The sequence below is a fragment of the Salmo trutta genome, unplaced genomic scaffold (assembly GCF_901001165.1).
Source record: "Salmo trutta unplaced genomic scaffold, fSalTru1.1, whole genome shotgun sequence".
NCBI lineage: Eukaryota > Metazoa > Chordata > Actinopteri > Salmoniformes > Salmonidae > Salmo > Salmo trutta.
The window spans coordinates 260,761-324,903 of record NW_021822712.1 but is presented as its reverse complement, the minus strand read 5'-3'; the positions used below and the strand labels follow the sequence as shown (position 1 = coordinate 324,903).

Sequence of the window (64,143 nt, the reverse complement as noted above, 5' to 3'; positions counted from 1 at the left end):
CATGCCTCTGGCTCCCCAGTCTCCTGTCCCATGCCTCTGGCCTCCCCCAGTCTCCTGTCCCATGCCTCTGGCCTCCCCCAGTCTCCTGTCCCATGCCTCTGGCCTCCCCCAGTCTCCTGTCCCATACCTCTGGCCTCCCCCAGTCCCTGTCCCATGCCTCTGGCCTCCCCAGTCTCCCCCCCCTCTGGCCTCCCCCAGTCTCCTGTCCCATGCCTCTGGCCTCCCCCAGTCTCCCCCCCCCCCTCTGGCCTCCCCAGTCCCTGCCACTTGTGCAGTTGTCAGTACTGCGTGTTCAGATCTAGATACCAGTGTGCACTTTTTGTTGAAGCCACAGACAGACAGACAGACAGACAGACAGACAGACAGACAGACAGACAGACAGACAGACAGACAGACAGACAGACAGACAGACAGACAGACAGACAGACAGACAGACAGACAGACAGACAGACAGACAGACAGACAGACAGACAGACAGAGGCATAGCAGCGTAGCTCAGCACATCACCGGAGAACAGAGCTGATGATAGTATCATGCAATAGTCAGTAGTAAGGCCTTATACAGTAAGCTCTCATTAGCACTCTGTAATATGTTAGCGACAGTCCCAGTGTGGCCACCACAATTAACTCTCTCATCATGTCTCCTTAATTAAAGAGAGATATTAAGAGATATCTGACAGGAACTATCTCACTGCTCTGTTTCAGGCAACCTGATTGGTTAAGTCACAGGGGGGAGGGAAGACACTAAGCCCCAACTGATGCTGTTGATAAAGAGACAGAGAGAAGAGAGGGAGGAGAGCAGAGAGAGGAATACCTAGGGAGGATCAGAGAGAAGAGAGGGAGGAGTAAAGAGAGAGGAATACCTAGGGAGGAACAGAGAGAAGAGAGGGAGGAGAGCAGAGAGAGGAATACCTAGGGAGGAACAGAGAGAAGAGAGGGAGGAGAGCAGAGAGAGGAATACCTAGGGAGGAACAGAGAGAAGAGAGGGAGGAGAGCAGAGAGAGGAATACCTAGGGAGGAACAGAGAGAAGAGAGGGAGGAGAGCAGAGAGAGGAATACCTAGGGAGGAACAGAGAGAAGAGAGGGAGGAGTAAAGAGAGAGGAATACCTAGGGAGGAACAGAGAGAAGAGAGGGGAGGAGAACAGAGGACAGGAATACCTAGGGAGGAACAGAGAGAAGAGAGGGAGGAGAGCAGAGACAGGAATACCTAGGGAGGAACAGAGAGAAGAGAGGGAGGAGAGCAGAGAGAGGAATACCTAGGGAGGAACAGAGAGAAGAGAGGGAGGAGTAAAGAGAGAGGAATACCTAGGGAGGATCAGAGAGAAGAGAGGGAGGAGTAAAGAGAGAGGAATACCTAGGGAGGAACAGAGAGAAGAGAGGGAGGAGAGCAGAGAGAGGAATACCTAGGGAGGATCAGAGAGAAGAGAGGGAGGAGTAAAGAGAGAGAAGAGAGGAATACCTAGGGAGGAACAGAGAGAAGAGAGGGAGGAGTAAAGAGAGAGGAATACCTAGGGAGGAACAGAGAGAAGAGAGGGAGGAGAACAGAGAGAGGAATACCTAGGGAGGAACAGAGAGAAGAGAGGGAGGAGTAAAGAGAGAGGAATACCTAGGGAGGAACAGAGAGAAGAGAGGGAGGAGTAAAGAGAGAGGAATACCTAGGGAGGAACAGAGAGAAGAGAGGGAGGAGTAAAGAGACAGGAATACCTAGGGAGGATCAGAGAGAAGAGAGGGAGGAGAGCAGAGAGAGGAATACCTAGGGAGGAACAGAGAGAAGAGAGGGAGGAGAGCAGAGAGAGGAATACCTAGGGAGGAACAGAGAGAAGAGAGGGAGGAGAGCAGAGAGAGGAATACCTAGGGAGGAACAGAGAGAAGAGAGGGAGGAGAGCAGAGAGAGGAATACCTAGGGAGGAACAGAGAGAAGAGAGGGAGGAGTAAAGAGAGAGGAATACCTAGGGAGGAACAGAGAGAAGAGAGGGAGGAGAACAGAGACAGGAATACCTAGGGAGGAACAGAGAGAAGAGAGGGAGGAGAGCAGAGACAGGAATACCTAGGGAGGAACAGAGAGAAGAGAGGGAGGAGAGCAGAGAGAGGAATACCTAGGGAGGAACAGAGAGAAGAGAGGGAGGAGTAAAGAGAGAGGAATACCTAGGGAGGATCAGAGAGAAGAGAGGGAGGAGTAAAGAGAGAGGAATACCTAGGGAGGAACAGAGAGAAGAGAGGGAGGAGAGCAGAGAGAGGAATACCTAGGGAGGATCAGAGAGAAGAGAGGGAGGAGTAAAGAGAGAGGAATACCTAGGGAGGAACAGAGAGAAGAGAGGGAGGAGTAAAGAGAGAGGAATACCTAGGGAGGAACAGAGAGAAGAGAGGGAGGAGAACAGAGAGAGGAATACCTAGGGAGGAACAGAGAGAAGAGAGGGAGGAGTAAAGAGAGAGGAATACCTAGGGAGGAACAGAGAGAAGAGAGGGAGGAGTAAAGAGAGAGGAATACCTAGGGAGGAACAGAGAGAAGAGAGGGAGGAGTAAAGAGACAGGAATACCTAGGGAGGATCAGAGAGAAGAGAGGGAGGAGTAAAGAGACAGGAATACCTAGGGAGGGAAGGTTGAGCTACATACAGTATAAAGTACATCCAAAAACGAGCACCAGACAGGACTCCTGAGTGGCGCAGCGGTCTAAGACACTGCATTGCAGTGCTAGAGGTGTCACTACAGATCCAGATTCGATCCTGGGCTGTGTCGCAGCCGGCCGTGACCGGGAGACCCATGAGACGGCGCACAATTGGCCCAGCGTCATCTGGGTTAGGGGAGGGTTTGGCCGGCTGGGATGTCCTTGTTCTATCGCACACTAGCGACTCCTTGTGGCGGCTGGGTGCAGTGCACGCTGACTTCAGTAGCCAGCTGTACGGTGTTTCCTCCGACACATTTGTGCGGCTGGCTTCAGGTTTAAGCGAGCAGCGCGGCTTGGCAGGATCGTGTTTCGGTGGACGTGCAGCTCTCGACCTTTGCCTCTCCCGAGTCCGTACGGGAGTTGCAACGATTAGACAAGACTGTAACTACCAATTGGATATCAGGAAATGAAATACATAAACGCTACTGGTCAAATGTTTTAGAACACCTTCTCATTCAAGGGTTTTTCTTGTGGAATCATGTAGTAACCAATAAAGTGTTAAACAAATCAAAATATATTTTAGATTTAAGATTCTTCAAAGTAACCACCCTTTGCCTTGGTGATAGCTTTGCACACTTTTGGCATTTTCTCAACCAGCTTCATGAGGTAGTCACCTGGAATGCATTTCAATTAACAGGTGTGCCTTCTTAAATATTTATTTGTGGAATTTCTTTCCTTCTTAATATGTTTGAGCAAATCAGTTTTGTTGTGACAAGGTAGAAGTGGGATACAGAAGATAGCCCTATTTGGTAAAAGACCAAGTCCATATTATGGCAAGAACAGCTCAAATAAGCAAAGCTCATAAAACCATCAGTGAACCATCAGCTCATAAAACCATCAAGCGCTATGATGAAACTGGCTCTCACGAGGACCACCACAGGAATGGAAGACCCAGAGTTACCTCTGCTGAAGAGGATAAGTTCATTAGAGTTACCAGCCTCAGAAATTGCAGCCCAAATAAATGGTTCGCAGAGTTCAAGTAACAGACACATCTCAACATCAGCTGTTCAGAGGAGACTGTGTGAATCAGGCCTTTATGGTCAAATTGCTGCAAAGAAACCACTACTAAAGGACACCAATAATAAGAAGAGACTTGCTTGGGCTAAGAAACATGAACAATGGACATTAGACCGGTGGAAATGTGTCCCTTGGTCTTGAGTCCTAATTTGAGATTTTTGGTTCCAACCGCCGTGTCTTTGTGAGACGTGTTGTGGGCGAACGGATGATCTCCACGTGTATTTCCCACCGTGAAGCATGGAGGAGGAGGTGTTATGGTGTGGGGGTGCTTTGCTGGTGACACTGTCAGTGATTTGTTTAGAATTCAAGGCACACTTAACCAGCATGGCTACCACAGCATTCTGCAGGGATCCGCCGTCCCATCTGGTTTGGGCTTTAGTGGGACTATCATTTGTTTTTCAGCAAGACAATGACCCAACACACCTCCAGGCTGTGTAAGGGCTATTTGACCAAGAAGGAGATTGATGGAGTGCTGCATCAGATGACCTGGCCTCCACAATCACCCAACCTCAACCCAATTGAGATGGTTTGGGATGAGTCAGACAGCAGAGTGAAGAAAAAGCAGCCAACAAGTGCTCAGCATATGTGGGAACTCCTTCAAGACTGTTGAAAAAGCTGGTTGAGAGAATGCCAAGTGTGTGCAACGCTGTCATCAAGGCAAAGGGTGGCTACTTTGAAGAATCTCATGGTTAATACATGATTCCATATGTGTTATTTCATAGTTTTGATGTCTTCACTATTATTCTACAATGCAGAAAATAGTAAAAATAAAGAAAAACCCTTGAATGAGTCTGTGTTCTAGAACTGTTGACCGGTAGTGTATATATACTGCTCAAAAAAATAAAGGGAACACTTAAACAACACAATGTACCTCCAAGTCAATCACACTTCTGTGAAATCAAACTGTCCACTTAGGAAGCAACACTGATTGACAATAAATTTCACATGCTGTTGTGCAAATGGAATAGACAACAGGTGGAAATTATAGGCAATTAGCAAGACACCCCCAATAAAGGAATGGTTCTGCAGGTGGGGACCACAGACCACTTCTCAGTTCCTATGCTTCCTGGCTGATGTTTTGGTCACTTTTGAATGCTGGCGGTGCTTTCACTCTAGTGGTAGCATGAGACGGAGTCTACAACCCACACAAGTGGCTCAGGTAGTGCAGTTTTTGTTTTACATATAGGCAAACTTTAACATGGTTTAATATGGCATTCAATTATTATAAAAAATTTTTCCAAATTGAGAAATATGATTGACATTTTGAAGTGTTGCTATTCTGATGTGAAGCAGCCACTTGAGAAGATGACAGACTGTGATTTGTTCGCTAAGAACAATGTTCTGTGGCTGAGAAAGAGAGAGTTTTCACAGTCAGAGTCTCATTACAACGTGGGTGGCAGGGACAAGGCTCAGACCTCACATATAACTGAGTTTTAATTCAACCAGGCACACACACACACACACACACACACAGGTATCACACACACACGTATCACACACACACACACACACACACACACACACACACACACACACACACACACACACACACACACACACGTATCACACACACACACACACACACACACACACACACACACACAAACACACGTATCACACACACACACACACACACACACACACACACACACACACACACACACACACACACACACACACACACACACAAACACACGTATCACACACACACACACACACACACACACACACAAGCATCAAACACACCGTACAGCAGCTACTGTAGCAAATTCATGTCAAAACTATTCTTGATAAAAGTGTTGTGAATTCTCTCCGTTTTGCAGGCCAACTATAATCCAACTAAGGTACATCACAGCTTTGTTGTAAAACTAAAAAAGGGACGACAGGTATCCTAGTGGGTAGAGAGACCAGCCAGCTACCGGAGTGTTGACAGGTACCTAGCGGGTAGAGAGACCAGCCAGCTACCGGAGTGTTGACAGGTATCCTAGAGGGTAGAGAGACCAGCCAGCTACCGGAGTGTTGACAGGTATCCTAGCGGGTAGAGAGACCAGCCAGCTACCGGAGTGTTGACAGGTACCTAGCGGGTAGAGAGACCAGCCAGCTACCGGAGTGTTGACAGGTATCCCAGCGGGTAGAGAGACCAGCCAGCTACCGGAGTGTTGACAGGTATCCCAGCGGGTAGAGAGACCAGCCAGCTACCGGAGTGTTGACAGGTATCCTAGCGGGTAGAGAGACCAGCCAGCTACCGGAGTGTTGACAGGTATCCTAGTGGGTAGAGAGACCAGCCAGCTACCGGAGTGTTGACAGGTACCTAGTGGGTAGAGAGACCAGCCAGCTACCGGAGTGTTGACAGGTATCCTAGTGGGTAGAGAGACCAGCCAGCTACCGGAGTGTTGACAGGTATCCTAGAGGGTAGAGAGACCAGCCAGCTACCGGAGTGTTGACAGGTACCTAGCGGGTAGAGAGACCAGCCAGCTACCGGAGTGTTGACAGGTATCCTAGAGGGTAGAGAGACCAGCCAGCTACCGGAGTGTTGACAGGTATCCTAGCGGGGAGAGAGACCAGCCAGCTACCGGAGTGTTGACAGGTACCTAGCGGGTAGAGAGACCAGCCAGCTACCGGAGTGTTGACAGGTATCCCAGCGGGTAGAGAGACCAGCCAGCTACCGGAGTGTTGACAGGTATCCCAGCGGGTAGAGAGACCAGCCAGCTACCGGAGTGTTGACAGGTATCCTAGCGGGTAGAGAGACCAGCCAGCTACCGGAGTGTTGACAGGTATCCTAGCGGGGAGAGAGACCAGCCAGCTACCGGAGTGTTGACAGGTATCCCAGCGGGTAGAGAGACCAGCCAGCTACCGGAGTGTTGACAGGTATCCTAGTGGGTAGAGAGACCAGCCAGCTACCGGAGTGTTGACAGGTATCCTAGTGGATAGAGAGACCAGCCAGCTACCGGAGTGTTGACAGGTACCCCTCACCTCTCACCAGGTACCCAGTGTGTCAGCCCCCCCTCACCTCTCACCAGGTACCCAGTGTGTCAGCCCCCCCCCTCACCAGGTACCCAGTGTATCAGCCCCCCCCTCACCTCTCACCAGGTACCCAGTGTGTCAGCCCCCCCTCACCTCTCACCAGGTACCCAGTGTATCAGCCCCCCCTCACCTCTCACCAGGTACCCAGTGTATCAGCCCCCCCCTCACCAGGTACCCAGTGTATCAGCCCCCCCCTCACCTCTCACCAGGTACCCAGTGTGTCAGCCCCCCCCCCCTCACCAGGTACCCAGTGTGTCAGCCCCCCCTCACCTCTCACCAGGTACCCAGTGTGTCAGCCCCCCCCCCCCCCCCTCACCAGGTACCCAGTGTGTCAGCCCCCCCCCCACCTCTCACCAGGTACCCAGTGTATCAGCCCCCCCTCACCTCTCACCAGGTACCCAGTGTATCAGCCCCCCCACACCTCTCACCAGGTACCCAGTGTGTCAGCCCCCCCCCACCTCTCACCAGGTACCCAGTGTATCAGCCCCCCCTCACATCTCACCAGGTACCCAGTGTGTCAGCCCCCCCCCCACATCTCACCAGGTACCCAGTGTGTCAGCCCCCCCCCCCACCTCTCACCAGGTACCCAGTGTGTCAGCCCCCCCCCCCCTCACCAGGTACCCAGTGTATCAGCCCCCCCCCTCACCTCTCACCAGGTACCCAGTGTATCAGCCCCCCCCTCACCTCTCACCAGGTACCCAGTGTGTCAGCCCCCCCTCACCTCTCACCAGGTACCCAGTGTGTCAGCCCCCCCTCACCTCTCACCAGGTACCCAGTGTGTCAGCCCCCCCCCCTCACCAGGTACCCAGTGTATCAGCCCCCCCTCACCTCTCACCAGGTACCCAGTGTGTCAGCCCCCCCACACCTCTCACCAGGTACCCAGTGTGTCAGCCCCCCCCTCACCTCTCACCAGGTACCCAGTGTATCAGCCCCCCCTCACCTCTCACCAGGTACCCAGTGTATCAGCCCCCCCCCTCACCTCTCACCAGGTACCCAGTGTGGCACCTCCCCCCCCCCACCTCTCACCAGGTACCCAGTGTGGCACCCCCCCCCCCCCTCACCTCTCACCAGGTACCCAGGTACTCTCCAGAGAAATATGTATGTATGTATGAATTCAAATCTGATTGGACCTTGTGTTCAACTGACCAATATGGTGAGCTTAATGTTAATCTACATTCTTACAATTAAATTGGTCGAATCTGAATCCTCTTCCTTCTAACAGACTTTGGGAACAAGTCTCTGTCTGTCTCTCTCTCTCCCAGTCTGTCTGTCTCTCTCTCTCCCAGTCTGTCTGTGTCTCTGTCTCTCTCATTCTGTCTGTCTGTCTGTGTCTCTGTCTGTCTGTCTGTCTGTCTGTCTGTCTGTCTGTCTGTCTGTCTGTCTGTCTGTCTGTCTGTCTGTCTGTCTGTCTGTCTGTCTGTCTGTCTGTCTGTCTGTCTGTCTGTCTGTCTTCTCTCTCTCTCTTCACTGTGAACTGCGTCCTAGCAGGACTCAACCCTAAAGCACCCTGACATCTCTGTCTGTCTCTTTGTCGTGTGCCAAGTTTTGCCATCTTCTTACGTCAGCTGCAGTTGAGATGAAATTTTTATATGCCTTTTCCTCCGGTTTCGTTGACTGTTTTAAAGTGGCTGTCGGTCTGTTTGACGCAGTGAGAGAGATAGAGAGAGAGAGGGCTTGGTGAAGTGTCAGAAGGCTCCTTATTCCAGACGGATGACAGAGTTGTGTCCCAAATGGCACCCTATTCCCTATAAAGTGCCCTATTCAATATGGGACCTGATCAAAAGTAGGGCACTAAATAGGGAATAGGGTGCCAACTCTGGTCAAAAGTAGGGCACTAAATAGGGAATAGGATGCCAACTCTGGTCAAAAGTAGGGCACTAAATAGGGAATAGGGTGCCATATGGGATGTAGCCAGCATCGCTGGATGATTTAAACATGAAAAAAAACAGCTGGAGACAAAAATCACTAGGCCCCTTTTTTTAGTATAGAAATATATTAGAATTTATTTCATTTCTTGTCTGGTAATTTTACATACTGTAAAAAAGAAAAGAGCGACAGAGGTGTGTTTTTTTCCTTGCTGCTGCCACATGCTGGTTTGCCTTTGATGCTGACAACAGAGGTCTTCATTTGGTGGAAACTTAAAGAGCATCGCTTTTATAGGAGCTGAATACTGATGTGATGTCCAGGCCTCTGTCTGTCTGTCTGTCTGTCTGTCTGTCTGTCTGTCTGTCTGTCTGTCTGTCTGTCTGTCTGTCTGTCTGTCTGTCTGTCTGTCTGTCTGTCTGTCTGTCTGTCTGTCTGTCTGTCTGTCTGGCTGGCTGGCTGGCTGGCTGGCTGGCTGGCTGTCTGTCTGTCTGTCTGTCTGTCTGTCTGTCTGTCTGGCTGGCTGGCTGTCTGTCTGTCTGTCTGTCTGTCTGTCTTGCTGGGCTGGGCTCCCCAAATGTGGGGAGTACCTAATCAGGGCTGCACAAGGATGTCATAACACTGTCATAAGGCTGTCATAAGGCTGAATAAAGTTGTTATAGCTGGTTATGACAACTCATAGCAGTCAACTTTTAAAGTCATTCAAAGGACATACTGTAGTCCAAAAAGAGGTGATGTGACACAGCCCTACTAAACATACATATATATATATATACACATAGATATATACATATATACATATATATATATATATTCCTAGGATATGTTGACTGAAAAAATAAGCAATATTTATATGGTCCCCTTTCAAATTGCCACATTTGCCAAATTTTTACCACATTCTGGTCTGCATTCGCCTATTATATTGCCATTGAATAACACTTTCAGAAATGGCAAAAAAAGACAGTCAAAAAATAAATCACAAGCAACAAGGTTTTGAAGTGTCTGTCCAATATCTAGGAGATATAAAGTTCAGGATTGTATTTATTTTTTGACACATATTTAACCCCTTGTTTCTGTTGGTGTCACGTCCTGACCATAGTAACATGTTATTTTCTATGGTAGAGTAGGTCAGGGCGTGACAGGGGGTGTTTTTCTATGTTTTGTATTTCTATGTTCATGTTCTAGTTTTGTATTTCTATGTTGGTTTTGTTTGGGATGATCTCCAATTAGAGGCAGCTGGTCCTCGTTGTCTCTAATTGGAGATCATACTTAAGTAGGGTTTTTTTTTTTCACCTGGTGTGGTGGGATCCTGTTTTTGTATTGCTCAGTGAAGCCTGCAGAACGTGATGTTCGTGTTTGTTTGTATAGTGTTCTGAGTATAATAATAAATATTTATCATGAGCACACAACATGCTGCACCTAGGTCTACTCCTTACGACGAACGTCACAGTTGGCACAAAATGACCTCCATACTTCCGTTCATTTGTATGGGTTACCTTTAGACAAGTCCCGTGACACTTGTGGGGGTCATAGAGCAAAACGGAGAGTCCAGTGGCGACCCGTCATTCAGGGCAGGTGGGGCAGAGCTCCACCTGTTTAGCTAATAAAACATATATTTTTGTTTTGTTTTGTTGTTGTTGTCTGTTTTGCATGTTATTTTGGCATTAATACATGTCAAATATCAGTTTGCAAACAATTTAAAAATAATAATAATTGAGTTAGCCTGTCTGGGCTAGGGGGAAGTATTTTCACGGAAAATGAAAAACGTATCCAATTTAAACAGGTTACTACTCTGGCCCAGAAAATAGAATATGCATATTATTAGTAGATTTGGATAGGAAACACTCTGAAGTTTCTAAAACTGTTTGAATGGTGTCTGTGAGTATAACAGAACTCATATGGCAGGCAAAAAAACTGAGGAAAATTGAATGAGGAAGTGGGAGAAATTAGAAATGTAGTTTTTCTTTTGAATCCTTTGAAAAACTACAGTGACATAGGATATACGTTGCACCTCCTAACTCTTCCATTGGCTGTCAACAATCTTTAGGAACTGGTTTTATCCGTCATCTGTTACCGGGAAGAAAATTGTGGCTCAGTCAATCACTGGCCAGTCTGAGGACAGGTGACTTATGACATGCGTCCACGTGATTTCGTGGTTTTTTGGTTTTCTTCTGGGATGAATACCTATTGCCCGGTTATAAAATTAGCGCAATTTTACGCAAAAAAATACCCTAAAGGATTAATTGTAAACATCGTTTGACGTGTTTCTACAAACGGTAATGGAACTTTGAACATTTCGTCTATGGATTTGCGTCCACGCCACATGGCATTGTAAAGTGTTCTGGATGGGTCAGCAAAACGGATGTATTTGGACATAAATGATGGACTTTGCAGAACAAATGAACATTTCTTGTGGAAGTGGGTGCCCATCCGAGTGCATTCCGCCGAAGATCAGCAAAGGTAAGTAAATATTTCGAACATATTTTTAGAGATTTGTCGACGTCGTGGTTGTAGGCTAACTGTATAGCTTAGCATTGAAGGCTAAGTTCTGTACTCAGAATATTGAACAATGTGCTTTTTCTGTAAAGTTATTTTGAAATCTGACAAAGTGGTTGCATAAAGGAGTAGATTATCTCTAATTCTTTAAATAATTGTTATACATTTTTTTCAACGTTTATGAGTTCTTCTGTAAATTAAATATGCCTATTCACCAGGGGTTATGGGGAGAAAACATTTTCTGAACGTAACGCGCCAATGTAAAAATTGGGTTTTTGGATATAAATATAAACTTAATCGAACAAAAAATGCATGTATTGTCTAACATGATGTCCTAGGAGTGTCATCTGATGAAGATTGTCAAAGGTTAGTGCTTAATTTTAGCTGTATATCTGGTTTTGTGATGGCTATCCGTGCTTGGAAAATTGCTTTTTTTTTGCTAAGGTGCTATGCTAAAATAATCTAATGTTTTGCTTTCACCATAAAGCCTTTTTGAAATCGGACAATGTGATTGTATTAACGAGTAGAGTATCTTTAAAATGCCGTATAATACTTGAATTTTAATTTTGAGATTATTTTGTTTTGAATTTCGCGCCGTGCTATCTCACTGGTTGTTGTCCAACCAATCCCGCTAACGGGATTTTATCTCGAAGGGGTCCTCAAGAGGTTATTAATAAAGCCGTATACAAACATGGTCTCATTTTTTGCTTTCTTGTGTAAGGCAGCTCCAAAATGGCAGCCAGCGAAAAATACAGAGCGTAGGGATTGGTAATGTTCTCTAGTTGACGCTGTGATTGGCTCAGTGTTCTGTCACTCACAGGGACACTACATCACCACAAAATCTATGGGGAAAGATAGAAAATGCAAGCCCCTTGGGTGCTAGCATAGATTTACATTAGAAGTGCCCATCCAAGAAGGCTCAAGGTCATTGGGCCACAGATAAAATGACCGTAGCTTTGATTGGACTGATGCGTCAACGTCATACTTTCAAAATCTTAGCTAGCAAGCTAGAAAGCAGTCATCACCATGAATCACGTCGACAATCTAATGTTAATCCTTGTCATATAAAGAGAACTTATAGATAAAACGTGTCGGTGCTCATCAGCCATTGGACATAAACATTACACAACAAGGTGTGTGGTCCAAGTCTGGGTTTTAAGGGTGTCTTTTCCAAGCTTAAAAGGATAAACATTCACTCGCAACACACCATGGGTCAGAAAAGGTTGAATACATTGGCCATGCTGTCAATCCAACATGACTTCTGCTGCTTTCAAAACAACTGGAAACTCAAAACTGGGAAATATGACACTTCAGTGATTTCAAGACAACTGGGAACTCTGGGAAAAGCTCAGACTGGGAAAATTAGCTTGAACAGTCATCCAACTGGGAACTCTGAGAAAAGCTCAGACTGGGAAAATTTGTTTGAGCGGTCATCCAACTGGGAATTCCAAGTCAGGAACTCAGGCCTCGTTCCAGAGCTCCTACTTGAAGGTCGCTGTCGTCATCATGATTCAACTAGTTAAATAAAGGTTCAATAAAAATACAAATAAACCAAAAAATTATTAAACCTTGTTTTTCTCTGAGTTCCCTGTTGTCTTGAAAGCACCATCAACCCAGAGAATGACAGACTTTGATGGCAAAGTTTGATGGCAAAATTTGTCCACAAGAAGAACTTCCTGTTCAAGTGGGCACAGCACAACAAGGTGAGTCCAAAAATGTATTGTATGCTGCTGCATAAATGACGTAATATGCCAGGGAGATATGGATACTGTATCTAAGAAGGTAAGTGTATGTTGTGTAGTAAGCTGTTAGTAGCCCATGTGCCTCACCATAAACATTTGTTCCCTTTCCCCCTCATAAGGGGCAGCAGGTAGCCTAGTGGTTAGAGTGTTGGGCCAGTAACCGCAAGGTTGCTAGATCGAACCCCCGAGTTGTTAAGGTAAAAATCTGTAATTCTGCCCTTGAACAAGGCAGTTAACCCACTGTTTCTAGGCTGTCATTATAAATAAGAATTTGTTCTTAACTGACTTGCCTAGTTAAATAAATAAAACAAATAACTTAGGCCACTGTTCTGACTTGGTGGTGCACATGTAGCCTATAGCCTGTTTTAGAGAAATGTAATCATCGAATATTGTAAGATCTTTCATTGTCTGCTTATATGCCCCCTTTATTTATCCTACGGTTCTGACTTGGTGTACAGGGAGAATATTGTTAGAACATGTTCTGAATTTACATTTAAAAAGTGCTGAACAAATAGTTATATTGACTACGTCCGTCCTAGCTCGCTCATTGTCTTAATCGAAATTACGGATTGCCTCTTATCTGCTTGTCGTCTCCTTATGCCATAGTTTGTACATCTCAAGTGTCAGTAGAAACCACATTTATTTAAGCTAGTCAGCCATATCAGCTATGTTTTTTTTAAAGGCAGTAAATGAGGCTCCGCTGATAGCCAGGTGTAGCCGTGGTAAGGATTCACTCCATGGTGCTGAAAGAAAGCTCTGCTGTTGGGACAGCTTTATCTAGGCCCTAACAGTTTGTGGGCACCGTTTGTCACCGTTATAGTCCAATTAATGTATTGTTTAGTGTTGTGTTGTGGCTTTGCTGGTATGCATCTTTTTGTTTGAATGCCCCACCAAGATGTACATACATCGCCACTGGGAGACTCTCTCCCCTTTCTATAGTGTCCTATACTTTCTCATATTAGTTTTTGCATCGATATACTGTGTATATATATACTCTGTGTGTATGTATATATATATATATAGCCAAGTTATCGTTGCTCGTTGTATATTTATTCCTTGTCTTATTATTTGTCTATTTATTCATCATGTTATAATTTTTCATTTTTATTTTTCCTTATTCTGCTATTTGTCTTTTTTTCTCTCTGCATTCTTGGGAAGTGCCCGTAAGTAAGCATTTCACTGTTAGTCTACACGTGTCGTTTCCTGTTATGGTAGAATACAAATTTGCTACAGTTCAACTCAAAACGTTGCCAGATATGTTCTGGTAATTACAATAACAACAATAATAATAATACTAATAATAATATCATAATAATAATAATATTAATAATTATAATTACGCAGCCAATATTAGCTTCTTGTCACGTCTACTCCTGCTCCTCCCCTCCGGTGTTCAACGTCGCCGGTTTTACTAACCACTGGTCCTGGCAACCATCGTTACACACACCTGGCAACCATCATTACACACACCTGGCAACCATCATTACAGACACCTGGCAACCATCATTACGGACACCTGGCAACCATCATTACGCGCACCTGGCAACCATCATTACACACACCTGGCAACCATCATTACACACACCTGGCAACCATCATTACACACACCTGGCAACCATCATTACATACACCTGGCAACCATCATTACACACACCTGGCAACCATCATTACACACACCTGGCAACCATCATTACACACACCTGGCAACCATCATTACGCGCACCTGGCAACCATCATTACACACACCTGGCAACCATCATTACGCCCACCTGGCAACCATCATTACACACACCTGGCAACCATCATTACACACACCTGGCAACCATCATTACACGCACCTGGCAACCATCATTACACACACCTGGCAACCATCATTACGCGCACCTGGCAACCATCATTACACACACCTGGCAACCATCATTACGCGCACCTGGCAACCATCATTACACACACCTGGCAACCATCATTACACACACCTGGCAACCATCATTACACACACCTGGCAACCATCATTACACACACCTGGCAACCATCATTACACACACCTGCACTTCATCACCTGGACTCCATTACCTCCCCTTTATCTGGCACTCCCTTGGGTTCTTGTTTCTGTGTTTCTTGTCAAGACGCTACTATAATTCTAATACTACTACTAATAATAATACTAATAATAATTATTATATTACAAATAATATGAATAACAATAATAATAAAAATAATAATAACAATAACACTAGAATAATCTACACTATTAAATAATATACCATTTGTTGAGTGTGCATAGTAACTTATTCAGAGTCCATTAAAGGAAGTTTGACTAAATGAAGCATGGACCTTTTCACTTGCTGTAAATTTATTAATTTGATTGATAGTAGCTCAGTGTTTCAGAAAGAGACAAAGACAAGAGGAAGAAACAGACGGAGACAAGGGAACGAAGACAATATCAAGATATGAAAGTTACAGCTGTTGGTGTAACATCAGTATAGTTTTAACCTCTGTCTGTTCTTTGATCAACTCTCCTAGTGGCCAATAATCACTGTTACCTCCCATATCACCCTCTTCCCCAAACAGCTTTGTGAAATGATTCCTACGCTACAAATATGAATGATCTAGTTAGCCAATCAAAGGCTTCCTAGAATGAAGCTGTTGAGGATCTCAGCGGTAGAAGAGCAGCACGGCTGCTTCGGTGATCTCCTTGGATGAGCTAAAGCCTGTGTTGGTCCCGTAGCCGTCCCAGTCAAAGGAGGAGAAGTCACCACACTGTCTAGGATCAGCCTCAGGGAAGTGTCCTCCTCCTCCAATACAGTACTGCAAACACACACACACACACACACACACACACACACACACACACGATTTTATCATCCTAGGCTACGGCCAGACAGACACATGAACCAGAATGAAATCAAATATGCATTCATCATTTCTTCGTTTTTGTCTGTAAAAAGCTCAACTCGAGTCAATTATCTTCAGTCAAGTAGCATAGTAAAGAGATTGACAATTTGTGCGTTTTTTTGTCGGACAATCATTCCTGTTGTCCATCACGTGTCAGTGGATAATCTCTGTAACCTAGAACATAAACATCTTGTGTAATTGTGTCAGGTCGTTGATTAGGTTCTGGGCGGCGATGTATGAGAAAAGACATTAGAACAAGGAGCAGAAGGAAGCAGGGCGGTAGCTCCACCCCTCTTTCTCTGCAACATGCAGGCAAGTCTATAATTTAGAAAAACGCACACACCCGCTCAGTTATGATTTATTTAAATAACCATGACGAAAAACCTGCACACTGGAACAACTGCAGGTTGACATCAAGTGTAGTCAAATTTGTTCACTCATGTTGAATTAAAAATAGAGCTAGCTAGCTAACTAGCAAGGTATCAAATATGAGAAAATGATAACAAGCAAAAATTCTTCATTAAGCTTAAAAAACTAGAAAGTGGAACAGTTTAAATGCTGCTCCATTGACAGTGATGTTAGTTTAGTCAAGTAGCCCTTACACAGCCTGGAGGTGTGTTGGGTCATTGTCCTGATGAAAAACAAATGATAGTCCCACTAAAGCCCAAACCAGATGGGATGGCGTATTGCTGCAGAATGCTGTGGTAGCCATGCTGGTTAAGTGTGCCTTAAATTCATCACCGACAGTGTCACCAGCAAAGCACCTCCACACCATCACACCTCCTCCTCCATGCTTCACGGTGGGAACCACACATGCGGAGGTCATCCGTTCACCTACTCTGCGTCTCACAAAGACACAGCGGTTGGAACCAAAAAATCTCAAATTTGGACTCATCAGACCAAAGGATAGATTTCCACCGGTCTAATGTCCATTGCTCGTGTTTCTTGGCCCAAGCAAGTCTCTTCTTATTATTGGTGTATTTAATTAGTGGTTTCTTTGCAGCAATTTGACCATGAAGGCCTGATTCACACAATCTCCTCTGATCAGTTGATGTTGAGATGTCTGTTACTTGAGGTGGAGTTAACTCTTCCTTTCCTGTGGCGGTCCTCATGAGAGCCAGCGCTTTGGTTTTTTGCGACAGTTCTTGAAGTTTTACTGATTTGACTGACCTTCAAATCAAATCAAGTTAAATTTTATTAGTCACATATACATGGTTAGCAGATGTTAATGCGAGTGTGGCATTGTTTAAAGTGACTAGTGATCCATTTATTAAAGTGTCCAGTGATTGAACACTTTAACAATACATCACACATAGCAGCCACAACTCTCAGTAAGAGTGTCCATGATTGAGTCTTTGAATGAAGAGATGGAGATAAAACTGTCCAGTTTGAGTGTTTGTTGCAGCTCGTTCCAGTCGCTAGCTGCAGCGAACTGAAAAGAGGAGCGACCCAGGGGACCTTGGGGATCTTTAACAGAATGTGACTGGCAGAACGGGTGTTGTATGTGGAGGATGAGGGCTGCAGTAGATATCTCAGATAGGGGGAAGTGAGAGCACCCTTACCTGCTGATCTATAAATTATGTCTCCGTAATCTAGCATGGGTAGGATGGTCATCTGAATCAGGGTTAGTTTGGCAGCTGGGGTGAAAGAGGAGCGATTACGATAGAGGAAACCAAGTCTAGATGTAACTTTAGCCTGCAGCTTTGATATGTGCTGAGAGAAGGACAGTGTACCGTCTAGCTATACTCCCAAGTACTTGTATGAGGTGACTACCTCAAGCTCCAAACCCTCAGAGGTAGTAATCACACCTGTGGGGAGAGGGGCGTTCCTCTTACCAAACCACATGACCTTTGTTTTGGAGGTGTTCAGAACAAGGTTAAGGACAGAGAAGCTTGTTGGACACTAAGAAAGCTTTGTTATATATATATATATATATATATATATCTCATATATAAACAGATGAGAGAGCTTCCTTCTGCCTGAGCTATGTTGTTGATGTAAATTGAGAAGAGCGTGGGGCCTAGGATTGAGCCTTGGGGTACTCCCTTGGTGACAGGCAGTGACTGAGACAGCAGATGTTCTGACTTTATACACTGCACTCTTTGAGAGAGGTAGTTAGCAAACCAGCCCAAAGACCCCTCAGAGACACCAAATACTCTTTAGCCGGCTCACAAGAATGGAATGGTCTACCGTATCAAAAGCTTTGGCCTCGTCAATAAATATATCAGCACAATATTTCTTAGAATTAAGGGCAATGGTGAAATCATTGAGGACCTTTAAGGTTTGTAGTGACACATCCATAACCTGAGCGGAAACCAGATTGCACACTAGAGAGAATACTATAGACATCAAGAAAGCCAGTCAGTTGATTATTAACAAGTTTTTCCAACACTTGTGATTAACAGGGCAAAATAGAAATAGGCCTATAACATTTACGATCAGCTTGATCTCCCCCTTTAAATAAAGGACGAACCGTGGCTGCCTTCCAAGCAATGGGAACCTCATCAGATAGGAGAGACAGGTTAAAAAGGTTGGAGATAGGCTTGGCGATGATAGGGGCAGAAACCTCTTACATCTAGACGTTCCGCTAGCGGAACACCTGCTCCATTATCCAATGGTGGGCGTGGCGCGAAATACAAACTCCTCAAAAATCCAAAAACTTCCATTTTTCAAACATATGACTATTTTACACCATTTTAAAGACAAGACTCTCCTTTATCTAACCACACTGTCCGATTTCAAAAAGGCTTTACAGAGAAAGCAATGCATTAGATTATGTCAGCAGAGTACAGCAAAGGTAATCCAATTTTTCTAATAGTAATTCTGAGTTTAGTGAGCCTCGACTTGACGAGTGTCTGAATAGCTAGCCGTGATGCCCGAGCTATTTACTCAGAATATTGCAAAATGTGCTTTTGCCGAAAAGCTATTTTAAAATCTGACACCGCGATTGCATAAAGGAGTTCTGTATCTATAATTCTTCAAATAATTGTTATGTATTTTGTCAAGGTTTATCATGAGTAATTTAGTAAATTCACCGGAAGTTTTCGGTGTGTATGCTAGTTCTGAACATCACATGCTAATGTAAAAAAATGGTTTTTGATATAAATATGAACTTGATTGAACAAAACATGCATGTATTGTATAACATAATGTCCTAGGAGTGTCATCTGATGAAGATCATCAAAGGTTAGTGCTGTATTTAGCTGTGGTTTTGTTTTTTTGTGACATATATGCTTGCTTGAAAATGGATGTGTGATTATTTCTGGCTGGGTACTCTCCTGACATAATCTAATGTTTTGCTTTCGCTGTAAAGCCTTTTTGAAACCGGACAATGTGATTGGATTAACGAGAGTCTTATCTTTCAAATGGTGTAAAATAGTCATATGTTTGAGAAAATTTAATTGTGGTATTTTAGTGGTATTTTAGTTGGTTTTGTATTTCGCGCGGTGCGATGCAGTTGGCTAGGGGTTCCGCAGGCGGAACGGGGTTCCGCTAGCGGAACGTCTGTCCATAAGAGGTTGAAGTGGTGATTAACCACGTCTCAGTAATGACCAACACATCTGGATTGGAGCTGTGAACCCACACTTTCAATTGATCCATTTTAGGTAATAAACTTCTGGTGTTAATGTGCAGAAAACCCAGGCTTTTACCAGAGCAGAAATCAGTGAAACAGATATCAGAGCACCAGTCAGAATTGGGGCCAGCAACTGTAGATGGGCCAGGGTGTACATGCACATTTCCAGATATCAGAGCACCAGTCAGAATTGGGGCCAGCAACTGTAGATGGGCCAGGGTGTACATGCACATTTCCAGATATCATCAGCAGTAACACAATCAAGGCACGGCAGAGGACAGGGAGAGCTCTGCAGTGCTGAGTTATGACATCTGAATGTGCATCAGATGGCAACAAGATCATATTATACAGCAATTTCATCAGGTAACATGAATACAAAGCCGCGAGAGGTGGTTAGAATAGGATGGGAGGACAAAGGTCAATGTAACCAATAGAGAGTCAGAGTCCCGAGTGTGGGAACAAACATAGTCTTTACCACGGTTGGGTAAAGAAAGTTTGTAGTCAACAAAGTATGCCGGAGTCATGAGGCAAAATAGCAAAATGCACAAGAAAATGTTTTAATATATAATGACTTTGGGCTAGAAATTGTGAGTTCAGAGTCACTTTCCCTAAAAAGGCCTGTGAGCTGGAGGCGAGCGAAAGCTCGGGAGAGAGGTGTGAGTGTGGTGGAGGTACCTGTACCAGACAGGGGGAGACAGGCCAGGGCAGACGGTGAACAGAGAGGGGTGAGTGTGGTGGAGGTACCTGTACCAGAGAGGGGGAGACAGGCCAGGGCAGACGGTGAACGGAGAGGGGTGAGTGTGGTGGAGGTACCTGTACCAGACAGGGGGAGACAGGCCAGGGCAGACGGTGAACAGAGAGGGGTGAGTGTGGTGGAGGTACCTGTACCAGACAGGGGGAGACAGGTCAGGGCAGACGGTGAACGGAGAGGGGTGAGTGTGGTGGAGGTACCTGTACCAGACAAGGGGAGACAGGCCAGGGCAGACGGTGAACAGAGAGGGGTGAGTGTGGTGGAGGTACCTGTACCAGACAGGGGGAGACAGGCCAGGGCAGACAGTGAACAGAGAGGGGGGAGTGTGGTGGAGGTACCTGTACCAGAGAGGGGGAGACAGGCCAGGGCAGGCGGTGAACAGAGAGGGGTGAGTGTGGTGGAGGTACCTGTACCAGACAGGGGGAGACAGGCCAGGGCAGACGGTGAACGGAGAGGGGTGAGTGTGGTGGAGGTACCTGTACCAGACAGGGGGAGACAGGCCAGGGCAGACGGTGAACAGAGAGGGGTGAGTGTGGTGGAGGTACCTGTACCAGAGAGGGGGAGACAGGCCAGGGCAGACGGTGAACAGATCGCCAGGTGGAATCCAAGCAGCAGTGCAGCAGGACACAGGAGTTGGTGTCACACCCACTTGGGAGAATATTTTATTTCTGGAGGCAAATTTCTTGCAGAAAATGCCAGTGAATGGTCTCTGAACAGCAGCAGGGGGCTTCAGAGGACTGAATGGTCTCTGAACAGCAGCAGGGGGCTTCAGAGGACTGAATGGTCTCTGAACAGCAGCAGGGGGCTTCAGAGGACTGAATGGTCTCTGAACAGCAGCAGGGGGCTTCAGAGGACTGAATGGTCTTTGAACAGCAGCAGGGGGCTTCAGAGGACTGAATGGTCTCTGAACAGCAGCAGGGGGCTTCAGAGGACTGAATGGTCTCTGAACAGCAGCAGGGGGCTTCAGAAGACTGAATGGTCTTTGAACAGCAGCAGGGGGCTTCAGAGGACTGAATGGTCTCTGAACAGCAGGAGGGGACTTCAGAGGGCTGAATGGTCTCTGAACAGCAGGAGGGGACTTCAGAGGGCTGAATGGTCTTTGAACAGCAGCAGGGGGCTTCAGAGGACTGAATGGTCTCTGAACAGCAGCAGGGGGCTTCAGAGGACTGAATGGTCTTTGAACAGCAGCAGGGGGCTTCAGAGGACTGAATGGTCTTTGAACAGCAGGAGGGGGCTGTCCATTCCCATTTTTTTAAAGTTTATATAGATTATTCAACTTAACGTTTCAATAAAGCGTGTTAGCTGACATACTTGTATATTTGACACCTCGCTAGCTAGCTAGCTAATTAGCTATATTTATTAATTCAACATGAGTAGCTAAGAGGTTGCTGAATGCTTAGCTAGCTAGCTAGGTAGCTCTATTTATTAATTCAACATGAGTAGCTAAGAGGTTGCTGAATGCTTAGCTAGCTAGCTAATTAGCTCTATTTATTAATTCAACATGAGGAGCTAAGAGGTAGCTGAATGCTTAGCTAGCTAGCTAGTTAGCTCTATTTATTAATTCAACATGAGTAGCTAAGAGGTTGTTGAATGCTTAGCTAGCTAGCTAGTTAGCTCTATTTATTAAGTCAGCATGAGTAGCTAAGAGGTTGCTGAATGCTTAGCTAGCTAGCTAGTTAGCGCTATTTATTAAGTCAACATGAGTAGCTAAGAGATTGCTGAATGCTTAGCTAGCTAGCTAGTTAGCTCTATTTATTAATTGAACACGAGTAGCTAAGAGGTTGCTGAACGCTTAGCTAGCTAGCTAATTATCTATATTTATTAATTCAACATGAGCAGCTAAGAGGTTGCTGAATGCTTAGCTAGCTAGCTAGTTAGCTCTATTTATTAATTCAACATGAGCAGCTAAGAGGTTGTTGAATGCTTAGCTAGCTACCTTGCTCTGATTAGCTTAGCATGTTGCTCGTCATTTTCTACATTTTACGCTTTGCTTCATGTCAGGAAACCAGTTGTATCTTAGATATATTGTCACATTTGTTTGACTACTGTAACACAATAATACATTTCAAAATGTTTCAACATGTAACAAAGTTTTACTTACAAGATTCTCAGTTCAAACCGACGCCGTGTTTTCAAAAGTTGTGCATCTGTTAAAGTCCACCCATTGACCTTTTAGAAACCAATCAGACTTGGTCTGCCCTAAACCAATCAGATTCTTTCTGCCCTTAGAAAAATTTGACTAAACTTTATGTCAATGTGCGGAACAACTGTTGCTCGATAGTCATCGCATTCCACAGTCTTTTGACAGACATTACGATGCCTTTCATGTTACGTGGTCTGTCTCAACTGATGACTGCCATTGAAAAACTAAACGTGTACATTTCTGTGTGGCCGTAGCCTTACTCACGTGTTCATTGTTGCAGCCAGTGGGTTTGACCCCAGAGCAGATGGCCAAGGCTGCACGTTCAGCGTTAATCGCTCGGAAAGTGATGAAGCCAGGCTCAAACTCACCTGCCACAGAAACAGAAGAAAGAAGTTTAGGAACATAAGTATGTAATGTTGTCTATTCGGCTAGAGCAGCCTACACATTAGGAGGTAGGTGTAGTCTATCATCTAACTACTCCTACAGTAGAACACAGTCAACACATTAGGAGGTAGGTGTAACTACTAACTACTCCTACAGTAGAACACAGTCAACACATTAGGCGGTAGGTGTAGTCCAACATCTAACTACTCCTACAGTAGAACACAGTCAACACATTAGGAGGTAGGTGTAGTCTATCATCTAACTACTCCTACAGTAGAACACAGTCAACACATTAGGAGGTAGGTGTAACTACTAACTACTCCTACAGTAGAACACAGTCAACACATTAGGAGGTAGGTGTAACTACTAACTACTCCTACAGTAGAACACAGTCAACACATTAGGAGGTAGGTGTAGTCTATCATCTAACTACTCCTACAGTAGAACATTAGAGTTACCAGCCTCAGAAATTGCAGCCAAATGAATACTTCACAGAGTTCAAGTAACAGACACATCTCAACATCAACTGCTCAGAGGAGACTGTGTGAATCAGGCGTTCATGGTCGAATTGCTGAAAAGAAACCACTACTAAAGGACACCGCCGTGTCTTTGTGAGACGCAGAGTAGGTGAACGGATGATCTCCGCATGTGTGGTTCCCACCGTGAAGCATGGAGGAGGAGGTGTGATGGTGTGAAGGTGCTTTGCTGGTGACACTGTCTGTGATTATTTTTGAATTGATTGCACGCTGAACCATCAGGGCTACCGCAGCATTCCTGAGCAAAATGCCATCCCATCTGGTTTGCGCTTTTGTAGGACTATCATTTGTTTTTCAATAGGACAATGACCCAAATCACACCTCCAGGCTGTGTAAGGGCTATTTGACCAAGAAGGAGAGTGATGGAGTGCTGCATCAGATGACCTGGCTTCCACAATCATCCAACCTTATCCCGATTGAGATGGTTCGGGATGAGTTAGACCGCAGAGTGAAGGAAAAGCAGCCAACAAGTGCTCAGCATATGTGGGAACTCCTCCAAGGCTGATGGAAAAGCATTCCAGGTGAAGCTGGTTGAGAGAATGCCAGAAGTGTGCAAAGCTGTCATCAAGGCAAAGGGTGGCTACTTTGAAGAATCTCAAATATAAAATATATTTTGGGGTACTACATGATTCCATATCTGTTATTTCATAGTTTTGATGTCTTCACTATTATTCTACAATGTAGAAAATAGTAAAAATAAAGAAAAATCCTTGAATGAGTAGGTGTGTCCAATCTTTTGACTAGTACTGCATATACCCCAGCAGACACACCACTATGGGTTTCTTCCCGGTACCCAAACCAAAACACATTTAATGTGTTGCTCAGTTATGTATAGAGCCATGTCGTCCTGGAAGAGTAGCTGCTGCATGTTCAGTAGTTAATGGGGATCCTAATAAACTAAATGTTGTTATTACCTCTGGGCGAAGGACCATAGAACATTTTGGTGGTGTCCTTAGTTCCCAGATCATACTCCACTGGAATAGAAGGTCCCTTGTCGTTGCAATTTCCTACTCCATACCTCACTGGATAACGCTGGGGGGACAAGGACACAAGGACACATGGAGAGAGAGAGAGAGAGAAAGAGAGAGAGAGAGAAAGAGAGAGAGAGAGAGAGAGAGAGAGAGAGAGAGAGAGAGAGAGAGAGAGAGAGAGAAAACCAGTCCCCACAATAATACTAAACTTTCAAAAACAATGCTTTTGTTAATCCTCACAAGGTCAAATACTATTTTTAGGGGGTTTAGTGTTAACGTTAGAATTAGGGTTTGGGTTAGGAGCTAGGGTTAAGTTTTGGTGTTAAGGTTAGGGTTAGATTTAGGGAAAATAGGATTTTGAATGTGACTGAATTGTGTGTCCCTAAAAGTTTAGTTATACTAGACTGTGTGTGTGTGTGTGTGTGTGTGTGTGTGTGTGTGTGTGTGTGTGTGTGTGTGTACCAGAGGAGGCTGGTGAGATGAGGACAGCTCATAATAACGGTCAGAACAGAGCAAATACCAATCCACAGATTCCGCTCCAGTCATTAGCACGAGCCCGTCCTCCCCAATGAAGGTCCTGTGTTGTGTTCTGTACCTTGAACAGTCCGTGGAGGTTTCCTCCGTACTGGGCTAGGAACTTGGCTTCAGTGTGGTAACGGAGGATAGAGGTGATTCTCCAGGTCTGCAGCTGAGCTCTGTTAGGGACATGCCACACAGACATGTCCTCCGCCATGATGTCATAATACCCTGGGTTCTGAGAGAGGGGAATCAGGAAGTGAGGTTTGGTTTGACCCTGGGTCAAAATTATAGACAACGTCGTCACAAATCTGGGACCTGCGCCATTGCTAACTGCCAGTGCAATTGCTAACAAGCAAAGCTGGTCCGATTGTTGCAAAGATTTATGGGATATTAGAAGAGCCGTTGCTAACTAGTAAAGCTGGTCCCATTGTTGCAAAGAGTTATGGGATATTAAAATGTCGTTGTCTTAACCTTTGTCTTCTCCAACCTAGGTTTTACCCTGGGTTACATCTCACTGGTCTAAAACCCTCTTCTCCTTGTCTCCTTTCTTTGTTGAGAAGTGTTAGAGGAGTGTTCTGAAGGGAATGAGGAGTGTTCTAAAGTAAAGAAGAGTGTTCTAAAGTAAAGAAGAGTGTTCTAAAGTAAAGAAGAGTGTTCTGAAGGTAAAGAGGAGTGTTCTAAAGGTAAAGAGGAGTGTTTTAAGGGAATGAGAAGTGTTCTAAAGTAAAGAGGAGTGTTCTAAAGTAAAGAGGAGTGTTCTAAAGTAAAGAGGAGTGTTTTAAAGGTAAAGAAGAGTGTTCTAAAGTAAAGAAGAGTGTAAGAGTGTTCTAAAGTAAAGAAGAGTGTTCTAAAGTAAAGAAGAGTGTTCTAAAGTAAAGAGGAGTGTTCTGAAGGTAAAGAGGAGTGTTCTAAAGTAAAGAAGAGTGTTCTAAAGTAAAGAAGAGTGTTCTAAAGTAAAGAAGAGTGTTCTAAAGTAAAGAGGAGTGTTCTAAAGTAAAGATGAGTGTTCTGAAGGTAAAGAGGAGTGTTCTAAAGGTAAAGAGGAGTGTTTTAAGGGAATGAGAAGTGTTCTAAAGTAAAGAGGAGTGTTCTAAAGTAAAGAGGAGTGTTTTAAAGGTAAAGAGGAGTGTTCTAAAGTAAAGAAGAGTGTTCTAAAGTAAAGAAGAGTGTTCTAAAGTAAAGAAGAGTGTTCTAAAGTAAAGAGGAGCGTTCTAAAGTAAAGAAGAGTGTTCTAAAGTAAAGAAGAGTGTTCTAAAGTAAAGAGGAGTGTTCTAAAGGTAAAGAGGAGTGTTCTAAAGGTAAAGAGGAGTGTTCTAAAGTAAAGAAGAGTGTTCTAAAGTAAAGAGGAGTGTTCTAAAGGTAAAGAGGAGTGTTCTAAAGTAAAGAAGAGTGTTCTAAAGTAAAGAGGAGTGTTCTAAAGTAAAGAGGAGTGTTCTAAAGAGAAAGAGGAGTGTTCTAAAGTAAAGAAGAGTGTTATAAAGTAAAGAGGAGTGTTCTAAAGTAAAGAGGAGTGTTCTAAAGTAAAGAGGAGTGTTCTAAAGTAAAGAGGAGTGTTCTAAAGTAAAGAAGATTGTTCTAAAGTAAAGAGGAGTGTTCTAAAGTAAAGAGGAGTGTTCTAAAGAGAAAGAGGAGTGTTCTAAAGTAAAGAATAGTGTTATAAAGTAAAGAGGAGTGTTCTAAAGTAAAGAGGAGTGTTCTAAAGTAAAGAGGAGTGTTCTAAAGTAAAGAAGAGTGTTCTAAAGTAAAAAGGAGTGTTATAAAGTAAAAAGGAGTGTTCTAAAGTAAAGAGGAGTGTTCTAAAGCAAAGAAGAGTGTTCTAAAGTAAAGAAGAGTGTTCTAAAGAGAAAGAGGAGTGTTCTAAAGTAAAGAAGAGTGTTCTAAAGTAAAGAGGAGTGTTCTAAAGTAAAGAGGAGTGTTCTAAAGTAAAGAAGAGTGTTCTAAAGAGAAAGAGGAGTGTTCTAAAGTAAAGAAGAGTGTTATAAAGTAAAGAGGAGTGTTCTAAAGTAAAGAGGAGTATTCTAAAGTAAAGAAGAGTGTTCTAAAGTAAAGAAGAGTGTTCTAAAGTAAAGAAGAGTGTTATAAAGTAAAGAGGAGTGTTCTAAAGTAAAGAGGAGTGTTCTAAAGTAAAGAGGGGTGTTCTAAAGTAAAGAGGAGTGTTCTAAAGTAAAGAGGAGTGTTCTAAAGTAAAGAAGAGTGTTCTAAAGTAAAGAGGAGTGTTCTAAAGTAAAGAGGAGTGTTCTAAAGTAAAGAGGAGTGTTAAAGTAAAGAAGAGTGTTCTAAAGTAAAGAGGAGTGTTCTAAAGTAAAGAGGAGTGTTCTAAAGAGAAAGAGGAGTGTTCTAAAGTAAAGAAGAGTGTTATAAAGTAAAGAGGAGTGTTCTAAAGTAAAGAGGAGTGTTCTAAAGAGAAAGAGGAGTGTTCTAAAGTAAAGAAGAGTGTTATAAAGTAAAGAGGAGTGTTCTAAAGTAAAGAGGAGTGTTCTAAAGTAAAGAGGAGTGTTCTAAAGTAAAGAAGAGTGTTATAAAGTAAAAAGGAGTGTTCTAAAGTAAAGAGGAGTGTTCTAAAGCAAAGAAGAGTGTTCTAAAGTAAAGAAGAGTGTTCTAAAGAGAAAGAGGAGTGTTCTAAAGTAAAGAAGAGTGTTCTAAAGTAAAGAGGAGTGTTCTAAAGTAAAGAAGAGTGTTCTAAAGAGAAAGAGGAGTGTTCTAAAGTAAAGAAGAGTGTTATAAAGAGAAAGAGGAGTGTTCTAAAGTAAAGAAGAGTGTTCTAAAGTAAAGAGGAGTGTTCTAAAGTAAAGAGGAGTGTTCTAAAGTAAAGAAGAGTGTTCTAAAGAGAAAGAGGAGTGTTCTAAAGTAAAGAGGAGTATTCTAAAGTAAAGAAGAGTGTTCTAAAGTAAAGAAGAGTGTTCTAAAGTAAAGAAGAGTGTTATAAAGTAAAGAGGAGTGTTCTAAAGTAAAGAGGAGTGTTCTAAAGTAAAGAGGGGTGTTCTAAAGTAAAGAGGAGTGTTCTAAAGTAAAGAGGAGTGTTGTAAAGAAGAGTGTTCTAAAGTAAAGAGGAGTGTTCTAAAGTAAAGAGGAGTGTTCTAAAGTAAAGAGGAGTGTTAAAGTAAAGAGGAGTGTTCTAAAGTAAAGAGGAGTGTTCTAAAGAGAAAGAGGAGTGTTCTAAAGGGAAAGAGGAGTGTTCTAAAGGGAAAGAGGAGTGTTCTAAAGTTAGGAGGAGTGTTCTAAAGGTAAAGAGGAGTGTTCTAAAGGGAAAGACGAGTGTTCTAAAGGTAAAGAGGAGTGTTCTAAAGGTAAAGAGGAGTGTTCTAAAGGTAAAGATGCGTGTTCTAAAGTAAAGAGGAGTGTTCTAAAGAGGAGTGTTCTAAAGAGAAAGAAGAGTGTTCTAAAGGAGTGTTCTAAAGAGGAGTGTTCTAAAGAGGAGTTTTCTAAAGAGAAAGAGGAGTGTTCTAAAGTAAAGAGGAGTGTTCTAAAGTAAAGAGGAGTGTTCTAAAGTAAAGAGGAATGTTCTAAAGAGGAATGTTCTAAAGAGAAAGAGGAGTGTTCTAAAGAGGAGTGTTCTAAAGAGGAGTTTTCTAAAGAGAAAGAGGAGTGTTCTAAAGGAGTGTTCTAAAGAGGAGTGTTCTAAAGAGAAAGAGGAGTGTTCTAAAGAGAAAGAGGAGTGTTCTAAAGTAAAGAGGAGTGTTCTAAAGTAAAGAGGAGTGTTCTAAAGTAAAGAAGAGTGTTCTAAAGAGGAATGTTCTAAAGTAAAGAAGAGTGTTCTAAAGTAAAGAAGAGTGTTCTAAAGTAAAGAGGAGTGTTCTAAAGTAAAGAAGAGTGTTCTAAAGTAAAGATGAGTGTTCTGAAGGTAAAGAGGAGTGTTCTAAAGTAAAGATGAGTGTTCTGAAGGTAAAGAGGAGTGTTCTAAAGTAAAGAAGAGTGTTCTAAAGTAAAGAATAGTGTTCTAAAGTAAAGAGGAGTGTTCTAAAGTAAAGAAGAGTGTTCTAAAGTAAAGATGAGTGTTCTGAAGGTAAAGAGGAGTGTTCTAAAGGTAAAGAGGAGTGTTCTAAAGTAAAGAAGAGTGTTCTAAAGTAAATAAGAGTGTTCTAAAGTAAAGAGGAGTGTTCTAAAGGTAAAGAGGAGTGTTCTAAAGGTAAAGAGGAGTGTTCTAAAGTAAAGAAGAGTGTTCTAAAGTAAAGAGGAGTGTTCTAAAGTAAAGAGGAGTGTTCTAAAGTAAAGAGGAGTGTTCTAAAGTAAAGAGGAGTGTTCTAAAGAGAAAGAGGAGTGTTATAAAGTAAAGAAGAGTGTTATAAAGTAAGAGGAGTGTTCTAAAGTAAAGAGGAGTGTTCTAAAGTAAAGAGGAGTGTTCTAAAGTAAAGAGGAATGTTCTAAAGTAAAGAGGAGTGTTCTAAAGAGAAAGAGGAGTGTTCTAAAGTAAAGAGGAGTGTTTTAAAGTAAAGAGGAGTGTTCTAAAGTAAAGAGGAGTGTTCTAAAGAGCAATGTTCTAAAGAGAAAGAGGAGTGTTCTAAAGAGGAGTGTTCTAAAGAGGAGTTTTCTAAAGAGAAAGAGGAGTGTTCTAAAGGAGTGTTCTAAAGAGGAGTGTTCTAAAGAGGAGTGTTCTAAAGTAAAGAGGAGTGTTCTAAAGAGAAAGAGGAGTGTTCTAAAGTAAAGAGGAGTGTTCTAAGGTAAAGAGGAGTGTTCTAAAGTAAAGAGGAGTGTTCTAAAGTAAAGAGGAGTGTTCTAAGGTAAAGAGGAGTGTTCTAAAGTAAAGAGGCGTGTTCTAAAGAGAAAGAGGAGTGTTCTAAAGGTAAAGAGGCGTGTTCTAAAGGTAAAGAGGAGTGTTCTAAAGTAAAGAGGAGTGTTCTAAAGAGGAGTGTTCTAAAGAGAAAGAGGAGTGTTCTAAAGGTAAAGAGGAGTGTTCTAAATGTAAAGAGGAGTGTTCTAAAGGTAAAGAGGAGTGTTCTAAAGAGGAGTGTTCTAAAGAGAAAGAGGAGTGTTCTAAAGTAAAGAGGAGTGTTCTAAAGTAAAGAGGAGTGTTCTAAAGAGAAAGAGGAGTGTTCTAAAGGTAAAGATGAGTGTTCTAAAGTAAAGAGAAGTGGTATAAAGTAAAGAGGGGAGTATTCCACCTTGAAGTCGTCAGAGGTGGCGCCCTCTGCTGTCCCAAAGGTGGCAGTGTTCTCCCAGTTCCCGTCTCCTCCTGGGTAGTTGATGTTATTCCCCTGCTGGCTGGTCCAGCGGTCGCCTGCCGTGCACTTCCCATACATGTTGTTCTCGTGCACGCTTGCCACAAGTGTCCAGCCGCCGCCCGCCGTGGTCATGTCACAGAAGGTCTGGTACTCAGTCCCGCTAGCCGTGGTCAGGTAGTATATCCCATCTAGGACACAGAGAAAAATATTCACAAATACATACTAAATATGTTCAATCTATATGCCTTAATGTATTAAAATGACTCGTAGGCTGTGTGATGACATGAACGAATGACTGATTGATTGATACAGTAGCCTATAGAAGTACTGAAATATAGGCCTCAGTTAGTTACGGTATTCAGACTAAACAGGATGTGCTCTTAGGCCTACAGCTCAATGGTGGTTAAACGAGGCTGCTATACGAAGCCTACTAATGATAACATTAATTATTATTATAATGATCTGTCACGGTTGTCGTCAGTGAAGGAGGACCAAAACGCAGCAGGTACGTGTATGCTCATCTTGATTTTTTATTACTCTCAAAAATGAACATACAAAAATAACAAAGAAACGAACGAACGAACAACTACAAACAGTCTGGCCAAGCAAAGCTTAACACAGAACAATCACCCACGAATCACAAACACAAACACACCCCAATATATGGGACTCTCAATCAAAGGCAGATAGACAACACCTGCCTTCAACTGAGAGTCCCAACCCCAATCAACACAACATAGAAACACACTCACCAGACTACACATAGAAATACATAAACATAGACTATAAACCAAAACCCCGGAAATACTAAATCAAACACCCTTTAACCAAACACACACCACCCTGAACCACATAAAACAAATACCCTCTGCCACGCCCTGACCAAACTACAAAAACAATTAACCTTATACTGGCCAGGACGTGACAGTACCCCCCCCTTAAAGGTGCTACCCCAGAAGCACCTTAACAAAAAATAACCCCAAGCAAAACCAAAAGAAAAATTCCCCTTTTCTAAAGGGAGGGAAGGGAGGGTGGCTGCCGTCAACGACGGCACTGTGCTACACCCCCCCTCCCCAACCCACCTATTTCTGGAGGTGGCTCCGGCTCAGGCCGTTCCAGGCTGTCTGGGCAGTCTGGCAGCTCGGGACAGTCTGGGCAGTCTGGGCAGTCTGGCAGCTCGGGACAGTCTGGGCAGTCTGGCAGCTCGGGACAGTCTGGGCAGTCTGGCAACTCGGGACAGTCTGGGCAGTCTGGCAACTCGGGACAGTCTGGGCAGTCTGGCAACTCGGGACAGTCTGGGCAGTCTGGCAACTCGGGACAGTCTGGGCAGTCTGGCAACTCTGGGCAGTCTGGGCAGTCTGGCAACTCTGGGCAGTCTGGGCAGTCTGGCAACTCGGGGCAGTCTGGGCAGTCTGGCAACTCGGGGCAGTCTGGGCAGTCTGGAAACTCGGGGCAGTCTGGCAACTCGGGACAGTCTGGGCAGTCTGGCAACTCGGGACAGGTCTGGGCAGTCTGGCAACTCGGGACAGTCTGGGCAGTCTGGCCACTCGGGACAGTCTGGGCAGTCTGGCCACTCGGGACAGTCTGGGCAGTCTGGCCACTCGGGACAGTCTGGGCAGTCTGGCCACTCGGGACAGTCTGGGCAGTCTGGCCACTCGGGACAGTCTGGGCAGTCTGGCCACTCCGGCAGTTCAGGGCAGTCTGGCCACTCCGGCAGTTCAGGGCAGTCTGGCCACTCCGGCAGTTCAGGGCAGTCTGGCCACTCCGGCAGTTCAGGGCAGTCTGGCCACTCCGGCAGTTCAGGGCAGTCTGGCCACTCCGGCAGTTCAGGGCAGTCTGGCCACTCCGGCAGTTCAGCGCAGTCTGGCCACTCCGGCAGTTCAGCGCAGTCTGGCCACTCCGGCAGTTCAGCGCAGTCTGGCCACTCCGGCAGTTCAGCGCAGTCTGACCACTCCGGCGACTGTTGACTGGCGGGCAGCTCCGACGACTGTTGACTGGCGGGCAGCTCCGACGACTGTTGACTGGCGGGCAGCTCCGACGACTGTTGACTGGCGGGCAGCTCTGACGACTGTTGACTGGCGAGGCTGGGTTTACGCACTTGCAGGCTAGTGCGGGGAGCGGGAACAGGACGAGTCGGACTGGGTTGACGCACTTCCGGGTCCGCACGAGAGACAGGAGCTGGAAACCCAGGGCTATGGAGGCGCACAGCCGGTCTAGATCTTACCTCCTGCACAACCCGCCTTGGCTGGATGGAACTAGTAGCCCTGCACGAGCGGAGTGCTCGTACAGGGCAGACTGGGCTGTGCAGGGGCCTGATGGTAGCCGGGCGTAGAGCGGGAGTTGGGTAGCCTGGTCCTCGGAGGCGTACCGGCGACCAGATGCGCTGCGCAGGCATCCTCCTACCAGGCTGGATGCCCGCTCTAGCACGGCACCTGCGAGGGGCTGGAATAACTCGCACCGGACTGTGCGTGCGTATGGGTGAGATAGTGCGCTTCTCAGCGAAACATAGCGCTCTCCACCCCATACGCTCCTCCATATAACCACGGGTAGCTGGCTTCCGGCTCTTCCTTCGCCTAGCCAAACTACCCGTGTGCCCCCCCAAAAAATTTCTTGGGGGTGCCTCTCGTGCTTCTCCCTCAGCGCGTCTCTGGCCTCGTACCACCGCCTCTCTGCCTTGGCTGCTTCTATTTCCCACTGTGGGCGGCGATTCTCCCCAGCCTGGTGCCAAGGTCCGGCCCCGTCCAGAACTTCCTCCCAAGTCCACTTCTCCCGCCAGTCCAACTCGAACGCCGTCTGCTCCTTCCTCTGCTGCTTGGTCCTTGAGTGGTGGGTGATTCTGTCACGGTTGTCGTCGGTGAAGGAGGACCAAAACGCAGCAGGTACGTGTATGCTCATCTTGATTTTTTATTACTCTCAAAAATGAACATACAAAAATAACAAAGAAACGAACGAACGAACAACTACAAACAGTCTGGCCAAGCAAAGCTTAACACAGAACAATCACCCACAAATAACAACCACAAACACACCCTAATATATGGGACTCTCAATCAAAGGCAGATAGACAACACCTGCCTTCAACTGAGAGTCCCAACCCCAATCAACACAACATAGAAACACACTCACCAGACTACACATAGAAATACATAAACATAGACTATAAACCAAAACCCCGGAAATACTAAATCAAACACCCTTTAACCAAACACACACCACCCTGAACCACATAAAACAAATACCCTCTGCCACGCCCTGACCAAACTACAAAAACAATTAACCTTATATACTGGCCAGGACGTGACATGATCAAAATAATGATAATAATAATAAGGAGATCAAGAAAAAGACACATTTAACAGTTAGGCTTTTGATTATAGACTTAATGAAGTAGTGATTTCCTAACTCCTCACTTTTCTTAGACAATAAGTCAAGGGCTGTTTTCTCATCTCATTCTGCTGCTGCCTGCGCCGCATTGTTCTCAACACCAATACGCTGAATAACTTTGCTATGATGTAAATAGCAACATGGTCTAGGAAAAGGCACCAATTCAACAACGCACTGATTTCTTTCAGAACCGCATCTATCCAACACGGCAGAAACGCATTTGTTAAAAAATAGTACAATTTGTATTAGTGTTGCACCATTGTTGTTATGTAATATCACCATATACAATTTCAGTTGCACATGTCTTAGACTGATGGACTGTGCCATCCCCACGGCCTCCACAATGGATCAGTCCACTCAGACAGGAGCCAATCAGACAGGTGTCTTAGACTGATGGACTGTGCCATCCCCATGGCCTCCACAATGGATCAGTCCGCTCAGACAGGAGCCAATCAGACAGCGGTCTTCTACGCCATGTTTTAAACTTCTTTTTTGCTACTGCTCGACTAAAGAAATATTGGTCGACCAACAGCCTAGCGACCAAACAATCGACCAGTCGACTAAATGGGGTCAGCCCTAATTCAAATATATCAAAATATATTTAAAATATACACTACATGACACCTGCTCATTGAACATCTCATTCCAAAATTATGGGCGTTAAAATGGAGTTGGTCCCCCCTTTCTTTGCTATAACAGCCTTCACTCTTCTGGGAAGGCTTTCCATTAGATTTTGGAACATTGCTGCGGGGACTTGCTTCCATTCAGCCACAAGAGCATTAGACCATTTTTCCTCCACCAAACTTTACAGTTGGCACTATGCATTGGGGCAGGTAGCGTTTTCCTGGCATCCGCCAAAACCAGATTCGTCCGTCAGACTGCAGAGGAGAACCTTCGCCCCAGTCTGAGGTCCTGAGTGCTCTGGAGCAGGTTTTCATCAAGGATCTCTCTGTACTTTGCTCCGTCCATCTTTCCCTCGATCCTGACTAGTCTCCCAGTCCCTGTCCAATCAATTGAATTTACCACAAGTGGACTCCAATCAAGTTGTAGAAACATCTCAAGGATGATCAATGGACACAGGACACACCTGAGCTCATTTTCGAGTCTCATAGCAAAGGGTCTGAATACTTATGTAAATAAGGTATTTCTGTTTAAAAATGTTCTATACATTTGCAAACATTTCAAAAAATCAGTTTTCACTTTGTCATTATGGGGTTTTGTGTGTAGATTGATGAGGATTTGTTTTAATCCATTTTAATCCATTTTAGAATAAGGCTGTAACTTCACAAAATGTGGAAAAAGTCAAGGGGTCTGAATACTTTCCGAAGGCACTGTATGGTGTATATATATATATGTTAACATATGAGCACATAAAAATAACATATAAATATAAATATATTGACATATTTTCCAAGCTTGACTACTTTAACTCATGCTACAGGGAAGAATGAAGGTGTTGTGGTTCGCTGACGATCCTTGATGTTGTATTTGTCTTTGAGTTGTTTGCAGCTCTGGACTTTGTATCTGGCAGGTTCATTCTTGGAGACAGAAGTGTCCCCGCTGGGGCCTCCGGACAAGTTGTTGGTGTTGTGGATCTCAATCAGAAGGTCTGAGGGAACAAAAGGACCTTAGATAGACAGACCTAGTGTGTGTGTGTGTATGTGTGTGTGTGTGTGTGTGTGTGTGTGTGTGTGTGTGTGTGTGTGTGTGTGTGTGTGAATGTGTGTGTGTGTGTGTGTGTGTGTGTGTGTGTGTGTGTGAATGTGTGTGTGTGAATGTGTGTGTGTGTGTGTGAATGTGTGTGTGTGTGAATATGTGTGTGTGTGTGTGTATGTGTGTGTGTGTGTGTGTGTGTGTGTGTGTGTGTGTGTGTGTGTGTAGGTGTGTAGGTGTGTAGGTGTGTGTGTGTGTGTGTGTGTGTGTGTGTGTATGTGTGTGTGTAGGTGTGTAGGTGTGTGTGTAGGTGTGGTGTGTGTGTGTGTGTGTGTGTGTGTGTAGGTGTGTAGGTGTGTGTGTGTGTGTGTGTAGGTGTGTGTGTGTGTAGGTGTGTGTGTGTGAGTGTGTGTGTGTGTGTGTGTGTGTATGTGTGTGTGTGTGTGTGTGTGTGTGTGTGTGTGTGTGTGTGTGTGTGTGTAGGTGTGTAGGTGTGTGTGTGTGTGTGTGTGTGTAGGTGTGTGTGTGTGTAGGTGTGTGTGTGTGTGTGTATGTGTGTGTGTGTGTGTGTGTGTGTGTGTGTGTGTGTGTGTGTGTGTGTAGGTGTGTAGGTGTGTGTGTGTGTGTGTGTGTGTAGGTGTGTGTGTGTGTAGGTGTGTGTGTGTGTGTGTGTGTGTGTGTGTGTGTGTAGGTGTGTGTGTGTAGGTGTGTAGGTGTGTGTGTGTGTGTGTGTGTGTGTGTGTGTGTAGGTGTGTGTGTGTAGGTGTGTAGGTTGTGTGTGTGTGTGTGTGTAGGTGTGTGTGTGTGTAGGTGTGTGTGTGTGTGTGTGTGTGTGTGTGTGTGTGTGTGTGTGTGTGTGTGTGTGGTGTGTGTGTGTGTGTGTGTGTAGGTGTGTGTGTGTGTAGGTGTGTGTATGTGTGTGTGTGTGTGGTGTGTGTGTGTGTGTGTATACTAACCTGGATCTACTGAGATACAGCCTCCTCCAGTCAGAGACAGAGACAGGACTACAACCACCAGGTGCTTCATGGCTGAGGAGGACAACAACACAAACACTGACAGCATCCCAAATGGCATTCTATTCCCTACATAGTGCACTACTTTAGACCCTAGTCCCTATATAGGGCACTACTTTAGACCCTATTCCCTACATAGTGCACTACTTTAGACCCTATTCCCTACATAGTGCACTACTTTAGACCCTATACCCTATATAGGGCACTACTTTAGACCCTATTCCCTATATAGTGCACTACTTTAGACCCTATTCCCTATATAGGGCACTACTTTAGACCCTATTCCCTATATAGGGTACCAGGTTCTATAGGGTTCTACCAGTATATCAGTCTCTATACCAGTATATCAGTATATCAGTCCTTCTACCAGTATATCAGTATATCAGTCCTTCTACCAGTATATCAGTCTCTCTACCAGTATATTAGTCTACCAGTATATCAGTCCTTCTACCAGTGTATCATTCTCTCTACCAGTATATCAGTCTCTCTACCAGTATATCAGTCTCTCTACCAGTATATCAGTCTCTCTACCAGTATATCAGTCTCTCTACCAGTATATCCGTCTCTCTACCAGTATATCAGTCCCTCTACCAATATATCAGTCTCTCTACCAGTATATCAGTCTCTCTACCAGTATATCCGTCTCTCTACCAGTATATCAGTCCCTCTACCAATATATCAGTCTCTCTACCAGTATATCAGTCTCTCTACCAGTATATCAGTCTCTCTACCAGTATATCAGTCTCTCTACCAGTATATCAGTCTCTCTACCAGTATATCAGTCTCTCTACCAGTATATCAGTCTCTCTACCAGTATATCAGTCTCTCTACCAGTATATCAGTCTCTCTACCAGTATATCAGTCCCTCTACCAGTATATCAGTCCCTCTACCAGTATATCAGTCTCTCTACCAGTATATCAGTCTCTCTACCAGTATATCAGTCTCTCTACCAGTATATCAGTCTCTCTACCAGTAGAGCAGTCTCTATACCAGTATATCAGTCTCTCTGCCAGTCTGTCTGTCTCTCTGCGAGTCTGTCAGTGTCTCTATTTAACTACAGTTGTAGGATTGACCCAGCTGTAAAATACAGAGTGATGGTAATAATCATTAACTTCTCATTGATAAATCATCATCATTGATATGATAGTATTGAACAGATGCTGCAGCAGCAGCAGGCGGTACCTGTGGAGGTCTTGCAGTGGTCTTGCAGTGGTCTTGCCGCGGTCTTGCAGCGGTCTTGCAGCGGTCTTGCAGAGGTCTTGCAGTGGTCTTGCAGAGGTCTTGCAGTGGTCTTGCAGTGGTCTTGCAGCGGTCTTGCAGGAGTGTGTCTCAGAGGCGGTGAGTTTGACTGAGTCTCCTCAAGTCGCTTTATAGTCTGACTGGCTCCAGCTATGTGTGTGTGTGTGTGTGTGTGTGTGTGTGTGTGTGTCTGTGTCTGTGTCTGTGTCTGTGTGTGTGTGTGTGTGTGTGTGTGTGTGTGTGTGTGTGTGTGTGTGTGTGTGTGCGTGCGTGTGTGTTTGCTCCTCCCAAAACCCCACACAGGAGTCAATATTTAATCTACACACTCCTTGCACCCTCTTCACATTTTGCTACCTTGTAATCTAAAAAGTGTTTTTTTGTCCTACAGATCTACACAACCTAGTCCACATTTTCAAAATGCGCTCACACATTACAGCTGGGAACCTCTTGGAATAAGATTCTTCCAACGTGGCACAGCTCTAAGGGCAACATATCCAATGTTTTTGTCCAAAATGTCTCAAGTTCAGTAGATTTGTTTGGGAATCCTTAATGGAAACTGATATTCAAACCTTGCCTCTGATTTTCAAGCAAATTTAAATTCAGGACTGAGACTGGACCTCTCAGGAACACAACACTTCTTGGAAAGCCATTCTGGTGTGTCTTTGGCATTAAAATGTGTCTACTTGTTGAAAGATAAAACTCTATCCCAGGGTTAAGTATTCAGAAGACAACGAAGGGTTGTCCTCTTAGATGGTTTTCTATGTCTTCTGCTGAGCTGATATATCGAATCGTCATAATACAGATCATTTAGATATTGGATTTAGAATTTTAGGACCCCTTTAGGTATCCCCCAAAAAATATATTAAAAAAGTATTTGAAAAATATATACTTTTGTATTTTACTATTAAAACCCATAGAAACACATTGAATAACACGTTCAGAAATGGGAAAAACGAAGGTCAACAAAATAAATCATGACAAATAATGTTTTGAAGTGTCTGTTTTATAAATCTAGGAGATATAAAACTCTTTAAATATTGTTTCCACATATCTAACCCCTTTCTGGGGGGGGGGGCATAAAACTACCTTCATACTTCCATTAGGTTTTAAATGGTACTGGCTACCTTCAGATGAGTCCCGTGACACTTGTGGGAGTCGTAGAGCAACACGGAGAACACCATCGTGTTCCTGAGAGAGAGAGAGTGTGTGTGTGTGTGTGTGTGTGTGTGTGTGTGGTGTGTGTGTGTGTGTGTGTGTGTGTGTGTGTGTGTGTGTGTGTGTGTGTGTGTGTGTGTGTGTGTGTGTGTGTGTGTGTGTGTGTGTGCGTGCGTGCGTGCGTGTGTGTGCGCGTGTGCATATGTGTGTGTGTTCTCCACCCAAAGCCCCACACAGGAGTCAATATTTAGGTCAGAAATGTTCCCATTCTCTGTCTTTATCACACTGTATCTAAACTTCCTTGTTGGCTGTGTGTTGGCAGTGTGTTGGCAGTGTGTTGGCAGTGTGTTGGCTGTGTCAGCTTCCTTCATCCTGGCACCATCCTGGTACCATCATTCAGTATGAGGTATGAGTGTGTTTGTTGATCGTGACCATTGTCTGATAAAGGAAGAGAGGGGAAGGTTTATTTCACATATACAGTGTCTAGTCAGAGTCTACACACCCCATGCACACCCTTCACATTTTGCTGCCTTAAAATTATATCTATTTTGTCCTACCGATCTGCTCCACATTTTAAAAGTGAAAGAAAATGATTGAAAATGTTAAAAAATTATGCTAATTAGGTTGACGACTCTAGTGGGTTAGGGTTAGGGTTGGGGTTAGGGTTATGGTTGGGGTTATGGTTGGGGTTAGGGTTGGGGTTAGGGTTATGGTTGGGGTTAGGGTTGGGGTTAGGGTTGGGGTTGGGGTTAGTGTTGGGGTTGGGGTTGGGGTTAGGGTTGGGGTTGGGGTTAGTGTTGGGGTTGGGGTTGGGGTTAGGGTTAGGGTTAGGGTTGGGGTTAGGGTTAGGGTTGGGGTTGGGGTTGGGGTTGGGGTTGAGGTTGGGGTTAGGTTTAGGGTTGGGGTTAGGGTTGGGGTTAGGGTTGGGGTTGGGGTTAGGGTTAGGGTTAGGTTTAATAAATAACAGACGAATCTGATCTGCACTGGCAAAACCTTTAAAATAAATGGTAAGACTTGTGTATAAAAATACTTGAATGACTAAAAAATTCAATTAAAGAGGACCAGAATCAGAATTTAAAATAACGCTTGGGTTAAGAACCAGGGATTCAGTACTAAGAATTAGAGACCAGGGGCCAAGGTCAGAACGATGGTCTAGGGGTTAGGGTTAGAGTTAGGGTTGGGGTTAGGGTTAGGGTCAGGGTTAAGGTCAGGGTTAAATTAGGATTAGGTATGGGGGTCTAGAGGTTAGGGTTAGGGTTAGGCATGAGGGTCGAGGGGTTAGGGTGGGGGATAAGGGTTAGGATTTAGGAACTAGGGGTTAGGGTTAGATTTAGGGTTAGGGTCAGGGTTAGGGTCAGGGTTAGGGTCAGGGTTAGGGTCAGGGTTAAATTAGGATTAGGTATGGGGGTCTAGAGGTTAGGGTTAGGGTTAGGCATGAGGGTCGAGGGGTTAGGGTGGGGGATAAGGGTTAGGATTTAGGAACTAGGGGTTAGGGTTAGAGTTAGGGTTGGGGTTAGGGTTAGGGTCAGGGTTAGGGTCAGGGTTAAATTAGGATTAGGTATGGGGGTCTAGAGGTTAGGGTTAGGGTTAGGGTTAGATTTAGGGTTGGGGTCAGGGTTAGGGTTAGGCATGAGGGTCGAGGGGTTAGGGTGGGAGATTAGGGTTAGGATTTAGGAACTAGGGGTTAGGGTTAGGTATTCAGGTCTAAGGATTAAGGTTAGGTATAGGGACTGGGACTAGGATTTAGGAACTAGGGGTTAGGGTTAGGTATTCAGGTCTAAGGATTAAGGTTAGGTATAGGGACTAGGATTAGGATTCAGGAACTAGGGGTTAGGGTTAGGTATTCAGGTCTAAGGATTAAGGTTAGGTATAGGGACTGGGACTAGGATTTAGGAACTAGGGGTTAGGGTTAGGTATTCAGGTCTAAGGATTAAGGTTAGGTATAGGGACTGGGATTAGGATTTAGGAACTAGGGGTTAGGGTTAGGTATTCAGGTCTAAGGATTAAGGTTAGGTATAGGGACTGGGATTAGGATTTAGGAACTAGGGGTTAGGGTTAGGTATTCAGGTCTAAGGATTAAGGTTAGGTATAGGGACTGGGATTAGGATTTAGGAACTAGGGGTTAGGGTTAGGTATTCAGGTCTAAGGATTAAGGTTAGGTATAGGGACTGGGACTAGGATTTAGGAACTAGGGGTTAGGGTTAGGTATTCAGGTCTAAGGATTAAGGTTAGGTATAGGGACTGGGATTAGGATTTAGGAACTAGGGGTTAGGGTTAGGTATTCAGGTCTAAGGATTAAGGTTAGGTATAGGGACTGGGATTAGGATTTAGGAACTAGGGGTTAGGGTTAGGTATTCAGGTCTAAGGATTAAGGTTAGGTATAGGGACTGGGATTAGGATTTAGGAACTAGGGGTTAGGGTTAGGTATTCAGGTCTAAGGATTAAGGTTAGGTATAGGGACTGGGATTAGGATTTAGGAACTAGGGGTTAGGGTTAGGTATTCAGGTCTAAGGATTAAGGTTAGGTATAGGGACTGGGACTAGGATTTAGGAACTAGGGGTTAGGGTTAGGTATTCAGGTCTAAGGATTAAGGTTAGGTATAGGGACTAGGACTAGGATTTAGGAACTAGGGGTTAGGGTTAGGTATTCAGGTCTAAGGATTAAGGTTAGGTATAGGGACTAGGACTAGGATTTAGGAACTAGGGGTTAGGGTTAGGTATTCAGGTCTAAGGATTAAGGTTAGGTATAGGGACTGGGACTAGGATTTAGGAACTAGGGGTTAGGGTTAGGTATAGGGACTAGGATTAGGAATTAGGAACTAGGGGTCAGGGATCAAAGGAAAGAAAAATAAGGGAAAAGGGGAGGGCCCAAAAGGGAGAACCGTCCAATAAATAAACAAATAAAAGTACGTATTAAGGACAATCATAAGTGCTATCAAACAAGGACAAATCCACAATGGACGAATCAACATACCACACTAAGTATAAAAGAAAGTGCTTTCAAGATAAGTGCTGTAAAAGTTTACAATAAATAAATAAGGTAAAACCACGCCACACTAAGGAATAAAAAAAAAAAATTGTTGCCATCAAATTCATGGTAAATGCAGATGAAGTAAGTTCAGATTCTATCTGTGAACTCATCCATAACAAACAAGTTATGTGTGTTCAAGGCTAGGCTGAGAATGTCTTACAGTACACTCACACTCACACAAACGCATGCAACCCCTCCCCCTTCAAACGTTTTCATGAGACCGATTTCCAGGATGTTACATGGTCCTGTCACACACACCACACATATACATATGTCCTTTACTATTAAAGCCCATAGAAACACATTGAATAACACGTTCAGAAATGGGAAAAACGAAGGTCAACAAAATAAATCATGACAAATAAGGTTTTGAAGTGTCTGTCTTATAAATCTAGGAGATATAAAACTCTAAATATTGTTTCCACATATCTAACCCCTTTCTGGGGGGGGGGGGCATAAAACTACCTTCATACTTCCATTAGGTTTTAAATGGTACTGGCTACCTTCAGATGAGTCCCGTGACACTTGTGGGAGTCGTAGAGCAACACGGAGAACACCATCGTGTTCCTGAGAGAGTGTGTGTGTGTGTGTGTGTGTGTGTGTGTGTGTGTGTGTGTGTGTGTGTGTGTGTGGTGTGTGTGTGTGTGTGTGTGTGTGTGTGTGTGTGTGTGTGTGTGTTCCACCCAAAGGGTTAGTGTCAGGTTTGGTGTATTTAAGGTTAGGGACAGGTTTAGTGTATTTAAAGTTAGGGTTAGTGTCAGGTTTGGTGTATTTAAAGTTAGGGTCAGGTTGGGTGTATTTAAGGTTAGGGTTAGTGTCAGGTTTGGTGTATTTAAAGTTAGGGTCAGGTTTGGTGAATTTAAGGTTAGGGTCAGGTTTGATGTGGTGCACAGCCAGAAGAGGACTGGCCACCCCTCATAGCCTGGTTCCTCTCTAGGTTTCTTCCTACGTTCTGGCCTTTCCTAGGGAGTTTTTCCTAGCCACCGTGCTTCTACACCTGCATTGCTTTCTGTTTGGGGTTTTAGGCTGAGTTTCTGTACAGCACTTTGATATATCAGCTAATGTAAGAAGGGCTTTATAAATACATTTGATTGGATTTGATTTGATTTAGTCATTAACTAGTCATGTTGTTCCTCTGTGAGACTAGGTAGTCATTAACTAGTCATGTTGTTCCTCTGTGAGACTAGCTAGTCATTAACTAGTCATATTGTTCCCCTGTGAGACTAGCTAGTCATTAACTAGTCATGTTGTTCCTCTGTGAGACTAGGTAGTCATTAACTAGTCATGTTGTTCGCCTGTGAGACTAGGTAGTCATTAACTAGTCATGTTGTTCCCCTGTGAGACTAGCTAGTCATTAACTAGTCATGTTGTTCCCCTGTGAGACTAGCTAGTCATTAACTAGTCATGTTGTTCCTCTGTGAGACTAGGTAGTCATTAACTAGTCATGTTGTTCCCCTGTGAGACTAGGTAGTCATTAACTAGTCATGTTGTTCCTCTGTGAGACTAGGTAGTCATTAACTAGTCATGTTGTTCCTCTGTGAGACTAGGTAGTCATTAACTAGTCATGTTGTTCCTCTGTGAGACTAGCTAGTCATTAACTAGTCATGTTGTTCCTCTGTGAGACTAGCTAGTCATTAACTAGTCATGTTGTTCCTCTGTGGGACTAGCTAGTCATTAACTAGTCATGTTGTTCCTCTGTGAGACTAGCTAGTCATTAACTAGTCATGTTGTTCCCCTGTGAGACTAGCTAGTCATTAACTAGTCATGTTGTTCCTCTGTGAGACTAGCTAGTCATTAACTAGTCATGTTGTTCCTCTGTGAGACTAGCTAGTCATTAACTAGTCATGTTGTTCCTCTGTGAGACTAGGTAGTCATTAACTAGTCATGTTGTTCCCCTGTGAGACTAGGTAGTCATTAACTAGTCCTGTTGTTCCTCTGTGAGACTAGGTAGTCATTAACTAGTCATGTTGTGCCTCTGTGAGACTAGGTAGTCATTAACTAGTCATGTTGTTCCTCTGTGAGACTAGCTAGTCATTAACTAGTCATGTTGTTCCTCTGTGAGACTAGCTAGTCATTAACTAGTCATGTTGTTCCTCTGTGAGACTAGCTAGTCATTAACTAGTCATGTTGTTCCCCTGTGAGACTAGCTAGTCATTAACTAGTCATGTTGTTTCACTGTGAGACTAGGTAGTCATTAACTAGTCATGTTGTTCCTCTGTGAGACTAGCTAGTCATTAACTAGTCATGTTGTTCCCCTGTGAGACTAGGTAGTCATTAACTAGTCATGTTGTTCCTCTGTGAGACTAGCTAGTCATTAACTAGTCATGTTGTTCCCCTGTGAGACTAGCTAGTCATTAACTAGTCATGTTGTTCCTCTGTGAGACTAGCTAGTCATTAACTAGTCATGTTGTTCCTCTGTGAGACTAGCTAGTCATTAACTAGTCATGTTGTTCCCCTGTGAGACTAGCTAGTCATTAACTAGTCATGTTGTTCCTCTGTGAGACTAGCTAGTCATTAACTAGTCATGTTGTTCCTCTGTGAGACTAGGTAGTCATTAACTAGTCATATTGTTCCTTTGTGAGACTAGGTAGTCATTAACTAGTCATGTTGTTTCTCTGTGAGACTAGGTAGTCATTAACTAGTCATGTTGTTCCTCTGTGGGACTAGCTAGTCATTAACTAGTCATGTTGTTCGTCTGTGAGAATACATAGTCATTAACTAGTCATGTTGTTCCTCTGTGAGACTAGCTAGTCATTAACTAGTCATGTTGTTCCCCTGTGAGACTAGCTAGTCATTAACTAGTCATGTTGTTCCTCTGTGGGACTAGCTAGTCAGTAACTAGTCATGTTGTTCCTCTGTGAGACTAGCTAGTCATTAACTAGTCATGTTGTTCCCTGTGAGACTAGCTAGTCATTAACTAGTCATGTTGTTCCTCTGTGAGACTAGCTAGTCATTAACTAGTCATGTTGTTCCTCTGTGAGACTAGCTAGTCATTAACTAGTCATGTTGTTCCTCTGTGAGACTAGCTAGTCATTAACTAGTCATGTTGTTCCTCTGTGAGACTAGCTAGTCATTAACTAGTCATGTTGTTCCTCTGTGAGACTAGGTAGTCATTAACTAGTCATGTTGTTCCTCTGTGAGACTAGGTAGTCATTAACTAGTCATGTTGTTCCTCTGTGAGACTAGGTAGTCATTAACTAGTCATGTTGTTCCTCTGTGAGACTAGCTAGTCATTAACTAGTCATGTTGTTCCTCTGTGAGACTAGGTAGTCATTAACTAGTCATGTTGTTCCTCTATGAGACTAGCTAGTCATTAACTAGTCATGTTGTTCCCCTGTGAGACTAGCTAGTCATTAACTAGTCATGTTGTTCCCCTGTGAGACTAGGTAGTCATTAACTAGTCATGTTGTTCCTCTGTGAGACTAGGTAGTCATTAACTAGTCATGTTGTTCCTCTGTGAGACTAGGTAGTCATTAACTAGTCATGTTGTTCCTCTGTGAGACTAGGTAGTCATTAACTAGTCATGTTGTTCCTCTGTGAGACTAGCTAGTCATTAACTAGTCATGTTGTTCCTCTGTGAGACTAGCTAGTCATTAACTAGTCATGTTGTTCCCCTGTGAGACTAGCTAGTCATTAACTAGTCATGTTGTTCCTCTGTGAGACTAGGTAGTCATTAACTAGTCATGTTGTTCCCCTGTGAGACTAGGTAGTCATTAACTAGTCATGTTGTTCCCCTGTGAGACTAGCTAGTCATTAACTAGTCATGTTGTTCCTCTGTGAGACTAGCTAGTCATTAACTAGTCATGTTGTTCCTCTGTGGGACTAGGTAGTCATTAACTAGTCATGTTGTTCCCCTGTGAGACTAGCTAGTCATTAACTAGTCATGTTGTTCCTCTGTGAGACTAGCTAGTCATTAACTAGTCATGTTGTTCCTCTGTGAGACTAGCTAGTCATTAACTAGTCATGCTGTTCCTCTGTGAGACTAGCTAGTCATTAACTAGTCATGTTGTTCCTCTGTGAGACTAGCTAGTCATTAACTAGTCATGTTGTTCCTCTGTGGGACTAGCTAGTCATTAACTAGTCATGTTGTTCCTCTGTGAGACTAGCTAGTCATTAACTAGTCATGTTGTTCCCCTGTGAGACTAGCTAGTCATTAACTAGTCATGTTGTTCCTCTGTGGGACTAGGTAGTCATTAACTAGTCATGTTGTTCCCCTGTGAGACTAGCTAGTCATTAACTAGTCATGTTGTTCCCCTGTGAGACTAGCTAGTCATTAACTAGTCATGTTGTTCCTCTGTGAGACTAGGTAGTCATTAACTAGTCATGTTGTTCCCCTGTGAGACTAGGTAGTCATTAACTAGTCATGTTGTTCCCCTGTGAGACTAGCTAGTCATTAACTAGTCATGTTGTTCCCCTGTGAGACTAGCTAGTCATTAACTAGTCATGTTGTTCCTCTGTGAGACTAGGTAGTCATTAACTAGTCATGTTGTTCCCCTGTGAGACTAGGTAGTCATTAACTAGTCATGTTGTTCCTCTGTGAGACTAGGTAGTCATTAACTAGTCATGTTGTTCCTCTGTGAGACTAGGTAGTCATTAACTAGTCATGTTGTTCCTCTGTGAGACTAGCTAGTCATTAACTAGTCATGTTGTTCCTCTGTGAGACTAGCTAGTCATTAACTAGTCATGTTGTTCCTCTGTGGGACTAGCTAGTCATTAACTAGTCATGTTGTTCCTCTGTGAGACTAGGTAGTCATTAACTAGTCATGTTGTGCCTCTGTGAGACTAGGTAGTCATTAACTAGTCATGTTGTTCCTCTGTGAGACTAGCTAGTCATTAACTAGTCATGTTGTTCCTCTGTGAGACTAGCTAGTCATTAACTAGTCATGTTGTTCCTCTGTGAGACTAGCTAGTCATTAACTAGTCATGTTGTTCCCCTGTGAGACTAGCTAGTCATTAACTAGTCATGTTGTTTCACTGTGAGACTAGGTAGTCATTAACTAGTCATGTTGTTCCTCTGTGAGACTAGCTAGTCATTAACTAGTCATGTTGTTCCCCTGTGAGACTAGGTAGTCATTAACTAGTCATGTTGTTCCTCTGTGAGACTAGCTAGTCATTAACTAGTCATGTTGTTCCCCTGTGAGACTAGCTAGTCATTAACTAGTCATGTTGTTCCTCTGTGAGACTAGCTAGTCATTAACTAGTCATGTTGTTCCTCTGTGAGACTAGCTAGTCATTAACTAGTCATGTTGTTCCCCTGTGAGACTAGCTAGTCATTAACTAGTCATGTTGTTCCTCTGTGAGACTAGCTAGTCATTAACTAGTCATGTTGTTCCTCTGTGAGACTAGGTAGTCATTAACTAGTCATATTGTTCCTTTGTGAGACTAGGTAGTCATTAACTAGTCATGTTGTTTCTCTGTGAGACTAGGTAGTCATTAACTAGTCATGTTGTTCCTCTGTGGGACTAGCTAGTCATTAACTAGTCATGTTGTTCGTCTGTGAGAATACATAGTCATTAACTAGTCATGTTGTTCCTCTGTGAGACTAGCTAGTCATTAACTAGTCATGTTGTTCCCCTGTGAGACTAGCTAGTCATTAACTAGTCATGTTGTTCCTCTGTGGGACTAGCTAGTCAGTAACTAGTCATGTTGTTCCTCTGTGAGACTAGCTAGTCATTAACTAGTCATGTTGTTCCCTGTGAGACTAGCTAGTCATTAACTAGTCATGTTGTTCCTCTGTGAGACTAGCTAGTCATTAACTAGTCATGTTGTTCCTCTGTGAGACTAGCTAGTCATTAACTAGTCATGTTGTTCCTCTGTGAGACTAGCTAGTCATTAACTAGTCATGTTGTTCCTCTGTGAGACTAGCTAGTCATTAACTAGTCATGTTGTTCCTCTGTGAGACTAGGTAGTCATTAACTAGTCATGTTGTTCCTCTGTGAGACTAGGTAGTCATTAACTAGTCATGTTGTTCCTCTGTGAGACTAGGTAGTCATTAACTAGTCATGTTGTTCCTCTGTGAGACTAGCTAGTCATTAACTAGTCATGTTGTTCCTCTGTGAGACTAGGTAGTCATTAACTAGTCATGTTGTTCCTCTATGAGACTAGCTAGTCATTAACTAGTCATGTTGTTCCCCTGTGAGACTAGCTAGTCATTAACTAGTCATGTTGTTCCCCTGTGAGACTAGGTAGTCATTAACTAGTCATGTTGTTCCTCTGTGAGACTAGGTAGTCATTAACTAGTCATGTTGTTCCTCTGTGAGACTAGGTAGTCATTAACTAGTCATGTTGTTCCTCTGTGAGACTAGGTAGTCATTAACTAGTCATGTTGTTCCTCTGTGAGACTAGCTAGTCATTAACTAGTCATGTTGTTCCTCTGTGAGACTAGCTAGTCATTAACTAGTCATGTTGTTCCCCTGTGAGACTAGCTAGTCATTAACTAGTCATGTTGTTCCTCTGTGAGACTAGGTAGTCATTAACTAGTCATGTTGTTCCCCTGTGAGACTAGGTAGTCATTAACTAGTCATGTTGTTCCCCTGTGAGACTAGCTAGTCATTAACTAGTCATGTTGTTCCTCTGTGAGACTAGCTAGTCATTAACTAGTCATGTTGTTCCTCTGTGGGACTAGGTAGTCATTAACTAGTCATGTTGTTCCCCTGTGAGACTAGCTAGTCATTAACTAGTCATGTTGTTCCTCTGTGAGACTAGCTAGTCATTAACTAGTCATGTTGTTCCTCTGTGAGACTAGCTAGTCATTAACTAGTCATGCTGTTCCTCTGTGAGACTAGCTAGTCATTAACTAGTCATGTTGTTCCTCTGTGAGACTAGCTAGTCATTAACTAGTCATGTTGTTCCTCTGTGGGACTAGCTAGTCATTAACTAGTCATGTTGTTCCTCTGTGAGACTAGCTAGTCATTAACTAGTCATGTTGTTCCCCTGTGAGACTAGCTAGTCATTAACTAGTCATGTTGTTCCTCTGTGGGACTAGGTAGTCATTAACTAGTCATGTTGTTCCCCTGTGAGACTAGCTAGTCATTAACTAGTCATGTTGTTCCTCTGTGAGACTAGCTAGTCATTAACTAGTCATGTTGTTCCTCTGTGAGACTAGCTAGTCATTAACTAGTCATGTTGTTCCCCTGTGAGACTAGCTAGTCATTAACTAGTCATGTTGTTCCTCTGTGAGACTAGCTAGTCATTAACTAGTCATGTTGTTCCTCTGTGAGACTAGCTAGTCATTAACTAGTCATGTTGTTCCTCTGTGAGACTAGCTAGTCATTAACTAGTCATGTTGTTCCTCTGTGGGACTAGCTAGTCATTAACTAGTCATGTTGTTCCTCTGTGAGACTAGCTAGTCATTAACTAGTCATGTTGTTCCTCTGTGGGACTAGGTAGTCATTAACTAGTCATGTTGTTCCCCTGTGAGACTAGGTAGTCATTAACTAGTCATGCTGTTCCTCTGTGAGACTAGCTAGTCATTAACTATCACCCAACTGCATGACTACCTGCACGTGTTTTGTCTGGACACCAAATGATAAAATATAAGGTGGTTGGTAGATGCTTCTCCATGCTACTGCGTTGTTACCACAGTGGCCTGGTATTACATGGTCGGTAGATGCTTCTCCATGCTACTGCGTTGTTACCACAGTGGCCTGGTATTACATGGTCGGTAGATGCTTCTCCATGCTACTGCGTTGTTACCACAGTGGCCTGGTGTTACATGGTTGGTAGATGCTTCTCCATGCTACTGCGTTGTTACCACAGTGGCCTGGTATTACATGGTTGGTAGATGCTTCTCCATGCTACTGCGTTGTTACCACAGTGGCCTGGTATTACATGGTCGGTAGATGCTTCTCCATGCTACTGCGTTGTTACCACAGTGGCCTGGTATTACATGGTCGGTAGATGCTTCTCCATGCTACTGCGTTGTTACCACCTGGTATTATTATTATTGTTGTTAAACTCAGGTAGGCCACAGTAACAGCAGAGTAAATGTTTTGTTTGTTGTTAAACTCAGGTAGGCCACAGTAACAGCAGAGTAAATGTTTTGTTTGTTGTTAAAGCTCAGGTAGGTCACAGTAACAGCAGAGTAAATGTTTTGTTTGTTTTTAAAGCTCAGATAGGCCACAGTAACAGCAGAGTAAATGTTTTGTTTGTTGTTAAAGCTCAGATAGGCCACAGTAACAGCAGAGTAAATGTTTTGTTTGTTTTTAAAGCTCAGATAGGCCACAGGAACAGCAGAGTAAATTACACCCTCAGGAATAGAACGAGACAAAGAGAGGGGAGAGTAGAGAGTAGAGATGGAGAGAGAGAGAGAGAGCGAGAGAGAGAAAGAAAGAGGGTGATTAAGTGAGGGAGAGAGCGAGAGACAGAGAGAGAGCAGTGAAATGAGTCAGAGAGGGAGAGAAAGAGGTTGAGAGTGAGACAGAGCAAGAAAGAGAGAGAGAGAGAGAGACAACGAGGGAGCTAGAGAGATGAGTCACATCTACAACAGCCAGTCGGTCACCATGGTAAAATAGGGCTGGCTGCATCAAAGCAACACATCATCAGTGTCAGGAAGAAGAGATAGCTACCACCCAACACTCTCCCCTCTGTCCTGTCCTCCTCCTCTCCTCCTCCTCTGTCCTCTCCTTTCCTCCTTCTCCTCCTCTCTCCTCTCCTCCTCTGTTCTCTCCTCTCCTCCTCTGTTCTCTCCTCTCCTCTGTCCTGTCCTCCTCCTCTCCTCCTCCTCTGTCCTCTCCTTTCCTCCTTCTCCTCCTCTCCTCCTCTCCTCCTCTGTTCTCTCCCCTCCTCCTCTCCTCCTCTCTCCCCTCCTCCTCTCCTCCACAGTGGCATGAAGACAAGCTAGCTTCTGCCCAATCAACTGGTTTTTACACTCAACAACTGTGGGGTTTGTGTAGCTGTGTCCCCAATGGCACCATATTTCCTATATAGTGCACAACTTTTAACTAGAGCTCTATGGTCCTGTTCTAAACATTTACATTTTACATTTTAGTCATTTAGCAGACGCTCTTATCCAGAGCAACTTACAGTAGTGAATGCACACATGTTTTTTTTTGTACTGGCCCCCCGTGGGAATCAAACCCACAACCCTGGCGTTGCACACACCATGCTCTACCAACTGAGCCACAGGGAAGACACTAAAGTAGTGCACTATATAGGGAATAGGGTTCTATAAAAGTAGTGCCCTATATAAGGAATAGGGTTCTATAAAAGTAGTTCCCTATATAGGGAATAGGGTGCTATTTGGGATACACATTATAGGTACACCTCATAATGGATTTGGCTCAACGGTTTAAGAGCTATTAAATACTTTGTATTTATGCACTTAAAATGGCCACTATGATGCAGCAGTCTGTCTGGAGAGGAGAGTCTCTGGGTATTGGTTTGTGAGAAGGGGGAGAGAGAGGGAGGGGAAGGGGAGGGAGGGAAAGAAGAGGAGAGGGAGAGAGAGAGATAGAGGGAGGGAGAGAGAGAGAGGGAGTGTGAAGGAGGGGTAGAGAGAGAGAGAAAGAGAGAGAGAGAGAGACGGAGATAGAGGGGGAAGAGGGAAGAGGGAAAGATAGAGGAAGGGAGGGAGATGGAGAGAGGGATATATATAGAACGAGGGAGAGAGACAGGGTTTGAAGAGAGAGAGAGAGAGAGAGAGGAGAGAGAGAGAGAGAGAGAGAGAGAGAGAGGGAGAGAGAGAGAGAGAGAGAGAGAGAGAGAGAGAGAGAGAGAGAGAGAGAGAGAGGGTATATAAAACAGTCCTAATGATAATTGACACTGAGGGATATGCTTGGCTGAATGTGATGCTGGAGAGACACACAAATAGACGACATCAAATAAAAGAGGACAAGAAGACGCCAAGTGGAAAAAAAGAAGGAAGGAGGGAGGGAGGGAGGGAGGGAGGGTTGAGGAAAGGAGCCCTTTAGGGCATGGAATCATGACAGGGCGAAGAGGTCCGAAATAGAGCAAGAGAGAGAGACAGAGAGAGAGAGAGAGAGAGAGACAGAGAGAGAGAGAGAGACAGAGAGAGACAGAGAGAGAGAGAGACAGAGAGAGAGAGTGAGAGAGAGAGAGAGAGAGAGAGAGACAGAGAGAGATAGAGAGAGAGAGGGAGAGAGAGAGAGAGAGAGAGAGACAGAGAGACAGAGTGAGAGAGAGAGAGGGAGAGAGAGAGAGAGAGAGAGAGAGAGAGAGAGAGAGAGAGATAGAGTTTTGACTTCGATGTCTTACTTTAGTCAGACATCCTCATTGCACTAAAAACACCACATTTACACGCTCCCCGCACTAACAATTTACAAACATACATCGATAGGGTGAGATAAAAATACAGAGAATGAAAGAGAGAGCGAGAGAGAGAGAGAGAGAGGGGGGGGGGGGGGGAAATAAAGAGAGAGAGAGGAAAAAAAAGAGAGAGAGGGAGGGAGGGAGGGAGGGAGGGAGGGAGGGAGGGAGGGAGGGAGGGAGGGAGGGAGGGAGGGAGGGAGGGAGGGGTAGAGAGAGAAAGAGAGAGAGAGGAGAGAGAGAAAAGACAGAGAGAGAGAAAGAGAATTTAAAGAGAGAGAGAGAGAGAGAGAGAGAGAGAGAGAGAGAGAAAGAGCGAAAGAGCCTGGCTGTTCTTTAGAGATGTAGATATCTTTGATCACATATGACTGCATGCAAGAGGAGCAGCTGCAATTATGCAAATAAAATGTTGATTATAAATTACAGTCACAACGCATAACAGCTGGAATTATAACCAGGGAAGAAAATACTTTCTGTATGTACAGTTTGGTCCCTGTAAGAGCCCATGTCAGTTCATTTGTAGTGGCTAGCTAGTTAATTGCATTAGCTGTGTGTGTGTGTGTGTGTGTGTGTGTGTGTGTGTGTGTGTGTGTGTGTGTGTGTGTGTGTGTGTGTGTGTGTGTTGGCGTTTGCCTATGAATAAATCAAGTCATTTGAAATAAACAAGAACGCTACATTTGGCCAATAACATCATGCTAAAAAAAGCCTCACACTCTGGTTTGGAACAAACCTCACTCTGGTTTGGAACAAGCCTCACACTGGTTTGGAACAAGCCTCACTCTGGTTTGGAACAAGCCTCACTCTGGTTTGGAGCAAGCCTCACTCTGGTTTGGAACAAGGCTCACTCTGGTTTGGAACAAGCCTCACTCTGGTCTGGAACAAGCCTCACTCTGGTTTGGAACAAGCCTCACTCTGGTTTGGAACAAGCCTCACTCTGGTTTGGAACAAGCCTCACTCTGGTTTGGAACAAGCCTTACTCTGGTTTGGAACAAGCCTCACACTGGTTTGGAACAAGCCTCACTCTGGTTTGGAACAAGCCTCACTCTGGTTTGGAACATGCCGGCCTACCCAGTACATCTCTAGGATTGTGTCATAACATATCCTCTGCGTCAAACATATTGTACCCTATTCCCTGTATAGTGCACTACTTTTGACCAGGCTAGTGCACCCTATTCCCTGTAATAGTGCACTACTTTTGACCCAGAGCCTTATGGTTAAATGTAGTGCACTATGTTGGGAATAGGGGGGCATTTGGGATACAATCATAATTCAATCAAATCAATCAAATGTATATTTATAAATCTCCTTTTTTTTACATCAGCTAATATCACAAAGTGCTGTACAGAAACCAGCCTAAAACCCCAAACAGCAAGTAATGCAGATGTAAAATCACCTAATAATATCCTCTGTGTGAATTAATAGGCAATAAAACCTAGCCTATAATCTCATTTGTACTGTCACGCCTACTTATTGCAGCGATTGTTCGTTTTCCCCAGCCATCGATAATATCAGGCCAATCTAACCAGATAATAATCACATGGCTTTGACATAATATAATACAGACAGACAGACAGAGACACAGTATGTTGTCATCACAGAGGACAATAACTGTAGATACGGACCAATCAGATTATCGGGGCTCCATTCAATCAGGTTCATCCGACAGCCGATACCCCCCCGTCATCACTGCTGTTTAGACGGTGGCTGTTTGTGGAACCGCGTCGGAGCTGTCAAATCCACAAGCGGTTCCTGGCGTTATACCTAAAGTGGACATGTCCATTGGCTGCAGGAGGGGCGTCAGCAGGAATCCTATAGAGCCTTTGTTTACACGTTGGAACACTGGAAGGTGTGGTGTCATCTACACCTCCATTACACTCATGATTATCCTCGTTATCTTTCTTTAATGATTTTTAACATATTTCAACGTTATTATTTATCTTTTAGCCTTATACTTTCTCATTATGAACTTCTAACGGTAGTGGGGGGGGGGGGGGGGGTGTTGCCAGAAGAGCAGCTGCTCACCGATTGGATAATCTCCAAAGTCAGTTACAGCTCAGACACCCCCAAAACTCCAGCTATGCGGGTTTGGGATATCGTGGGTTAACTAGATCTGACTGAGATCCAATCAATCAATCAAATGTATTTATAAAGCCCTTTTTACATCAGCTGATGTCACAAAGTGCTTATACAGACACCCAGCCTAAAACCCCCCAAACAGCAAGCAATGCAGGTGTAGAAGCACGGTGGCTAGGAAAAACTCCCTAGAAAGGCCAGAACGTAGGAAGAAACCTAGAGAGGAACCAGGCTATAAGGGGTGGCCAGTCCTCTTCTGGCTGTGCTGGGTGGAGAGGAACCAGGCTATGAGGGGTGACCAGTCCTCTTCTGGCTGTGCCGGGTGGAGAGGAACCAGGCTATGAGGGGCGGCCAGTCCTCTTCTGGCTGTGCAGGGTAGAGAGGAACCAGGCTATGAGGGGTGGCCAGTCCTCTTCTGGCTGTGCTGGGTAGAGAGGAACCAGGCTATGAGGGGTGGCCAGTCCTCTTCTGGCTGTTCCGGGTGGAGAGGAACCAGGCTATGAGGGGTGGCCAGTCCTCTTCTGGCTGTGCTGGGTGGAGAGGAACCAGGCTATGAGGGGTGGCCAGTCCTCTTCTGGCTGTGCTGGGTAGAGAGGAACCAGGCTATGAGGGGTGGCCAGTCCTCTTCTGGCTGTGCTGGGTGGAGAGGAACCAGGCTATGAGGGGTGGCCAGTCCTCTTCTGGCTGTGCTGGGTAGAGAGGAACCAGGCTATGAGGGGTGGCCAGTCCTCTTCTGGCTGTGCTGGATGGAGAGGAACCAGGCTATGAGGGGTGGCCAGTCCTCTTCTGGCTGTGCTGGGTGGAGATTATAAAAGAACATGGCCAAGATGTTCAAACATTCATAGATGAACAGCAGGGTCAAATAATAATAATCACAGTGGTTGTCGAGGGTGCAACAGGTCAGCACCTCAGGAGTAAATGTCAGTTGGCTTTTCACAGCCAGACTACTGAGATGCCAACGGCTCTGTCTGCAGATCCCTGTCTAGAACGGCTCTGTCTGCAGATCCCTGTCTAGAACGGCTCTGTCTGCAGATCCCTGTCTAGAACGGCTCTGTCTGCAGATCCCTGTCTAGAACGGCTCTGTCTGCAGATCCCTGTCTAGAACGGCTCTGTCTGCAGATCCCTGTCTAGAACGGCTCTGTCTGCAGATCCCTGTCTAGAACGGCTCTGTCTGCAGATTCCTGTCTAGAACGGCTCTGTCTGCAGATCCCTGTCTAGAACGGCTCTGTCTGCAGATCCCTGGCTAGAACGGCTCTGTCTGCAGATCCCTGTCTAGAACGTCTCTGTCTGCAGATCCCTGTCTAGAACGGCTCTGTCTGCAGATCCCTGTCTAGGGTGGTCCAGTGGTCTAAGCTGCTGTCTCTAGATCACATACATACAACTGCAGTATGGATTCAAATCCTGGCTACTGCTGTTTCACCTCTCTGTCATCTATCTGTCTTCTCTGCAGAGAAAATGGGACAGACAGACAGACACATTTGTTGTTGTATTTGGAGCTGTTGGACACCTCATATCACAGTAGCACTTATTCTAATGGTCCTATCTTTCTGGGACAGTTTCCTAGGGAAAGTGTGTGTGTGTGTGTGTGTGTGTGTGTGTGTGTGTGTGTGTGTGTGTGTGTGTGTGTGTGTGTGTGTGTGTGTGTGTGTGTGTGTGTGTGTGTGTGTGTGTGTGTGTGTGTGTGTGTGTGTGTGTGTTCTGGACTGAGTCATACATCATAACACTGAGCCTGTTGTGTTGTAGTGCCTCAGTAATGACAAGGAGGAGAGAAACACACAGACAGAGAGACTCACACACACTCACACACACACACCCTCTCTGTCTCACACACACACACCCTCTCTGTCACACACACACACCCTCTCGGTCACACACACACAGACTCTCATGATGGAGTGTTTTTACAGTACTCTGAACAGCAAAAGGGGAAATGAGCTAAATGAGTGTCCAGACACAGACATGTCCAGACATGACCAGAGCAACACTATGACAGTCTCTATGCATCATCTGCTGTACGACTAAACAGAACAATGTTTTCTCCTCTAGATGTTGTTTTTTACCTCCTCGCCATTGAATATCTAACCCCCCCCCCCCCCCCCCCCCCCCTCCGCCTCGGGCAGTTTCCCAGACACAGAACAATGCTGTCTCCTCTGGAGCAGGTCGAGAGCTCCTTTGTCGTCCACGTCACCAACAAACTAACATGGTCCAAAGAACACCAAGACAGTCGTGAAGAGGGCACGACAAAACCTATTCCCCCTCAGGAGACTGAAAAGATTTGGCATGGGTCCTCAGATCCTCAAAAGGTTTTACAGCTGCACCATCGAGAGCATCCTGACGGGTTGCATCACTGCCTGGTACGGCAACTGCTCGGCCTCCGACCGCAAGGCACTACAGAGGGTAGTGCGAACGGCCCAGTACATCACTGAGGCCAAGCTTCCTGCCATCCAGGACCTCTATACCAGGCGGTGTCAGAGGAAGGCCCTAAAAATTGTCAAAGACTCCAGCCACCCCAGTCATAGACTGTTCTCTCTGCTACCGCACGGCAGCGGTACCGGAGCGCCAAGTCTAGGTCCAAGAGGCTTCTAAACAGCTTCTACCCCCAAGCCATAAGACTCCTGAACAGCTAATCAAATGGCTACCCAGACTATTTGCATTGCCCCCCCCCCCCCCCCACGCTGCTGCTACTTGCTGTTATTATCTATGCATAGTATCAGGTTTCCGGTAAGACCCAAATGCAGACTGTGTTGAAGTAACAATGTTTATTACAGTAACAGGGGCAGGCAAACGACAGGTCAAGGCAGGCAGGGGTCGATAATACAGAGTGGTGAGCAAAGGTACAGGACAGCAGGCAGAGGGGGCAGGCAGAGGGGGCAGGCAGAGGGGGCAGGCAGAGGGGTCAGGCTCAGGGGCAGGCAGAGGGGGCAGGCAGAGGGGGCAGGCTCAGGGGCAGGCAGAGGGGTCAGGCTCAGGGGCAGGCAGAGGGGGCAGGCAGAGGGGTCAGGCTCAGGGGCAGGCAGAGGGGGCAGGCAGGCAGAGGGGGCAGGCAGAGGGGTCAGGCTCAGGGGCAGGCAGAGGGGTCAGGCAGAGGGGTCAGGGCTCAGGGGCAGGCAGAGGGGGCAGGCAGAGGGGGCAGGCTCAGGGGCAGGCAGAGAGGGCAGGCAGAGGGGGGCAGGCAGAGGGGTCAGGCTCAGGGGCAGGCAGAGGGGTCAGGCAGAGGGGGCAGGCTCATGGGCAGGCAGAGGGGGCAGGCAGAGGGGGCAGGCAGAGGGGTCAGGCTCAGGGCAGGCAGAGGGGTCAGGCAGAGGGGTCAGGTTCAGGGGCAGGCAGAGGGGGTAGGGCAGAGGGGGCAGGCTCAGGGGCAGGCAGAGGGGCAGGCAGAGGGGGCAGGCAGAGGGGTCAGGCTCAGGGGCAGGCAGAGGGGGCAGGCTCAGGGGCAGGCAGAGGGGTCAGGCTCAGGGGCAGGCAGAGGGGGCAGGCAGAGGGGGCAGGCAGAGGGGGCAGGCAGAGGGGTCAGGGCTCAGGGGCAGGCAGAGGGGGCAGGCAGAGGGGGCAGGCAGAGGGGTCAGGCTCAGGGGCAGGCAGAGGGGTCAGGCTCAGGGGGCAGGCAGAGGGGGCAGGCAGAGGGGTCAGGCTCAGGGGCAGGCAGAGGGGTCAGGCTCAGGGGCAGGCAGAGGGGGCAGGCTCAGGGGGCAGGCAGAGGGGGCAGGCAGGCTCTGAGTCAGGTAAAGGTCAAAACCAGGAGGGTGAGAAAAAAAGAGACTGGGGAAAAGCAGAAGCTGAGACAAACACTGGTTGACATGGCAAACAAGACGAACTGGCAACAGACAAACAGAGAACACAGGTATAAGTACCCAGGGAATAATGGGAAAGATGGGCGACACCTGGAGGGGTGTGGAGACAAGCACAAGGACAGGTGAAACAGATCAGGGAGTGACACATAGCCAGTACATAATTACCTCAATTACCTCAACACCGGTGGCCCCCGCATGTTGACACATTGACTCTGTACAGTAACACCCTGTATATAGTCTCCACATTGACTCTGTACTGGTACCCCCTGTATATAGCCTCCACATTGACTCTGTACTGGTACCCCCTGTATATAGCCTCCACATTGACTCTGTACTGGTACCCCCTGTATATAGCCTCCACATTGACTCTGTACCGGTACCCCCTGTATATAGCCTCCACATTGACTCTGTACCGTATCACCCTGTATATAGCCTCCACATTGACTCTGTACCGTAACACCCTGTATATAGCCTCCACATTGACTATGTACCGTAACACCCTGTATATAGCCTCCACATTGACTCTGTACTGGTACACCCTGTATATAGCCTCCACATTGACTCTGTACTGGTACCCCCTGTATATAGCCTCCACATTGACTCTGTACCGTAACACCCTGTATAAAGCCTCCACATTGACTCTGTACTGGTACCCCCCTGTATATAGCCTCCACATTGACTCTGTACCGTAACACCCTGTATATAGCCTCCACATTGACTCTGTACCGTAACACCCTGTATATAGCCTCCACATTGACTCTGTACTGGTACCCCCTGTATATAGCCTCCACATTGACTCTGTACCGTAACACCCTGTATATAGCCTCCACATTGACTCTGTACTTGTACCCCCTGTATATAGCCTCCACATTGACTCTGTACCGTAACACCCTGTATAAAGCCTCCACATTGACTCTGTACTGGTACCCCCTGTATATAGCCTCCACATTGACTCTGTACAGTAACACCCTGTATATAGTCTCCACATTGACTCTGTACTGGTACCCCCTGTATATAGCCTCCACATTGACTCTGTACCGGTACCCCCTGTATATAGCCTCCACATTGACTCTGTACTGGTACCCCCTGTATACAGCCTCCACATTGACTCTGTACCGTAACACCCTGTATATAGCCTCCACATTGACTCTGTACTGGTACACCCTGTATATAGCCTCCACATCGACTCTGTACCGGTACCCCCTGTATATAGCCTCCACATTGACTCTGTACTGGTACCCCCCTGTATATAGCCTCCACATTGACTCTGTACCGTAACACCCTGTATATAGCCTCCACATTGACTCTGTACCGTAACACCCTGTATATAGCCCCACTATTGTTATTTACTGCTGCTCTTTAATTATTTGTTATTCTTATCTCTTACTTTTTTAAGGAATTTTCTTAAAACTGCATTGTTGGATAAGGTCTTGTAAGTAAGCATTTCACTGTAAGGTCTACAGTCGTGGCCAAAAGTTTTGAGAATTACACAAATATTAATTTCCACAAAGTTTGCTGCTTCAGTGTCTTTAGATATTTTTGTCAGATGTTACTATGGAATACTGAAGTATAATTAAGGCATTTCAGAAGTGTCAAAGGCTTTTATTGACAATTACATGAAGTTGATTCAAAGAGTCAATATTTGCAGTGTTGACCCTTCTTTTTCAAGACCTCTGCAATCCGCCCTGGCATGCTGTCAATTAACTTCTGGGCCACATCCTGACTGATGGCAGCCCATTCTTGCATAATCAATGCATGGAGTTTGATAGAATTTGTGGGTTTTTGTTTGTCAATCCGGCTCTTGAGGATTGACCACAAGTTCTCAATGGGATTAAGGTCTGGGGAGTTTCCTGGCCATGGAGCCAAAATATCAATGTTTTGTTCCCCGAGCCACTTAGTTATCACTTTTGCCTTATGGCAAGGTGCTCCATCATGCTGGAAAAGGCATTGTTCGTCACCAAACTGTTCCTGGATGGTTGGGAGAAGTTGCTCTCGGAGGATGTGTTGGTACCATTCTTTATTTATGGCTGTGTTCTTAGGCAAAATTGTGAGTGAGCCCACTCCCTTGGCTGAGAAGCAACCCCACACATGAATGGTCTCAGGATGCTTTACTGTTGGCATGACACAGGACTGATGGTAGCGCTCACCTTGTCTTCTCCGGACAAGCTTTTTTCCGGATGCCCCAAACAATCGGAAAGGGGATCAGAGAAAATGACTTTACCCCAGTCCTCAGCATTCCAATCCCTGTACCTTTTGCAGAATATCAGTCTGTCCCTGATGTTTTTCCTGGAGAGAAGTGGCTTCTTTGCTGCCCTTCTTGACACCAGGCCATCCTCCAAAAGTCTTTGCCTCACTGTGCGTGCAGATGCACTCACACCTGCCTGCTGCCATTCCTGAGCAAGCTCTGTACTGGTGGTGCCCCGATCCCGCAGCTGAATCAACTTCAGAAGACGGTCCTGGCGCTTGCTGGACTGTCTTGGTCACCCTGAAGCCTTCTTCACAACAATTGAACCGCTCTCCTTGAAGTTCTTGATGATCTGATAAATGGTTGATTTAGGTGCAATCTTACTGGCAGCAATATCCTTGCCTGTGAAGCCCTTTTTGTGCAAAGCAATGATGACGGTACGTGTTTCCTTGCAGGTAACCACTGTTGACAGAGGAAGAACAAGGATTCCAAGCACCACCGTCCTTTTAAAGCTTCCAGTCTGTTATTCAAACTCAATCAGCATGACAGAGTGATCTCCAGCCTTGTCCTCGTCAACACTCACACCTGTGTTAACGAGAGAATCACTGACATGATGTCTGCTGGTCCTTTTGTGGCAGGGCTGAAATGCAGTGGAAATGTTTTTTGGGGGATTCAGTTCATTTGCATGGCAAAGAGGGACTTTGCAATTAATTGCAATTCATCTGATCACTCTTCATAACATTCTGGAGTATACGCAAATTGCCATCATACAAACTGAGGCAGCAGACTAACATTTGTGTCATTCTCAAAACCTTTGGCCACGACTGTACACCTGTTGTATTCGGTGCATGTGACAATATAAAATTAGATTTGATTTGATTTTTAACCTCACTCCTCGCCATTGAATATCTGACTCCCCTCCCCCCCTACGGGCAGTTTCCCAGACCAAGACACCATCTCAAACAGTTCAATGATGTGCCGATAGATAATGACAGGTGTGTGTGTGTGTGTGTGTGTGTGTGTGTGTGTGTGTGTGTGTGTGTGTGTGTGTGTGTGTGTGTTTGTGTGCGTGTGCGTGTACGTGTGCGCGTGTGCGTGTGCGCGTGTGCGGGCGTGTGCGGGCGTGTGTGCGTGTGTGTGTGTGTGTGTGTGTGTCAGTGGAAACTTATGGTGCTGATATCTGGGAGTCTCAGCCATGTACATAGTCTGATAGTGCCTTCAGATCAGTGACATGTCCCGAACATTTTGAATGCCCCCCCCCCCCCTTTCAAAATGTCAAGATAGGGCACAGACCCAGTTTAAGATGGCCATAATATTTTGAATCTTAATCGATGCGAGATGGATTTTTACTATATAATTATGATGGTTCAACACATTAAAGGCTTCAGGTTAGGTTTGGTACATTCTCTTGTTCAAATAAGTCATAAATCAATTCTTGTTGCCGTGTTGGCATTCAAGGTCAGGATTTTATATAAGGGTAATAATGCACAGCAGTAAATTCACTTGAAAGTTCCATCCAATGTGTGAATTACATTAAGGAATTCCTATGTCATACTCTTTTTGGCCACACAGCATCAGATACATGGGCTACACATACTGAGACAGGCTACACATACTTATCCCAGTCTGACAACTGGGATAAAATTTACTGACGATGATAGAGGACTATATTTGCCTTCTCTTTAATCTGAGCCTACAGGAACGTGTGGAGGCTGGAGAGGTGCTAAAGTCATTCCGCTGCTCAAGATTAGCAAAGCACCCTTTACTGGCTCAAACTGCTGACCAATCAGCCTGTTATCAACCCTTAGTAAACTTTTTTTGGGGAAAAAAATTGTGTTTGACCAGATACAATGCTATTTCACAGTAAACAAATTGACAACAAACTTTCAGCACGCTTATAGGGAAGTACACTCAACAAGCACAGCACTTACACAAATGACTGATGATTGGCTGAGAGAAATTGATGATATAAATTATTGCGGTAGCTGTTTTGTTAGACTTCAGTGTGGCTTTTTAACATTATTGATCACAGTCTGCTGGTGCTAAAACATATGTGTTATGGCTTTACACCTCCTGGTATAATGTGGATAAAGAGTTACATGTCTACCAGAACACAGGAGGTGTTCTTTAATGGAAGCCTCTCCAACATGATCAAGGTAGTCAGGAATTCCCCAGGGCAGTTGTCTAGGCCCCTTACTTTTTCAAACTTTACTAATGACATGCCACTGGCTATGAGTAAAGCCCGTATGTCTATGTGTGCTGATGACTCAACACTATACACATCAGCTACCACAGCAAGTGAAATCACTGCAACACTTAGCAGAGAGCTGCAGTCAGTTTCAGAATGGATGGCCAGTAATAAGAGAGTTTTAAATATTTAAAAACTAAAAGCATTGTATTTGGGACAAATCATTCACTAAACCCTAAACCTCAATGTGCTTCTACACCTGCATTGCTTGCTGTTTGGGGGGTTTTAGGCTGTGTTTCAGTACAGCACTTCGATATATCAGCTGATGTAAGAAGGGCTTTACAAATAAATTTGATTTGATTTTGATTTGAACTAAATGGTGTAATGAATCATGTGGAAATAGAGCAAGTTGAGGAGACTAAACTGCTTGGTTTAACCCTGGATTGTAAACTGTCCTGGTCAAAGCATATTGATGCAGCAGTAGCTCGGATGGGGAGAAGTCTGTCCATAATAAAGGGCTGCTCTGCATGCTTAACAGCACTATCAACAAGGCAGGTCCTACAGGCCCTGTACTATCAACAAGGCAGGTCCTACAGGCCCTAGTTTCGCCTACTGCCCAGTCATATGGTCAAGTGCCACAAAGAGTGACATAGGCAAATTACAGTTGACCCAGAACAGAGCAGCACATCTGGCCCTTAAATGTACATGGACAGCAAACATCAATAACATGCATGTCAATCTCTCCTGGCTGAAAGTGGAGGAGAGATGGACTTCATCACTGCTTGTATTTATGAGAGGTATTGACATGTTGAATGCGCCGAGCTGTTTAACAGATAAAACGGCACCTTATGGAACAACGCAGACTGTGAAGAGACACACGCATACGCACACACACACACACACACACTAGCACACACACACACTAGCACACACACACACTAGCACACACACACACTAGCACACACACACACTAGCACACACACACACAAGCACACACACACACTAGCACACACACACACTAGCACACACACACACAAGCACACACACACACGCTAGCACACACACACACTAGCACACACATACGCTAGCACACACACACACTAGCACACACACACACGCTAGCACAAACACACACACTAGCACACACACACACACACAAGCACACACACACACACACGCTAGCACACACACACACTAGCACACACATAAGCTAGCACAAACACACACTAGCACACACACACGCTAGCACACACACACACGCTAGCACACACACACACACGCTAACACACACGCGCTAGCAAACACACACACTAGCACACACACGCTAGCACACACACACGCTAGCACACACACACACGCTAGCACACACACACACGCTAGCACACACACACGCTAGCAAACACACATGCTAGCACACACATACACACACATGCTAACACACACACATGCTAGCACACACACACACGCTAGCACACACACACACACACACTAGCACACACACACGCTAGCACACACACACACACTAGCACACACACACACACACACGAGCACACACACACACGCTAGGATACACACACACACGCTAGCACACACACACATTGACACACACACACGCTAGCACTCACACACGCTAGCACACACACACACGCTAGCACACACACACGCTAGCACACACACATTCTACATACACATTATTTGCGGTGGTGTTATACATTTTGTGCTGCCTTGGAACTAATGGGGATCCATAATAAACCCCAGGAAGAGTAGCTGGTGCCTTGGCAGGAAGTAATGGGGGTCCATAATAAACCCCAGGAAGAGTAGCTGGTGCCTTGGCAGGAAGTAATGGGGATCCATAATAAACCCCAGGAAGAGTAGCTGCTGCCTTGGTAGGAAGTAATGGTGATCCTTAATACACCCCAGGAAGAGTAGCTGCTGCCTTGGCAGGAACTAATGGGGATCCATAATAAACCCCAGGAAGAGTAGCTGCTGCCTTGGCAGGAAGTAATGGGGGTCCATAATAAACCCCAGGAAGAGTAGCTGCTGCCTTGGCAGGAAGTAATGGGGATCCATAATAAACCCCAGGAAGAGTAGCTGCTGCCTTGGCAGGAAGTAATGGGGATCCATAATAAACCCCAGGAAGAGTAGCTGCTGCCTTGGCAGGAAGTAATGGGGATACATAATAAACCCCCAGGAAGAGTAGCTGCTGCCTTGGCAGGAAGTAATGGGGATCCATAATAAACACCAGGAAGAGTAGCTGCTGCCTTGGCAGGAAGTAATGGGGGTCCATAATAAACCCCAGGAAGAGTAGCTGGTGCCTTGGCAGGAAGTAATGGGGATCCATAATAAACCCCAGGAAGAGTAGCTGCTGCCTTGGCAGGAACTAATGGGGTTCCTTAATAAACCCCAGGAAGAGTAGCTGCTACCGT

At 45.0% G+C, this 64,143-nt stretch overlaps 1 protein-coding gene across 1 annotated transcript; it reads right to left on the bottom strand.

Moving 5' to 3' along the window:
• Nucleotides 1-15,138: 15,138 nt before the first annotated feature.
• Nucleotides 15,139-37,135, bottom strand: LOC115183972 (intelectin). Its single transcript, XM_029744958.1, has 8 exons — nucleotides 36,973-37,135; nucleotides 35,733-35,804; nucleotides 34,595-34,732; nucleotides 29,680-29,927; nucleotides 24,657-24,815; nucleotides 24,005-24,122; nucleotides 22,435-22,538; nucleotides 15,139-15,615 (listed from the first exon to the last, which is right to left on the bottom strand). Exons 2-8 carry the CDS (start codon nucleotides 35,800-35,802, stop codon nucleotides 15,463-15,465), a joined length of 990 nt encoding a protein of 329 aa, XP_029600818.1. The 5' UTR covers nucleotides 35,803-35,804; nucleotides 36,973-37,135; the 3' UTR covers nucleotides 15,139-15,462.
• Between the last annotated feature and the right edge of the window lie 27,008 nt (nucleotides 37,136-64,143).

Bases quoted from the DNA above. Each gene is read 5' to 3' on its own strand.
- LOC115183972 (XM_029744958.1), bottom strand. From the start codon at position 35,802: ATGAAGCACCTGGTGGTTGTAGTCCTGTCTCTGTCTCTGACTGGAGGA. The intron at 29,928-34,594 runs GTCAGCGAACCA...TCTGTGTCCTAG, and splicing joins CAAATACAACATCAAGGATC to ATGGGATATACTACCTGACC. The intron at 22,539-24,004 runs GTAATAACAACA...TTTCTGTGGCAG, and splicing joins CTATGGTCCTTCGCCCAGAG to GTGAGTTTGAGCCTGGCTTC.